This window comes from Pelodiscus sinensis, chromosome 11 (genome assembly GCF_049634645.1).
Source record: "Pelodiscus sinensis isolate JC-2024 chromosome 11, ASM4963464v1, whole genome shotgun sequence".
Taxonomy (NCBI): Eukaryota; Metazoa; Chordata; order Testudines; family Trionychidae; genus Pelodiscus; species Pelodiscus sinensis.
Window position 1 is genome coordinate 41539209 of NC_134721.1, and position 72089 is coordinate 41611297.

Here is a 72089-nt window from a genome sequence, read left to right on the forward strand (position 1 = left end):
AGTCGTACCTCAGACAGGCAGCTACCAAGGAACCATCCAGCTGCGTCAGGAAGCAGTTGGGGTGAATTAGCAGGTGGCATTTCCCCATCTGACGTAGCAGACTCCCCGGATGAAGATAGTGGTAGGTGCGCCCTTGGAACGGCATCTAAAACCATCTCCTCATGGTCCGTTGAAATCCCACAGTCTTGTAAAACCAGAGCTATTTGTTCCAGGGTCTCGATCAGTCTTCAGTCTAGGTGATTCCTAGCTCTCTCTTCCAGAATCACACCCAGACAAGCTGCTCTTCACCCGCCCTTGCCATTGCCATTCCCCTTTGGGGTTGCAACGTGCTGTTAAATGGGACCCAGAGCAGCTGAACGACTGAGTCACAGGTAAGGCCTTGCCTCTGCCTGTAAGACTGCACCCCATCTCACAAACTGTTCAACACGTTGATTCCCACAGTGGTTCCAGCATTGACTGCGTTCGTGTCTTCTCTTTCAGATCCTGCCACGCTTTCCCCATGTCCAAATATATGTCGAGCCACATCTTTCTTTAAATCCCTCCTGAAAACCTCCCTTCTGCCATGGTTTAGCCATGCACTTCTCTGCTAAATTCTGATTATTGTTATCTCCTCCCTGTACGCCCCGCCCTGCGCAGTCCTGTCTGTTTGCTCCACCTGCTGCATATTGTCCAATTCCTAGTTTGTGAGCAAATTTCTTATCTTTATTTCTCTTTATAGTCCCTACCACACAGGGGCTTTGATCCTGGTTAAGAACCCTAATAGTCAGTGATAATAAAGTAAATTGGAGTTAAGATTTCAATTTTAGACAGACAAAAATCTTGATGAGTGACAACATGATTCAGTTCCGTTAAATTAGGATAAAAGTTTGGAAGAGTCTTCCGCTTCCCTTAGCTCACCTCATGGAGAAAAGTTCTGCAGATCTGAAGCCAACAGGGAGGACTGGCTGGAAAATGAAGTTTCTGTTCTGAGGGAAGTTCTGGCACTTTGAAATTGACCATTCATTATGGCCGTGTCCAGACTCAGGGTTTTTTTTGGGAAAAGTAGCCTTTTCCCGAAAAAACTTCCCCTGCGTCCAGACTCAAGCCGCGTTCTTTCGAAATTATTTCGAAAGAACGCGGCTTTTCTTTCGATGGTGGTAAACCTCATTTCACGAGGAAGAACGCCTTCTTTCGAAAGTTCCTCTTTCGAAAGAAGGCGTTCTTCAATGTAAAGAGGCCGTCTTCGAAAGAGAGCATCCAGACTCACTGGGTGCTCTCTTTCGAAAAAGCGGATTTTTCTTTTGAAAGATCCGCCTGCAGTCTAGACGCGATCTTTCGAAAGAGGCTCTTTCGAAAGATGCTTTTGAAAGAGCCTCTTTCGAAAGAAGCCTGCAGTCTAGACATAGCCTATCAGCGGTAAATAGGTCAATGGAGGGATGATAGGAGTTACTATAGAGAACTTTCTGGGTGTCTGGCTGATGAGTCTTGCCCACATGCTCAGGGTTTAGCTGATCGCCATATTTGGGGTCAGGAAGGAATTTTCCTGCAGGGTAGATTGGCAGAGGCCCTGGAAGTTTTTCGCCTTCCTCTGTAGCATGGGGCACAGATCACAGCTGGAGGATTCTCTGCATCTTGGGGTCTTCAAACTATTTGAAGGCTTCAATATCGGAGATCTAGGTGAGAGGATTATTCTAGGAGGGGGTGGGTGAGATTCTGTGGCCTTCATTGTGCAGGGGGTCAGACTAGATGATCATAATGGTCCCTTCTGACCTTAAAGTCTGTGAGTCTATGAGTCTATGAAATGTGTTTTCATTTCAAATGTGTAAAGCTGAAATTTTGAATTTTTCCATGGAACGGAATTTCCAAAGGTTTTGGACCCAGAACCAGTGAAACATTTCATTTGTACAATATAAACTATGAAATATAAGAGTGCAATTGCTATTTTAGTATAATATTAAGGAGAAACATCCTGGATCAAAGCAATACATCAAAACAGAAATGCATTGCCCTTATGAAAGCAAAGCCAGAAAGACCAAAGAATTGGATGTCTTTCTGGGGAAGCCCTTTCAGGCTGACATTTCCAAAGCTCCCTATGGCATCTGAGCACCCAATTCCGATTCACCTCAGATGGAAATGGGTGCTCAAATGTCAACCCTAATCTCTTTTAAGCGGAGAGTCTGCCCTTGTGTAAGCCCCACTTGCCACCACAACTGAAACCAGTCCTCAACAAAAGCGTCTTCCAGGGCACTGCATGACTTGTGTCCATTCAGACCTAATGGGCACAGTTGGTTGGTTGGTATCTGCAATCTCTTCAGTTCCTTATTGCATGCTCTCATCTAAACTCTCCCCACGCTGGCAACAAAGTTGAGCACATACTGAAGAAAAGGCAACATTTCAAACCTTCTACGTAGTGTTTTACTCAGGAATTGCTGAACGGGATCAACGGGGAAGGTTGCCCAAAGGCACTAATGGCAGCCAGGTGCCAGTGAGAGCTAGACATGTGCCTGCCCTTCGTGCCTTGAAACGTCTCCCTCAACAGCTCCCGCAGGGCCACAAAGCTGATCGGGAGCAGGGTTCCTGCAGGGAGCGCTTACACGAGGTTCCAGACAGAACGTGAGGAGGAAGGAATGGTTGGAGAGTCACAGGCTTCCGACTCCACCTTTAATTAACAAGAGAGAAGGCGAGGGAGGTCATGTCTTGTCCTGTGAGCTTTCCAGCTGATACGTGTCTCTCTCATCAACAGAAGTGGGTCCCATAAAAGATATGACCTCTCCCGTCCTGTCTCTCTAGTAGCCTGGGACCAACGCGGCTGCAACACTTGACGCTCATTGGAATGGCTTAATGCAAACACTTTTAGCTCCCCCTGCTGGACCACTGTATATCCTTTTAGTGCCAGGGTGGGCTGGGAACTGCAATAGCATGGGGCATGTTCTCTGGGGCTGCTGGCGTCCGACATCTGGAAATCCCAGCTCTTGCTCCTAGGGAGTTAAGCCAAAGATTCCCACATTGCAGACAAATGCTGTGCTCACAAGAATACTTCAGGGGCTTGCATATTGGGATGCTGTGTGCAAGAAAGAAGTTCCCTAGGGTACTGCAAATCGAGGTAACTGCTCAGGCCCCATGCTTTGGAGGGCCCCCTGGGGCAGTGCAACTGGCTGGTATGGTTGGTCTAATTCATCACTCCCCCCCAGACCCTAACCTTCCCCGGGAAAGTCTCCGCCCATGGCGGGTCTTATATTTAAATCACTACACAAAATAGCTACTTAAGGGAAAATGTCCAGTCGCTCAGCTCCTTTCTGTTATCATCCTGTGCTCTCTATACCCTCCCAACCCCCTCTCTAGAATCTTGGTCACCCCGTCCCTTTGCCCCACACTGCCCAGCCTTTCCTGGCCATTGGGATCGGCCACCACGCCACTGCATTCTAATCCATGGGGCTCTCGCCTTGCAGGGCAAACAGATCGTTTGGCCAGTAAGCATCCCCGATGCTCAAATTCTGGACTGGAATCAGGAGCAACACTTGGACTTGTGCCCAGCCCTAATTAACTGTCCAAGTAGCACAGATCAGACCTGTGGCCATGCCATTTTCTAAGGCTCATCAAATCCCAGACCTACACCTTGGCATGGAGATCCAAGAGGTTACCCAAAAAATCTACATCAGCTCACCTGCACCTATGGAAGAAGGAATGTCATCTGTGCAATTATTTCAAATTTATCTCAGCAATTATGTGCAATTACATCCCCACTGAAGAGTTTATAGATGTATTTTCATTGGTAATTAATCTAAAATTAGCTGAAGAAGCTGTTGAGGAGGATGGCCTGGTTTGTCAAGCGGGCTGATGAGTCTCGACCCAAAAGGCTGCAATTAGGTGCTTTATCTGTGGCCGTAGGGCCAATTAGTGGGGAACTCCACACCCCCAGCATGCTGTGGAGCTGAGCTCTCTGCACGGGACACGGTGCATTGTAGGCAGGGGGCAGAAATGGAAGAAGCATAGCAAATGGGGCTTGTGGACAGCTTTGGTCCACTGGCACCAAACCACCGCATTGCTTCTCCCACAGACTGTACTCACAGCGCAGTATGGGGAGGAGGTGAGCAGCCCTCCGTGGTGAAAGAGCAGGTGAAGGACTATTTAGAAAAGCTGGACATGCACAGGTCCATGGGGTGCTGAGGGAGTTGGCTGATGTGATTGCAGAGCCATTGGCCATTACCTTTGAAAAGCCGTGGCGATCGGGGGAGTTCTGGGACAATTGGAAAAAGGCAAGTGTAGCACCCGTCTTTAAGAAAGGGACAGAGGGCCAGGAGAACTACAGACCGGTTAGCCTCACCTTGCACCCTGGCAAAATCATGGAGCAAGTCCTCAAGGAATCCTTTCTGAAGTACTTGAGGAGAGGAAGGCGATCAGGAACAGTCAACTTGGATTCACCATGGGCAAGTCATGCCTGACCAACTAATTGCTTCTATGATGAAATAACTGGCTCCATGGCTATGAGGAAGGCAGTAGACTTGACTTTAGCAAAGCTTTCGATAGAGTCTCCCACAGCATCCTTGCCAGCAAGATAAAGAAGTATGGCTTGGATGAACGAACTATAAGGTGGACAGAAAACTGGCGGGATTGCCAGGCTCAACAGATAGTGATCAACGACTCCATGTTTAGTTGGCAGCCAGTATCAAGTGGAGTGCCCCAGAGGTCAGGCCTGGGGCTGGATTTGTTCAGCATCTTCATTAATGATCTGGATGATAGGATGGATTGCTCCTAAGCAAGTTCATAGATGATACCATGATGGCGGGGAGAGGTAGATACGTTGGAGGGCAGGGTAAGGGTCCAGAGTGACTTACACAAACTGGAGGGTTGGGCCACAAGAAATCTGATGAGATTCAACAAGGACAAGTGTAGAGTCCTGCTCTTGGGATGGAAGAATCCCAGGCACGGCTACAGACTGAGGACCGACTGGCTAAGCAGCAGTTTGTCAGAAGAGGACCCAGGGATTCCAGTGGATGAGAGGCTGGACATGAGTCAACACTGTGCCCTTGATGCCAAGAAGGCTAACAGCCCATTGGGCTGCATTAGTTGGAGCACTGCCAGCAGATCTAGGGAGGTGATTATTCCTTTCTATTCAGCACTGGTGAGGCCACGTCTTGGAGTATTGTGTCCAGTTTTGGGCCCCTGAGTACAGAAAGGATGTGGACAAATTGGACAGAGCCCAGTGGAGGGCAGCAAAAGTGATGAGGGGGATGAATCACATGAATCATGAGCAGAGGCTGAGGGAATGGGTCTTAGTCTGCAGAAGAGAAGAGTGAGGGGGGATTTGATAGCAGCCTTCAACTTCCTGAAGGGGGTTCCAAAGAGGATGGAGAGAGGCTGTTCTCAGCGGTGGCAGATGGCAGAACAAGGAGCAATGGTCTCAAGTTGCAATGGGAGAGGTCCAGGTTGGATACTAGGAAAAGCTTCTTCACTAGGAGGGTGGGGAAGCACTGGGATGGGTTCCCTAGGGAGGGGGTGGAATCTCCATCCCTAGAGGTTTTTAAGTTCCGGTTTGACAGAGCCCTGGCTGGGATGATTTTGTTGGGGCTGGTCCTGCCTTGGGCAGGAGGCTGGACCCTCTGACCTCCTGAGGTCTCTTCCATCCCTCATCTTCTATGCTGACCACAGCCCAGCTGCACCTGACTTTTTGGAGTCCTCTGTAGAACACTGATCGGGCAAGGGGCATGTGGTGGGTTCCGAGCTCTGGGCAGGATCTGGGCCCGATTCCTTGCCTTTATAATCAATCCAAGTGCTCCCCAGGACAGAGCTCTTTGAGATCAGGCCGTGATCATGGGATAAGGATAATGGATTTGGACCTCAGCAGGCAGAGTGGCCAGGTACTGTAACCAGCGGGTTAGTGATGTGAGGTGCTGTACCTGTGAGAAAACACCACATTACCTTGGTGGTTCTTGTTTGAAAAGCCAATTAGATTGTCTCTTGTGCCACACATTCGGAATCTAATGGAGATGATTATTGAGGTCCATGACTCTTCTAGTGACTCTTAACTATCTAATCAGTCCTTGACCTAGCAACACTTTTGTTACAATTCATAAAATCCAGTCCTGTCAGGACCGATAAACGCACAGATAATACAGGGAATGATCTTTCCTGGCACTGGCAACTGAAAAGCAATGATGATTGAATCAAGCAGAAGGAGAGATCCCTTAGGACGAACCAGTGAGGAGTGACATCTGAAGACAAGGGTGATGGGTTAGCATCCAGTCTCTCTTATTGATGTTAACTGAAAGGCACCATATAATATTTTAGTCACTGGGAGCCGGCACAGGATCAGATAACATCATCCTGATTCTTTACTATGTCTCCTGAACCATGCAGATCAGTACAAATCTATAGAGCCCTGGAAATCAGGTGGAGTCGTATGGACTTGGCTACTCAGCTATTTGCCAAAAAGAGTCATATGTCATGCACGTAGGGAGGGAACGTACTCTTTGGTTTTCCACCTGTGCGTGCAATTAAACTATTTTCATCCCAGTGCAAGCTGCATCCGTGATCAGCACCAGGCACTTTTTCTGTTTAGATGAGGCTTGTGAGTGGAGCTGCAATGGGGGGAGATTTTGGAAGGTGCAGTTGTACCTTCAGCAGAAATCCAGAAGGCTCACTGCCTGCCTACCCAGTGTGGAGGCTGAACTAGTGGACTCAGAGCAGTCCTTGATTTCCCAGTGGCAGGTGAGACATCTCCATGACTGGCAGAGGAGGCTTAAGTGGTAGTAGATATGCGGAGAGGCAGGAGAAACTTTGCAAGGTCTGGCTAAGGATATTTTGATAAAGCCAGAAGTCGGTGTATACGAGACAACTGTCACTCCATTCCCGTGGTTCGGGGGCATGCTAGACTGTGAGGAAAGCTGACGAACAGAGCTCTGAGAGTTTCAAGACAGCGGAAAATAAAGGAATGTAGAGATAAGGCAAAGGCAAGAAATAAGACTGTTACAGAAGGGCCAAGAAAGCAACTGATGGTCTGGACATGTGCCAAGAAAGGACTCATACATGGCTACACACACCAGCATGCAAGGTCTAGAGATCGAGGCAGATTGAGGATGCATGAGCTAGACACGGTGAAGAATGACAAAGAACAAAAAAAGACAGAGTGGATGGAGGTGTGTCTAATACCCGGGGACCTACACGGCCATAGCTTCCCTGCCTACAAAGAACAAAAAGGTCTACAGATGAATGAAGCTGTGAAGCTGGAACAAGATAGCAAGCCCTGGAAAGCCTTCCATCAGCTCTGTTGCCGATGGGTGGGACTCCAAAAAGGGGTGATAAAGGGATGTGGGGAGGGGGAACTGGAAGGGGACAAATCTTTTTCATCTCCGTGTCCATCAGCTTCTGCTAATGAGGCACCAAGAGTTTGACATTAATAACAAAAATCACCCCCAGCAAAGCAGAAAGGGAGAACGGCTGAGTATCTAAGGCCCTAAGCTAGCAAGGTGCGGGAGCACAAGTCTACCTATGAGCATGCAAATTGTCCCATGGACCCCGAAAGGCTGGATTCGGCTATTCCAAAGTTGGTGGTTTTTGGATCCAGGAATTTGGTCTGATTCATTGTTTAAACAGGGGCGAGGTGTGAAATTTGGAGCTGGATTTGGAGCCAAACCAGAATCTTTGATTGGTGTTTTGGTTTGTGCCAATTTCAGAAAGGACACAGAGTTTACTTTTCTAACAGCTGTTTAGAGGCTGTTAAACCAGCTGATCCCCAGCCTCAGCTTTAGAAACTACATTCCATGCCATTGCATCCCCACGTGCCTCTCAACATGTACGTAGTTGTGTCTCTGCCTTTTCCTTGTGACTCTGCTTCCTCTGAAGTGACCCAGGCTCCAGGCTGTTCCCTGGGCTAAGGTGGCCCCTTGTGTAAGCGAAAACAGCTGTGGGGCTATTCTAATTGATGGCCGCCTTCTCTGCCTGCCTATGAGCAGCTTCACTTTGGCTGAAACTGACCAGCAGCGGCTGAATCAGGACGTCTGGGGCAGAGCAGCTGGGGTGCTGACGGGTTGGTCCGGAGCGGCTCTGCGGGACCAACCCGGCAGCCCCCAGCTGCTCTACCCAGGGGTAGGCAAGAAAAGCCTGGTCTGCTGGGGGGGGGGCACTAGCTGCACCCCTCCCCCCAGCAGACTAGGGAGATGGGGGTGGCGGGACCGCCCAAGTCCTCCACGGCTTTGCTCCGTCTCCCTGGTCTGCTGACCTGGGAGACGTGGAGCAAAGCCGCAGAGCACGCGGGCAGCGGGACAGTCCAGGCACGCCGCGGCTGTCACACTGCTGGCGTGCTCCGAGGCTTTGCTCCCCATCTTCCTGGTCTGCTGGTCAGACCAGGGAGACGGGGAGCAAAGCCGCGGAGCACGCCCGCAGCGGGACAGCCCAAGCGCGCCTGGGCTGTCCTGCTGCGGGTGTGCTCCATGGCTTTGCTCCCCAGCTTTGCTCCCCGTCTCCCTGGTCTGCAGGGAGACGGGGAGCAAAGCCTTGGAGCATGCCCGCAGCGGGACAGCCCAGGCGCGCTTGGGCTGTCCCCCTGCGGGCATGCTCCAAGGCTTTGCTCCCCATCTCCCTGGTCTGCTGGTCGGGAGACGGGGAGCAAAGCTGCGGAGCACGCCCGCAGGGGGACAACTCAAGCGTGCCCAGGCTGTCCCGCTGCCGGCATGCTCCAAGGCTTTGCTCCCCGTCTCCCTGCAGACCAGGGAGATGGGGAGCAGCTTTTCTCGCCCCGGAGGATGGGGGCGGCGGACCGCGGCGCATCTGGGCGTCCCGCCGCTCCCGTCCTCTGGGGCGAGAAAAGCCCCGTTCGTAACTGCGGATCCAACATAAGTCGGATCCGTGTAACTCCGGGACTGCCTGTATTTATGTTGAACCCATCTGGCAACCCTATCGATGATAGTATCTACAGAGAGCCCTGCAAACCTGGCTTTTGGACTTCTATACAAAACTCAAAAATGACTAATGGGAAATCCCCCCCCAAGAAATTAGCTGCTCTGTTTATAGACAGTAACGTATTTCTGTGCCTACAGACGGTGCTCACACTATCAACCGACATCCATCCCTATCACTTTAAGGGGACCCTCTTGTAGCACTCTGCAGCTACGAATTCATGGAGCACAGAGGACGCAGACCAATTGTCCTTCCACTGGTCCCATCCCCACCATGCTCCCAAAGAGATCCCAAGCAATAGAGCCCATGCAGATGTCTGGATAAGTGTGACCTTTCCTCACCACACCATAGCCCAACACTGTGGCCTTCATCTCTGCCTGTTCTTTTTCTCTCTTACATGCTGCTTCCTCTTCATCTAGTCCCACCTTACCCTGTGCTTATTCTTTTCTCAGGCTACATCTAGACTGCAGGCTTCTTGTGCAAGAAGCCTTTATTGGAAGAGCTCTTCTGCAAAAACTTCTTGTGCAAGAGCGTATCCACACTGCAAAGGTGCATTGAAAAAATGATGCGCTTTTGCGAAAGAGAACGTCCATGGACGCTCTCTCAAAAGTAAGCTCTGATTGCTATGCAAAGAATGGCCACCAGTGCACCTGAGCTTTTTCCTCTTTCCTCTTTCTGCGCAAAAAACCCATCTTCTCAGTCCACACACACCTTTTTGTGAAAGAGCTCTTTCTCAAAAAGGTGTTCTTCTTTGTAGAATGAGGAATACCTGCATCAGAAAAGCCCCTCTGTTCTTTCAATTTTTTTGCTCAAAAACGTGCTTAAGGTGTAGATGCTCCGCTAGTTTTTTTTTGAAAAACAGCCGTTTTTCCAAAAAAAACTTGGTAGTGTAGACATCACCTTAGATCCTTGAGTTTTAGCATCTCCTGCTGCTCAGGGTAGGATGAGGAGCCTTCGAAAGCCAAGAGGAGAAATGTGGGCTGGTGGCTGCTTGTCTCGTGGCGCTGCTAAGTTTGTAGGGAGCTGCTCCTGGGGATCTGTGTGTGTGTGTGTGTGTGTGTGTGCAGAGTCAGGAACAATGACCCGTTTTGCAGAGTCTAACTGATTTTGCCAGATTGTTCATTTCAGAAAAAAAAATCAACCCTCCCGTACAACTGAAACAATTCAAGTTGACAGTTGCAGACTCCTAGTGGATTTTTTTCTTTAACAATTTCCCTTTATTTTTAGAAACAGCGTGTAGAACTGTGGTACCTCAGAGACTGTGAGCTTTCCTGGGCAAAACCCACTTTAATTTTAGTGGATTTTTTTATTTAAAATGGTTAACAGAGGTTGAAATTGAACAAAATGGGTTTTTTTTTTTGTTTTTTTTTAAACAAAACCTTTTTGAGACATTGAACATTTCAGATGTTTTGGGCTGATCCAAACTGAGCTGGTTTTTTGGATCCACTTTTCAAAACTGCCAGTGAACCCCAAATTCCATTATTCACCCAACTCTAACAGCAACTGTGTTTGATGGGTGTAGAGGCTGCCACGAGAATAACGGTCAGAGCATGGGTGGTAGGTGAAAGTAAGGCGGGGGGAGGCCCTTCTGCCTGAGGCCCCATCCTCCCCACAGGAGCCAAGCTCCTCCCCACCACAGGAAGAAGCCTTCAGCTCCCTATGGGAGCCTCCCTGCCTCGGAGCACCACAGGCAGGGCAGGTGGCGCGAAGCCCCAGCCTCCGTGGCCCTGGAGCATGGAGAAGGTGGCCCCAGCCTCCCAGCCCATGGTGAGGGCGCAGTGCCCCACCCTCAGTGTGACAGAATCCCGGACACAGCACCACTGCCTCAGCACGACTGCCAGCAGGGGGCGTTGTGGGGACAGAACGTGGGCGGAACCATGCGCCGTTTGGGGAGGCGTTGCCTTCCCCTGCCTCTTAGAACGGTGGGCCAGAGGTGAGTGACCGGGCCCTTTGCCCACAGCAGAAGAACCACTTTTTTGGTTGGGAGGTCGGGAAGGCAAAGTGAATCCGGCCTTGTGCAGCTTCCCTCGCCCCCAGCCCTTCCTCTCCACTGCCTTTTGTCCCAGTGCAGGCTCCGGGTGGGGAAGCACCATTAAGGCCAGGAAACACTGGCCCCGAATCCACTCCTTGCAATGTTAGAACACATTTTCCTTTTCGAGCCATAGCTCTGTGAGTGCCGAGATTAAAAAACAACAACCCCCAGACCTTTAACATATTTGATTTTAATCAATGGTTTTGGGGAAGTGCCAGGTGAATAATTCGGGGGAGCATTCTCTCTCTGACACGCGGATACTTTCAGTTATGAAAGATGGCTAAAAATAAAAGAAAATTATACCATTCAGGCTTCTCTGGAGGTGGAAACAGACGGGGTGGGGGTGGGGGAAATGACAAGGGAAAGCCAGGGAAGACGCAAGGAAAGGCCATTTATTTTTAACCGAAGAAAATGTCAAGAGGAAGCCTGACTTGATTATCCGGAATCTGCCTCTCACCTTCTCTATTCATACTCCTGCCTCGGCTATTTGATACATTTAGGGCCTGATCCAAAGACCAATGAAAACAAGAAGAGACTTCCCATTGCCTTTGGCTCCAGCTCTGCAACCCTTTAGGTTTACTAACTGTGGGGAAATGTTTTAAGGTTTGCTTTGAAAATTGAGCATTTTCCATGTTGAAACAAATGAGCAAAGTTCCGCCGAACCTGTTAAAAAGAGTCAGAGGGGAGCCACGTTGGCCTGTAACTTTAAAAACAACAAGCTGTCCTGCGGCACCTTAGAGACTTGGCAACTGACAGGTGCTTTTTTCACCTTCCCCCACTGTTATAAATATCTTGGTTCTGTTATTTCCATGCCCACTCCCCATCTGAGGGAATGGGTTTTACCCACAAAAGCTCATGATACTATTTTTGTTAGTACATGTTTGGTTAGTCTTTAAGGTGCTGCTAGACTATTTGTCATTTTTAAAGTTTTTCTAGTTACGGACTAACTCAGCTCCCCCTCTGATACTATTTTTTTTAGTCTCTCTGGGTATGTCTACACTACAGCACTAATTCGAACTAACTTTAATTCGAATTAGTTCATTCGAACTAAGCTAATTCGAACTGGTGCATCTAGACCTAAAAAGTAGTTTGAATTAGCATTTTGCTAATTCGAACTGGCATGTCGACATTGAGTGGACCCTGAACCGAGGTTAAGGATGGCCGGAAGCAGTGCCGGCAGGGCATCAGATGAGGACTTAGAGCGTGGAGCTGCTGTCTCAGGCTAGCCGAGGGCTGCGCTTAAAGGGACCCGACCCCCACCCGGACAGACAGTTCTCAGGGGTTCCCCGCTTGCTTGTCTAACTCGATGGAGGACAGCAAAGCAGTCCTGGCTTGGAGTGCCCTGAGTGCCCACACTTGGCACATCACAGCACTCGGCCTTCAGCCCGGCTGCACTTGCCGCAGGCTGCCATCCGGGGGGGGGGGGGAGGTCAATCGGGGGGCTGCAGGAGACTCACCAATATCTTTACTCACTCGCATGCTGATCTCTGTTTGCTGATGATAAACGTTCCTCTTTTTGCTCTGTCTATCCAGGTGTTGTGTGGTAAGCAGAGCAATGGCCCTACATTCCCTCTCACAAGTCAGTGTATACTGTTCCCTTGTGAGTAGCAAGTTTGAGACCTCTGTGAGGACTGGTCTCCTTTTACTGGGAGATCGACACTGAGGAGATCAATCTCCCGGGGTTTGATTTAGTGGGTCTAGTAAGGACCCATTAAATCAATTGCTGAGGGTGCCTCTGTTGACTCCGCTACTCCACCGGAGTGAGAAGAGAAAGGGGAGTTGATGGGAGAGTGTCTCCCGTCAACCTCCTGTAGTGGAGATGCCGGGGTAAGTCGAGCTAAGGCATGTGGATTCCAGCTACGCTATTACATAGCTGCTGTTGCGTATATTAGTTCAACTTTCTCCCCTAGTGTAGACCTGGCCTGAGATCCAATGAAAAGGGCTGAGTACTCCAGGGGGATGTTGGCAACCCGTGAAGCGAGTGGGGGCCTGGAAGGCAGGGTTTGTGTTACCAGAGATTGGTGGTTTCAGGGAGCTGATCCATTTTAGTAGCACACAGGGCTCACTCTAGCCCTCTTTACGGGGTGGATTTCTTGTTGATTTATTTGTGGTGGCAGCTGAACATGTATAAAACACCTTGTAGCTCCCGGCTCTCTCTATGGGATTCAAAGTAAATTTCTATCATAAGTCATGCCACAGGAAAAGAGGTAGAGCTGCAAAACCTACCCACACTGCGGCTGATATTTAAAGAGTCATGTGCATGTATTCACTGTTTGTTTTCTACTGCAAATTGTACAGAAATAGCATTAAGATTGCCTTGGAAGGGCCAAGTTTTATTATGTCAACTGTAGGTAAAAAGCCTGCAGGGTTCCTCTCCAGAACACCTGTTTTATATGTGCCCCAAGCAAAGGGCTCAGCATTCATTGGATGGTGTTCTCTGGGCCACATGCGCTAAGTTTAAATGAACAGCCTTAATTAGCGAAATCTGCCCTGCACTTTACGATATTGCACACATACCGTGCTTTTGGAGCACGTTGCTATGTTACACCCCTAGGGAACAATCTCCAATATTGGAGATCTCCTAATAAGTTGTCTACCAATTACCATTGATCTGACAAAGGGCTCCGACTATCCCTGCTGTAACATTTTACTTCAGTGGAGGTGTTTTGCCCAAGGAGTTTTGCCTGGTTATTTCACAGAGTTCGTGACTGCAGCTTTTCATTAGAGTAGATTGTTGGCAGCCTGTATCAGGGAACAACAGGCTTGTTGACTTAGCCTGGTTTTCCTTTGGGCGAGTGCATGCTTTTGGGTGAGCCCACTCTACATGGCCAATATTCTTAGATTAAGAAAAGGGGACCATGTTAGGTCGATGAGAGTTAATTGGACAATGGAAACGAATCCTGTATTTCTCTAGTTGTCTTGTGGGTATGACAAATGAACCAGGACCCCTATGATCAATGACCGTAGGTATGAATAAGACCCCTACTACTCTAGCATCTGGAGCACTTCACAGTCTTCAATGCTTCATCCTCTGAAGCAGGGCAGTGCTGTTGTCCGCATAGCTCAGATGAGAACCAAGGCAGGGAGAGTCTAAATGACTTGCCCAGTGTCACACATACTGCCAAGAGTTACAATGGGCTCTCTCACACCTGGGGGACAAAATGGCAGATGACATTCAGTGCTAATAAGTGCAAAGTAACGCACACTGGCAAACTTATTCCCAACTCTGCATACAAAACAGGGATCTAAATCAGCTGTTTCTACACCAAAAGGATCTTGTAGTCCCTGTGGATCGCTCTCTGAAAACTTCCACTCAACGTACAGTAACTGTCAAAAAGGCCAATGGTACATTAGAAGCTACTTAGAAAAGAGAGAAGATAAGACAGAAGACATGGTGCCAGTATATACATGACTGGTGTGCCCACACCTTGAAAATGAATGCAGTCCTGGCTGCCTCAGCTCACAAAGGATACAGAGGAGGGGGAAGGGTTTCGGGGAAGGGCCACACAGATGATCAAGGCTATAGAATGGCTCAGAAGAGGAGAGACTCAAGAGATTAGGGCTTTTCAGCTTAGAAAAGAGACAGCCAAGTGGGGATATGATAAGAGGCCAATCAAATAATGAATGGTGTGGGAAAAAAAGGGAACAGAGACATGATATTTACCCCTCCACACAATTCAAAAGTCAAGGATCACCCTATGAAAACAATGGGCAGCAGGGTTAACACAAGCAAGTACGTTTTTCACACGATGTGCGACTCGTCTGTGGAACCCATTGTCATAATGAGAGGGCCGAAAAATAGAACTGAGTTCAAACCAGAGTCTGACAGGTTCCTGGAGGAACCAGCCAAGATGGTCAGAATGCAACCCCCGTGCTCAGGGTGACCCTAAACGTTTGACTGCCAGAAGCTGGGAGTGGAAGACAGGAGTGGATCACTCCACAATTGTCCTCTTCTGTACACTGCCCCACAAGCTCTGGTAATGGCCATGGTTGGAGACAAGAGTTGGACATGATAGACCTTGGTCTGACCCAGTGTGACAGCTCTTAGGGTCCTGCCTCACCCGCCCTGCAGCTCCCTACCTCCTGGAGAAGTTGAATTGCCTGATTCCTCTGAGGTGGGGCTCACCTTGTAATCAGGTCTGGGTTAGCCCCAGGCTCTGCAGGCCATGTTAGTAGGCTTGCTGAACTGGCGATTTGCAGGAGACTTAGCCAGCATCAGAGAGAGACCCCGGGCCGAGGAATGACACAGGAATCAACACGTTCAGTCCCGCAGTTCATTCCGGGGGCTGGGCTTGCAAGGGGGCTGCCGTGTGGAATCAGCTGAAGCAGCAGCACAGCGGTAAGCAATGAAGCGCCTTAGCTCTTCAAATAAAGAGCGAGGATGGAAGGCGACGGGACCCTGCTAAGAAAAAGAAAGCGTGCGAAGAAATGGAAAAGAAAGGGCGGCCAGTCAGGTCAAGAGGACAGGCTGTAAAACTGCCAGACAGCAGGAGGAAGCCGCGAGGATCTGGAAATGTTACGTTTCTGGGGAGCAGAGTCCTGGCACCTAGCTACATCCGTGGGTCTGGCAGAGATGGAGCCGGGCCACCGAGACCTGTGTGAGTGGCTGGTCGCAAAGGAGGGGGTGAGACTTAGTGCTCTGGGACAGGGGGGTCGTTCAGCTCAGCACTAGGGGGTCTGGCCCACATCTGGATCCCAGCAGCATTTATGCTCACACCCCTTCCTCCTCTCCCACCTTCTTGAGGGCACAGAGGATCAGTACAAGAGGAGCAGCGGGCCCCCAGCAGCACCAGCCGCGCTGCAATTCCCCAGGCTGCTCGGGGACCCTGACGCAGCGGCGCGAGAGAGGAAAGCGCCTGCCAATACATTCCGCATTATTGACTTGACTTGGCTGGCTGTCACGATCCACCTGCTCATTAGCAGAGACTCAGCAGAGCAGCTGGAGCTCCCTGTGCCCGAGCTGCATTTGCATCTTGCAAAGGACGGTAGTTCGTCAGTTCAAGGTTTTCCTTCTTTTCTCTTCCTTTGCAGGGGAGGGACTTTCTTTGCCCCATTTGCAAGTGACTTCTTGCACTCCTGCGTGGGAAGAACTCCGGGTACCACTAAGCTTTCCCCGCTGGCTACTTTTCTGCTCCCTGCAGGGGGGCAAGACTGGACAGCAAGGGGGCTCCCGGACTCAGGAATGGTGCTCCCTACGGAGCCTCTCCATACTAATGTGAGAAGAAGCATCTTTGCTTCCTGCAGAGCCCCCTGAGAGTGGATTCAGCCACATCCTCGTGCTGGACACCTTGTGCTAGATGCTACCAAGAACGTCCGCAGGCTCCCAGCAGTCCTATGTTGCTGGCTGTTGATATTTGATTGCTTTGGTGTTTTCCTTAAAGCCCTGGAATCAGGTAGTCACCGAAGAATTGAAAGTTTCAATGAAAGGGAAAGGAATTTTCTAGTTCTCTGGGCTGCAGAGAACCCTTCTGATAACATGACCCAGAGAGGCTGCGACAGAAGGAGGAGAAGAAATAGAAGGCTGACATTTAGCACTGTTCAAATCCTCTGGAGTTTTGCGACCCACCTCCTGATTTTCTTCTTGGTGTTGGCAATCAACCCAACGGAGACCCCCGCCTATGCAACTGCTGTTCCCTGCCTCACCCCGCCCACTGCAGGTGTGGTGGGAGAACACAATTCTCATCCGACTAGCATCCTGGATCAAGAAACCATCCCTGTTCAGGACAACGCTTATTCACTCACTGAAGTGCTGTCCTGAAGAGGGCTGATGTTAAACACACACCTACGCATGGGCTTTCCAGAATCAAAACCGTGGCAATCTCACGCGGTGTTAGACTCTAAGTTAACCCTAAGTTAACCACTTTGTTCTCTGATACTAACTAGTCAAGGGCTGGAGTGAAACTTGTGACCCAAGGGAGAAAGGGTCTGTCTCCCAGCCAACCAGTCTCCTGTGTATACCTTGGAAGACTGCATTGGAAATCTCCTTTTGTGCTCATTAGGGACAGTCAGGGTATGTCTACACTAGGGAACTATTTCAAAATAACTAAAATTGATTTAAAAACTTGCGAAATAACAAAATCGAAATAGCACGTCCTCACTATGGGGAAGCCTCGAAATTAGTCCAAGGCAGGCTCTGTTAATATGGATGCACTACCTTGAAACACTGGGGAGTAATTAGTTTGACTTACTCTGGAGAGTAGCTATTTCAAAATAGTGGCATCGGAGCATCCACACTACTGCTATTTTGAAATAGCTATTTCAAAATTGATGTCATTCCTCGAGGAAAGCAGGAGTATGGATTTCAAAATAAGAAGAGTGTGGATGCTCCACTTATTAATTTGACCTAAGAAGGGTTATTTTGAAATCAAGCCTTAGGCTATCTAGACTATGGGGTTTTATCAGAAAAAGGTTTGCAAATTGCACTTCGCAATTTGTGTATCTTTTTCCGATAGTTTTGTCAGAAGAGGCTTTTCTGAAATTTGGCCCATCTACACTGGGCCAAATTTCAGAAAAACCTCCTCTTTCGGAAGAGCCCTGCTTCCTCGTGCAAGGAGGAAGACAGGAAGACAGGGCTTCCGAAAGAGTGCGCCTGCTCTTCTGCAAAAAAAAAAAAAAAAAAAGAGGAAGAGCAGACGCGTTCCCCGGATGCAGTGAAGTTTTTCCTGGGTAATATCCTAGAAAAACCCCATAGTCTAGACACAGCCTTTGCATAGACTAGGGCTCCGTGATTAAAGAATTCAATTATGAAATGTTCCAGGGAAGGAAGTTCAAAAATGAAGGCAATTAACATTATTCTAAAGGAAGGAAACATTTTTAAAAATGTATCATTTTTATAACTTTTTTTAATGACGTGTCATGGCTGATGCTGCATTTACTCCCAAGTGTGTCTTGCCAGCCGGGCCCCTGATTTTGCTCAGACATGTGAAAGGGCGGTGGGGAGGCCACGGCTAGATGGGCTGGACAAAGGAGAGTTTCTGTGAGGTAAAAATCATTAAGGAACCCAGTGAGTGACTGACCGCGATGTAGAGCTGGAACGGCTCAGCAGCCAGCGTGAAGCTCTGTTTCAGTGCATCTGTGTGTGTGTGTGTGGGGGGGGGAAGTTTCATTCTACGTGCCCCCTGCCATCCCACCCAGCAGCATCTGCCCGCACTCATGATTGTTATGGATGGACGTGCATATTGCCGGGAGCCACGAGATGACTCATTTAGGAATGAATTCTGGGGGGCCACAATTCACAGACGGGGGAGTCCAAATGCCTGTCCGCACCACTGGTTGGCCCTGTGACTCTGAGCCTCTCACTCAGGGGCTGATTTTCAGGGGACCTGGACACCCACAATGCCAGTGAAAGACAGCAGGGACCAGGGGGCCAATCCAGCCTCAGCAGGGGAAAAAAATCAGCAGATGGGTGTTGATAACCAGCCTGATGCTAGGCTCTCACATGCCGACTTAGGCCAAGAGGGTGAGGTTTCCCAAAGCACCTGAACGATTTAGGAGCACAAATCAAACTGACTTGCAATAGGGCTTGTGAGCCAGAGGAGCCGGCAGCCTCCATGGGCCATGGCACGGGGAGGAAGGGGGGAGCTCCATGCTTCTGGAAGGGGCAGGGCTTTGGGCGGAAAGGGCGGGGTTGGGGCAGGACAGCCTTCAGTGCCATACCCCACCCCCACCCTCAGAGCCACAGGGATCCCATGGCAATATAAAGGGCCCCACAGCAGCGGCGGTGGCGGGGAGCCGCAGGCCCCTTTGAATGGCTGGGCCCCGGGAAGAGCAGTTGCCCCCCTACCGTCCAGCCTTTGCCTAAGTCACTAAGATGCTCTAGTCAACCTATCTCCCATATTCAGGGATGAGGACTTGGATTTAGGGGCCTACATGTTTTTCGTTATATGGCACCAAGCACAACGGGGGTCTGGTCCACAATGGGGCTCCTAGGTCCTATTGCAACAGAAATAACAAAGCACAATTCTGACTGGAAATGAAAGATCCTGGGAGGTTTTCTCTTGCTGTGAAGAAGCTTCACGAGAGACAATCTGGAGCAGAGTAAACTCTGGGGAGGGGAAAAGGGAAGGGTTGTGGTTGTTTGCATTTCTCGTTTTCCTTCCACATCTCAAGCGCTCTCCTGTTTTAATTATTAACTCTGTCACCCTTCCAGAGTTTGGACAAAAGAGCAGTAGAAAATGTATTCCAGCCACGTGGGTACCTGGGGAAATGAAGCAATCCCTTTAACGTTTCAAAGTCTAATTAGGAGGCTCTTGCACTTACTCCAAAACTGTTCTCTGCTAGACAGGAGACCAGCAGTTACCGCCGAAGGTCACTTTGAGGCTGGGGTAAAAACCATTTAACTTGAAGAATCAAATGGATGGTCTGGAGGGTCGTCATGGAAAGATCCCCACCCCCAATAGCAATGAGGGAGCATGTTTCCAAGCAAGGTTGGGGCTTTGCTTCAGGCTAGCTCATTCCACTTGGCGGGGCAAGTGGGAGTCACGGTCCCAGCCATTAGAAGGTGACTTAATAAAAAGATTAGGGAGAGGTTTTATGTGCAATCAGCCCCAAAAAGAGAAAGGCGTTTGTGCCAGATTCTAGTGCAGTGGTGGGCAACCTGCGGCCCCCTGGGGTTCTGAAAGTGCTGGGGGCAAGAGAGAGGAGAAGGAAGTATGGGGCTCCGGTGTCCCAGTATGCAAGAGGCGCATGGAGGAGGGGGCAGGCAGGGTGTGTGTGGACTGCAGGTAGAATCCCAGGGGGCCACGGGCCGCACGTTGCCTACCACTGCGGCCCACTGAGCCAAAGGCCAGCTCACTAGCCTTGGTTACCCATCGCCAGGGTCGACAATCTATGTAATCTACTCGCCCATGGCGAGAAGAGCCGGGTTCGGGCAATCTGCGCATGCGCAGAACGCCGGTCAGCGCAACTGGGGCTCACCGCAGCTCGATGAGCCCTGCCCATCGCTGTTCTAGTGGAAGTGTGAGGGCTTATCTAGACTACGGGGAACAGTCGAAGGAGGATATGCAAATTCCTCGGGAATTTGCATATCTTCTGATCACACGTAAACCGCGGCTTTTCAACAAAAGGGGGAGGGTCGCCAAAAAAGCCGCGTCTAGACTACTTTCACTTTCGAAAGCTCCTGAGGAATTTGCATATATTCTTTTGACTGTTCCCCATAGTCTAGATAAGCCCTGAGAACCTGTAATGTTGTAGCGCTGTGGTCTGCAACCTTTTTACACCCGAGATCACTTTTCAAATGTCAGGACAAGCTAAGATCTACCCCTTCCTTGAGGCCCCGCCCTCTCTGTTCCCCTTCTCTCCATCACTTGCTATCCCTGCCTTTATACACTCTCAGGGTATGGCTACACTGCTGCTTTTTTTCGATCCTTCTGTTGGAAGAAATTTTTCCAACATTTGGCCAGTCTAGAGTGGGCCAAATGTCGGAAAAACTCCTTCTTAGAACGAGGAATACAGGGGCTGCCAAAAGAGCATGTTTGCTGGAAAAACTTCTGCAGTCTAGTCGTACCCTCACTGGGTTGAGACAGGAGGTGTGGCTCTGGGGTGGGAATGAGGGATTTGGGTGTGGGAAAGGCTGAGAGGTGCAAGCTCTGGGAGGGAATTTGGATGCACGAGGATGTGGAGAAGGGACGCTGGCTCAGGGAGGGGGCTCCAGGCTGGGGAGTGTTGGGCTCAGGTGTAGGATTGGGTGCTGAGCAAGCCACAGGCTTGTGGCTGTGAGGGTGCAGGAGTCTGGGTTGGGGTGGGTGAGGTTGGGAGTATGATGGGCTCAGGACACAGATTTGCAGTGTGTGAATTGTGCAGGAGTGTTGTGGCAGAAGACTGAGGATGTGGGGGTGCAGGAGTTTGGGAATGTAAGAGGCTCAAGACAGGAGGTTCCAGTGGATGATAGGCTCAGATTTGGAGTTTGGGTGCGGAGTACAGGAGTGTTATGAAGTTGTGGCCAGATGGGGGCTTGGCCCCAATTGGGGGCTTGTTGGCCAGGTTTCATTTTTAAATAAAATATTATGTCAAACACAAAAGATTTCAGCGTTGTCTTTATTTATGAGAGGAGTGGGGAACCTGTTTAGAGTCAGAGGCCACTAACCCACAGAAAAGTCAGTCGGAGCCACACAAGTGAGATACAAAAACACAACCCCGCCAAACCCCTCAAACCTCACTAATGTGGCCCCAACTGTGCTGGTGGGAGCAGGGGACAGGGTGCTGGGGCAGGGTGCAATGGGAGTTCAGGCAGGGGACAGGGTACTTGTGGGTGCTGGGGCAGGGGATAGAGTGCTGGGGCAGGGTGCCAATGGGTGCCGGGGCAGGGTACCTGTGGGGATCTGGGTGGTGGGAGGAGACAGGGACTGGTAACTGGGGATCCTATAGCTGCATGCCAAGGCCCAGGAAGTGCGCGGGCTGCTCCTCCCTCCCCCAAACAGTGGCGCGGTACCTGAAATGCTGGTCCGTCGTGCCTTCCTGTGCGGGGGGAGTGGGAGTACCGGACTGTGCCAGCCTCAACCGCTGGGGCAGCACACGGCTTGCTCCTCTGCTCCCCACAGCAGTGCGCACCGTCCGAGCAGCCGGAGCCGGCGCAGTCCTGGACCCTCACCCTCTCTCTCTCCCCCATGCGCAGGAAGGCAGCAGGGGAACAAAGTCCCCAGAGTGTGACAGACTGGCGTTTTAGGTATCACGCCGGCTGTTGGGGGTAGGAGGGGGAAGAGCAGCCTGCACACAGCAATCGATGGGTTGCTGACCATGGTGTAGTGTATCTGCTATCCATGTGTATATGCATGCATGCTGTCACGCCCTAGTGACGGTACCTACTACTGCTGCCAGCTAGGGGATCCCCCTGCCTCAAATGATAGAGGCCTATAACTATGTCACTGGAGGGCCCAGGCCTTAGCATTATTCCCGCCAAGGCTAGGGTAGGTTTGGTTTATCTGAGGCCTCTAACGTACTGTCTGGAGTAAATTCAGAAGGTCTTTCAGTCGCTCCCCCTCACTCATGCCTCTGCCACTCACAGACCCTTCTGTCTTTGAGAAAGAAAAACAACGTCAGGAGCACAGCCGAGAACTGGACAACATGTTTGGGATTCAACGTTTCTTCACTGAAAAACACGGATTTAGATTCAAAACCGTGTTGTGAAGAGGTTTTGAACGTGCCAATTTTTTTTCTGTGGAGGTGACCCTTCCTCTCCCTACCAAGTCTAAATCTGTCATTTTGGCTTTTCCAAAACCCAACATTTCAAATGACGGCATTTAGAATTTTGAAGACGCTGTTTAATACAATGTGGGAGGGGACGTGGGGGGAGTTGAAAACCCCTTGCAAATTGAAGCACAGTTTGTTTTGTGTTCCGTTTTATTTGCTCTGAAACCATTTTTGTTCCAGAGTCTTGTCACTGCACTGAAAAGCTGGTTGTTCAGACAACGTAATGCTGGAACAGCCACCGAACGGTAGTTGCAGTATGCACTTGCAGAAATGGCAGGGCCGGAGGCCAGAAAGAGTGAAAGGCAATCCCAGTCCGTGGATCAACTGAAATTTTAAATCCAATTCAGTTCTGCTGTGCTGAATTCAACCAAACTGCAAGAGATTCCAGGCAGCTAGAGGGGGCTGACTTGGCATTGATTTACACTTTCATGCTTTGCTGAGGCTGTGTGTCTGCATCTGTTATGATGCTCAAAGATGGGTCGTCTACAGGGACTAACGCTCAGACCTTGCGGATGTAAAAGCACATGGGTCTCCTGATGGAGCCAACTGAGATACTACATAAGAACATAAGAACGGCCGTACTGGGTCAGACCAAAGGTCCATCTAGCCCAGTAGCCTGTCTGCCGACAGTGGCCAGCACCAGGTGCCCCAGAGAGGGTGGACCGAAGACAATGATCAAGCGATTTGTCTCCTGCCATCCCTCTCCAGCCTCTGACAAACAGAGGCAAAGGACACCATTTTATCCCCTGGCTTCTCTTTAAACTCTATTATAGTCCTAGCCTTCACAGCCTCCTCTGGCAAGGAGTTCCACAGGTTGACTACACGCTGTGTGAAGAAGAACTTTCTTTTATTAGTTTTAAACCTGCTACCCATTAATTTCGTTTGGTGTCCTCTAGTTCTTCTATTATGGGAACTAATAAATAACTTTTCTTTATCAGCCCTCTCCACACCACTCATGATTTTATAGACCTCTATCATATCCCCCCTCAGTCTCCTCTTTTCTAAACTGAAAAGTCTCAATCGCTTTAACCTCTCCTCATATGGGACCCGTTCCAAACCCCTAATTATTTTTGTTGCCCTTTTCTGAACCCTTTCCAAAGCCAAAATATCTTTTTTGAGGTGAGGAGACCACATCTGTACACAGTATTCAAGATGTGGGCGTACCATAGTTGTATACAGGGGCAGTCAGATATTCTGGGTCTTATTTTCTATCCCTTTCCTAATAATTCCTAGCATCCTATTTGCCTTTTTGATCGCCGCTGCACTCTGCGTGGAAGTTTTCAGAGAACTGTCCACGATAACTCCAAGATCCCTTTCCTGATTTGTCGTACCCAAATTAGCCCCCATCATACTAACTGGCTGGAGGAAAGAGTCAGTCATTAAAGCTTTGTGGAGGTAGCAAATGCCCGTATTGTACATTTCCTGAGTATGTACCATTAAGCTGTCATAACTAGGCATGATTATTACTTTCCTGTATGGGCAGTTATGGTGAGACTGCTCCCCGTAATTACATCAAACATGGAAGTCAGGAGTTCAAACTATGTCATAAAGAATTCATGGAGATAAAAGAAAAAACAACAATAAAAGTCTGGGAAAGTTGCTCCAGGAAGAGATGTTCCCTATAACTCAGATATTTTGCAAAGAAAATGATAAAAATACCAATTTCCTAGTTTCTCTGAGCCTGGCTTGCAGGCAGCTGTTAACACTTTAATGTGGGCTGAACAGTCAGCAGGACCAGGCATCGAATCAGGGAGCAGCCTCTGGGAAGAACAGGCGAGAAACCTGGGGCAGAGTTTTGTGTAATGGGACTAGAAAAGAGGCTGGGCCCCAGAGTTCCAGAGCGGAACCCTTCCCCACATGTGGACACGCAGTGCTGAGTCAGGACCATCTGTTGGGTCTTGGAAAAGGTCGTTTCTGTTTCCAGCTGGGCTGTGTCTACACTGGCATGATTTTCCGGAAATGTTTTTAACGGAAAAGTTTTCCGTTAAAAGCATTTTCGGAAAAGCGCGTCTAGATTGGCAGGACGCTTTTCCGCAAAAGCACTTGTTGCAGAAAAGCGTCCATGGCCAATCTAGACGCGCTTTTCTGCAAAAAATCCCCGATCGACATTTTCGCCATCAGGGCTTTTTTGCAGAAAACAAATCTCTGCTGTCTACACTGGCCCTTTTGCGCAAAAGTTTTTCGGAAAAAGACTTTTGCCTGAACGGGAACAGCACAGTGTTTACGCAAAAGCACTGACAATCTTACATGAGATCGTCAGTGCTATTGCGGAAATTCAAGCAGCTAGTGTAGACAGCTGGCAAGTTTTTCCGCAAAAGCAGATGATTTTCCGGAAAAACTTGCCAGTCTAGACACAGCCCTCGTGTATAGTTAGAGTCATTGGGAATTCTTCTTTTTTTGTCTCCAGGGTTTGTATTTAAAGCCCCCAAACCACAACTTTTTTATTTAAAATAAAATAATGGTTTCTGTTGTCAAAATATTTTTTTCTTTTCGTTTTTGAGCCCCACCTGTTGGATTTTTAATAAAAGATTTGTTGTGTGCCCATGCAAGGCAGAACCATTTGAAGCAGGTCTGGGGAGAAACGGAAGAGACAAACAGGGGCAAATGTACTCTAGTTCTGCTGCTTGTGGTCCAGGGAGCTGTGCATTGTGTGATAGGTGCAACCATTAACAGAGCCTAGACAAATGAAGGGAGGATGAGATGGATACATGGCATATTGTGGCCACCTGAAATGGGTGTTCCTGGTTCCATCCCAGTGGTGTAAATTGCAACAATGCCGCCTTGATACAATTGAAAACACTCATGGTTGGCCTCCTGACTACAAAGCAGGGCATTTTTCAAGCCAAACCATGAGAGCTTCCAATTGTGCATTTGCAGCTAGAGCAAATTACAGATTGTCAAGTGAACGGCATCCCATTTGCATTCAGAGTACAGCCGGTGACATTTGCCCACACGAGGGGATGAACAATCTTTCTGAATTCTATTAGCACGATGCATCTACCTTCCAAACAACGGGACCTGAGAGGGAAACGAAGAAACTTCAGAATGAGCAAGGGGAAGGAGACAGATTGCAATGACTTTTCCCTGGAGGTGAGAACTCAAAGCTTAGGAGAAGCAAAATGATCTAAGGAATAGTGGACATCCCTGGCCTTGATGCAAAAAACGATTTGCCTCCTGATCCCCTTGCCTTTTACAAAGTCAGGTCGGTAAGAGCATTAGGGAGATGAGGAGAGCACGGAGAGCTAAATGGCTCATTCTTGGTCACACGGCAAACCCGTGGCAAAGTCCGGCACAGAACCCAGTCCTGGGCTCTAACCACACAGTTTCATTGCTCTCCCCTTGCCGTAAGCCCCCAAGAGCTCTGGCTGCTTCTTCCATCACAAGGCTCCGTGTGTTTTATGCAATCACAAGCTGTACATATGCTTCTATGGCATTTCCAGCTCCTATTTTCTTCTGCTGAATTATCAATGTGCAGCGTTTTGCCTACCACACCTCTAAAATGCAGCCAGTTCTGGGGTGAGAAGTAGCAAACCCCTTGCAGAAACAGAGTTCTGCCAATTCTGATTCTCCTGAGTTCTGCTTAGCACAGGACTGGAGGGTACAGGACAGGGCAAAGGTGATTTTAAGGACCTTTAAGCCTTCCCAAATTCATGGTTGGGTCAGGGACCTGTCCTGGTCCCAGAGCAAGTCACAGCAGCCTTAAGGCTGCTCTAGTGTACACTCGGCTGTGACCGTGCCCCTCCCCTCATAGTCCTTGTAGCAGTCAAGAATAACCAGCGCACAGGCCCAGTTGCGTTATCTCTTGCTCTCGGCACGGCCCTGTGCGAGGAGCTGCAAAGGGGTCACAGCCCTGAAACTGTTCTGCCAGGATTTTGGTTCTGCTGGAAGCTTTGCTGGGTCTGGTTCTGCCTCCTTAATGGCTCCCTCATGGGGTCAAAGTGATCTACAAGCACTTGGGGGGAATCAAAGAATCCATCTCAGTAAAAGCCTAATCCTGTTCTCACCTTGAGGTCTATGGAAAGACTCATGCTGTCTTAGACTTCAGTGTGCATTGGGTTAGGCGTTGAGAGACGGTCCCATTCAACTAGCACAGGAGAGGAAACTCACATATCCAAGGATATTGAATTTTGGGTCTCACTGGAGCTTTGACTGAAAGTCTGGCCCCAAAGTGTTTCATTTAGGCCACTTCTCCTTTCCTTGCATTTTATCGCTCTTTACAGAGCACGCCCGAGCCCTCAGAGACTTGTTATACCCTCCATCCACCGCAGCCAGGAGACCTCTTTTTCAAAAACACAGCTCCTCAAACTCCGTCTGCCTCGATCTTTGTTTTGCTTTCAGTTTGTTCAGACACTCCCCGTAGCTACCCCAGGCTAGGGCGTACCCCGGCAGTTCCCTTGTAAACACCCTGAAATAAGTACCAGATCACAGCGGGAGATCAGTTTACGGGAAAGAGCAGCCCGCCATGCAGGGAATATTTCCACCTTTGTTCGTGCTTGAGCCGTGGGCCCAGGCAACAGTGCCAGAAACTGAAAGCTATTCATAAGAAAGGGGGTGGGGACCCTCACTTCATTTAACCCTTCCCATGGAGCTGTGGTAGTGGTGTCATAATAGATTCTCTATAAAAATAATCATTAGGAAATGTGGACAAAAACCGCTTTGCTGAGTTACAGTTAGGGACATAAGCGCATGTCTATTACAACGCTGTTGAAACACAGGGACACCTGGTAGCAGAGTGGAAGCTGATCTCTGGGGGCTTGCCGATCCGTTTTTGCACCAGAGGCGTGATCCGCGACCTGGGGTCTGAGCGTTTCCCCAACTGAACTTGTTTATTTTACACTATTTGCCACCAATGTTGGCATTGAGGAGGCCCACACAGAACAGAGAGGCATGCCCTTCGCTTAGGACTCTCAGCCAGTGTTCCATTCCCAGGGTGCAACTCTGCCTCAAGAAGCAGCTGGTCAGAGCGCTTATGACAGAGCGCAAATTCCTTTGATGTATTAATCTTAGAACTGGAAAAGGTGCAGAGAAGGGCAACAAAAATGATCAGGGGTGTGCAACAATTTCCGTACCAGGATTAAAAGACCGGGAGCATTTTGTTTAGGAGAGGGATGACTAAGGGGGGAAATGATAGCAGTCTAGAAAAGCAGGAGTGGTGTCGAGAGAGCGAACAGGGAGATTTATCCCTTCACATAAATACAAGAGCCAGGGGTCATCCAATGAAATTAATAGGCAGTAGGTTTCATACACACGGAAGGAAGTGCTTTTTCACATAGCGCACAGTCAACCTGTGGAACTCCTTGCTAGGGGAAGCTCCAAAGTGGAACTGAATTAAAAGAAGAATTAAAGAAGTTTATGAGGGTAGGTTTATCAATGGCTGTTAGCCAAGATGGTCAGAGACCCAACTTTGTGCTCTGGGTGTCCTTAAAACTCTGACTGTCAGGAGCTGGGATTGATCAGCTCAATTGCCCTGTTCTGTACATTCCCTCTGGCATTGGCCACTGTCAGAGACAGGACACTGGGTTAAATGGACCATTGGTCTGACCCAGTATGACCATTCTTATGGTGCTCACCATAACTCTTCTGAAGTGAAACTTCATCACCTGTTGTCTCTGCCCATAACTCACTTTGCAGACATGCGATTCTGCATGTGTCCAGTTATGCACATGATGGACACACTCACTTATTGGCCACTTTGCACTCACCAGAGAGTTGAAGAGTCTCACATTGTAAATGAGCATTGAGCTCAAGACTTTCAGAAGGCTTTCTGTGTTTCAGTGATTATTGTAGCTGAAGACATGGCAACACAAATATTAATGTATCAAGTCATTACAATAGCAATTTAAAGAGCAACACGACTTTACAACCTGCTTGGGGACATGTCTGAAAGTATCCCCTTAAACTCCAATTTTTGGGAGCAAAAATTATTTCGTGGGGTAGGGGAGGTCATTGAATTTTGAATGGAAAGGAAAGAAAAGCTCCTGGATTTGGATAAGTACCAACTCAGACAATAGTTGAAGCCCCCACCCTTCTCAATGTGCATTCCCCCTCCAACACTCAAAGATCATTTTAACCATTGTTCCTCCAACACCTCTTGATGCTCTATACCAGGCCTGTGCAAAATACGACCACCAAGCCACCAGGTCTGCCCCACGGATGCTGCAGGGAACCCCAGGCAGGCTCCCTGCTTGCCTTGCCCCAACCACACCCTGCTCAGAAATGCGGTCGCGGGGGGAGGGAGGGTCTTTAAAAACTGGCCAACGGGAGCTGCCTGTTTCAATAACTGGCAGCCATGAAGCACAAGGAGCTCCAGAGCACATGGCTGCAGCTTGTGTGGGGGCAGGGCAGGCAGTAGTGTTCCCTGTAAGCTGCTCCCCTAGGTCACAATCCAACCCCCTGACCCCAGTCCAGTGCCCCAGGTGACAATGGCCTCCTTCACCCAAATTCCCTTCCTTACCCCAAGCTCCCTCCTGCACCCAACCTCCATCCCAGACTCCGCACCTCCTCTATTAATATCATGGAAGAGTGTGACCCTTGACCATTTTCCAAATTCTTGGAGTGGCTCCCCCAGCAAAAATGATTGCCCACCTCTGCTCTATACAAATAAAAATCTTTCTGCTGTTGATAATTACACAGGGCTTCCTCTCCCCCCCATTGGGAAAATTTTAGTTTGCTACCACTCAACTGGGAAGGAAACCAACAAATGTGGGGTTAAGGAGAAAGAAGGAGAAATGAATGGGGAAACATTACAGAGGTGTAACGGAGAGTGACAATGGGATTAATCCTGCCCTTTTGGGTTTAAAGGCTGTGGTCAAGGTACCCCTGCACCCCAATGATTGTCAGCTGTTGGAATGGCCGGTGGGTCATAGGCTGCTGGGTTTACATCAGAGCAATCCTGAAGTGGTTTATGAGGGTAGGTTTATCAATGGCTGTTAGCCAAGATGGTCAGAGACCCAACTTTGTGCTCTGAATAGGAGGAGCACGGGGGTAGCTTAAAATCAACGATTCTGGTCTTGCGCTGAGCCCAGGCTGGCCACACCAAATGGGCCAGTGACATTGAGGGCACAGACAAGCCAGTGGGAGTTCAGCACCTGACACTACGCACGTCCGCGGCTGAAAGAATAAGTCACCCGTTGCCACGTGCTCCGAGGCCAGGATCAAAATGCTGCGCTCCCAAAAGCTGTATGGAAGCCAGGTCAACCGCTTGCAGGACTGAGCTGAGAGCAACCAGAAGCTACCGGAACGGAATGTTACTCTCCTAAGAACAGGCCTCCGGGGTCCACCCTCCTCTTCTCCTCTCGCCAAAACTTCCTTCAGCTTCACTGAGGTGCTTGTGTTTGGAAAGAGAGCAGGGTCTTTGATGAACTCACAGGTCATTAAGTAGGAACACAAGGACAGTGTCCACCATGTTGCCCGTCCCAGCTGCTTCATGTAACTCATTAGCAGACTTACCCAGCATTGCCTGGGTCCTTCAGGGCAGGGCCTTGGGGGGTGGCGTGTGTGCAGGAGGCTGCGGGCCGGGAGCATGTTCTCCTCACTCCAGGCTACCCCCAGCCTGCCCAGGGCCTGTTCTTCCCTTTCCCTGCCCAGTCACCAGGGGCTTATTCTCTCCCCGGGCATCAAATCCAGGGGGAAAAAGCGGGAAGGGTTTGAGGCGGGGGCTACTCACATGGTGAGCTGGCAGGCAAGATAGGGGAGCCCCAACCCTGCTGGCCACTCCCTTGGTGGTACGGCTGCCCGCAGGGCCACTTTCATATTACATCCCTCCAAAAGCAGCCCCTCCCTTTGCATGTTATGGAAACGGTCCCTTTCCCAGGGCTTCTGGCTCTCCTGGCCCAACCAAACCCTGAATGTGCTTTACGTTTTGAGAAGGGGAAGCTGCCCACCAAATTTGGTGACCCAAGCTCTTTCTGTGTAGGAGGAATTATTGACCAAACGGACTGGCCAACGCACCACGTCGTTTCTACCTCTACGGTCACATGCACGTGAACCTCTTGAAAGGGCAAAACCTGGCTGGCGCGGCTGGGTTTTGGTTCACAGGCCGTGCTACACCCACGTTCAAAGTCCCTCCCCCTGGTGTTCTCCCACAAGAGGATGTTTCACATTAAGGTTTTTAGACAATAAATGCTCCGCGTGAAACAGCATGTTCTCTCACTGCCTGTGAGGGGAAATGGGATGCAGTAGAGTGGCACCCATGTGATTTGAATAGCAGCGCCACTTGGATGATAATAAAAAGAATCCAAACAAGAGCAGGGCTTTGTCACTTGTTATAGCTACGTCCCCTTTTGTTTTGACAGCTGTGCAGTTCAGGGGCAAGTGGACGGTTAGTTCCTCAACCCTTGTGTCAAGGAGGGACACACGCCGGCTTTCTGCAACCGTATTCCACCAAGAGGAAACGGTCTCCGTGGGCTGCGGCATGGCTGAGTCTTTCCCCCGGATTTCTCGTAAGCAGCCTGCCCAGCACGTTAGTTAGCTGTGAAACATGGATGAAAAAGGAAATTCCGCTGTAGCTTATAGACCCATGGTAGTTACTGTTTTAATAGTGGGTAAAGGTGGCATAACCTTGGATCTTCACCGAACCTTTCTCTGGGTGCAGCTGTGCAATTTCGCCCTTTCCAGCTCTATGTAGCTAGCCAAGATAATTTAATAGGAGCCAGTTCTTCCATTTTTGGATGCCTACCTTTGGACGTCTTATGAGGCCTGATTCTCAAACAGGTGGGTGCTCAGTGTTGTCTGCAAATACACAGTGGCTATGTCTACACTGGCATGAATTTCCAGAAATGCTTAAAACGGAATACTATTCCGTTTTCAATTTTTCCGGAAAAGGAGTATCTACATTGGCAGGCTGCTTTTCCGGAAAAGCCCTTTTTCCGGAAAAGCGTCTGTGGGCAATGTAGACGTGCTTTTCCGGAAAAGATCCCTGATCGCCATTTTCGCGATCGGGGCTTTTTTCCGGAAAAGACTACTGGGCTGTCTACACTGGCCCTTTTCCGGAACAGTGTTCCGGAATAAGGACTTATGCCCGAGCGGGAGCAGAATAGTTTTTCCGGAATAGCGGCTGATTTTGTACAGTAGAGCATCGTTGCTTTTCCGGAAATTCAAGGGCCAGTGTAGACAGCTCGCAGCTTATTCCGGAAAAGCGGCTGATTTTCCGGAATAAGTGGCCCAGTGTAGACACAGCCAGTGTGCCTGTCAATATGCTTCAAGTTAGATGCATGCTTAGGCATCCACCTGAATCTGAGCCCAGGCGACGAAGGGCAGTCTTATGGTTAAGGCCCTGGACTGGGATACAGGAGAGCTGAGCTCCATTTTTGCCTCTGCCACAGACTTCTTGTCCTTCAGCAAGTCCCCTTTTACAAAGGGGGAACAATAAGTGAAGGGCAGGAGAAAGGAAGCATTGTGAAATTAGATTCTAAGCTCTTCAGCACAAAGACAGTCTCATACAGTAGACTTGTATAGTATCTAGCACAACAAGGCTCTATTTTCACTGGACAGTTAGATACTAGGGTACTGCAAATAAAAAAAACCCTTTGCTATAATGACGAGCGCCAATGTAGAGGGCCTCATGACTTGGGTGGTGTATGCTGCCTGGTATGGAGCACAAGGGGATTTTTAATAAGGAAAAGACTGAAAGGAAGATTGTGCATTTGTTCCGATACCTCTTCTGTTAAACACTCCACCCTACCATGATCAGGGCTGCAGGCTCTTGGCGTGGGCTCACAATGTGCTGATGCTATTCCAGACTACTCCTGTAAGAGCAGGCGATAGCGGTGGAGGAGGTAGCAAGGAAAGGAGCAAACACTTAATAAAAGCCAAGCCTGCCCCATCTCTGGCATAACTGAAATGTCATGTGTGCTCAGCAGGCCGTGCGGAAGCCAGCCGGCCAAAGGGAGACATCAGAAGTGGAAAGGAGAAAGTCTGGGCTGACACAAAGAGACAAGTGAGCTGTGTGGAGCTAAAATGGGTGTTAAGGTGACTCAGGCATTAGCTGCTGGTGCAGGGCAGTTCCTTGCATGTTAGGACTCTCTGGGCAGCAGGAGTGACCGAGCCCTCAGAGAGCTCCTGAGACGTGAAACTACTGTTTGAGCACAATTGCTAAACCGCATTGGCGTCTTCCTCCATTCAGTGTCTTTAGTGAGCACCCGGCTTTCTTTTCCCTCACCCCGGGGCTGCAATGGCCGAGAGGGCCACAAACAGGAAACGGCCATGCCCAGGAGGTGGCATCTCTTGGCGTGACAGGACACTGTCGTCTCGATTCGGTTCTTAGGCTCACTGCCAAGATTTCCAGTAAGGGCTCCAGGGTTGTGTCTACACTGGGCCACTTATCCCAGAAAATCAGCCGGTTTTCCAGAATAAGCTGCGAGCTGTCTACACTGGCCCTTGAATTTCCGGAAAAGCAACAATGCTCTACTGTACAAAATCAGCCGCTATTCCGGAAAAACTATTCTGCTCCCGCTCGGGCATAAGTCCTTATTCCAGAACACTGTTCCGGAAAAGGGCCAGTGTAGACAGCCCAATAGTCTTTTCCGGAAAAGCGCATCTACATTGGCCACAGATGCTTTTCCGGAAAAAGGGCTTTTCCGGAAAAGCAGCCTGCCAATGTAGACGCTCCTTTTCCGGAAAAACTGAAAACGGAATAGTATTCCGTTTTAAGCATTTCCGGAAATTCATGCCAGTGTAGACACAGCCCAGGTGTGATGCTACCTCTGTGGGAGCCGCCAACTAAAGAAAAGGCCTGAAGTCACCCATGAGCATCATCAAACAACAGTTGGATAGCAAAGTGTTAGGTCTCTGCCCGCCTCGGGCATGTTCCATATCTTCTTGCCAGTCCGCAAAGGTACTAAGTCCCCTCTTCTTGCCACATCCATGTGAAATGCATCCTGTGCACATGCTTTTACATGGTATTTCCTCCGTGTGGCTTCTGAGCAGCACAAGTGAATTTTACATGGTATCTCCTCCCAATGGCTTCACAGCCGTTACAGGTGTAAGCAGGGGCTGAACTACTGCTTGCAATCAGCCAGCATCCCTGGGGGTGGGTATGCTCACTCAAATTGTTTAGCCTTGCAAGATAAGTAATTGTTGATATGGAAGTACAGCTCATGCTGACATGGGGAAGGAATCTGGGGTGTGGTTATGTAAATCCAATTCAGCCAAGGCTGATGGAGGATTGGTTGTTAGAATGGAATTTGATGTACTGTAACTAATTTGGGCTGTTGTGGGGTCACAAATCATGCTACCCTTAAATGTAGGAACTGTAAAATATGACACCAGTACTTGCAGGAGAGACACCATCATTGTAAGAAGTCTCAGATGATCAAGCCTCCCCCTTCCAGAGTTGAGTGAACTGAGCTGGGGGGGGCAAGAAGCTTGAGCCAGCCTGCCTCATGCCTGCCAGGTGTGAGCTGTAAGACTGGTTCAGCCTGCCTCTTTCCCCCTTGTTTTAAGGATAGACCTAAAGCAGACTCTATCAGGAGTCTTTTTACTAGTCCAGTGCATGCTGGAACCTTTTGCCAGCCTAGGTAGTAGCTAAAGAGTTGAAATCACTAAGAGCTGAAGTCACTGGTTTGGCCTGGAGCCAGACCCATTGCAGCCAGCAAGACTGCTGGCGGGAGCAGCGGCAGGTGGCCAGCGGAGCAGGTGGTGGGAACGGCTGGTAGGAGCGGCAGCAGGCAGCCAGTGGTGCTGGCGGGAATGACCAGCGGGCAGCCGGTAGGTTGGTGCACAGCCCCGTATTCTGGAATTTCTGTGTGGGGGGGTGTGAGCTGTGGGAGGGGCTGGTGGCTACCCCACTCCTGTGACCCAACCCCACACCCAGTATCGCTCTTGGGGGAGGAGGCAGGGAGAAATCAGCCTCAGCTGGATGGAGCAACACGCTGCCCCAGCCTCACACGTACTTGGAGGACCATGTGGGGGTGGGGGTGTATTCGCACCTTTCACACCCCCACCAGGCGTACAGGCCTGGTGTAGGAGCTGGTTATGCTTCTAGACAGTAGCTGGGATCAGCCTGAGCAGCATAAGATGTCTGGGAGAGGAGGTGAGCTGTCGCTTGGATAGATCACTATGCACACGCCAAAGAAATACATCTGGTTTCAAATACGAGGGTCGGGCTGACCCAGTCAGCCAGCAGCACAAACCCGCCACCCCTCAAAAAAAGCTCACAACCGCCCTTTCAGCAATTAATCAAAAAGAGATCAGATAACAATCCAACCTGCTTTCCTGAAGATGTAGCAATCAGAGGCCTCTCCAGCTTGATTTGATTCCTCAGCTACACAATATGCAATATGAAATTGTTGCTGGACAGACATTCACCACCTGTGTCCCACGTCAGGGCCACAGGCACTCAAGAGGCCAGGATGGCGAAGGGCAATGACATCGAATAATATGTGCTTAGTGTAACGGGTGTGGTCAGAAAGATCCTCTTGATCCCCTTGAGACAGGCTGATCATACCACAAACCCACCCCCTGGGGCACCCCACCACACTGTCTTACAATTTTTTACATTGGGTTTATTAATAAACAAAAGTGATTTTATTAAATCCTACTTTTTATATTTAAGTGATTGCAAGTGATAGCAGACAGATCAAAGTAAGTTACTAAGTTAAATAAAACAATTCACACTTATTAGTCTAAGAAAATTGTTACATGCAATTTCTTACCCTAACAGTAGTTCCGATCATCTTTTCTCACAAAATAGGCAGCCTCCTAGCGTGGGCATGATCCTTCCTCCTGGTCAATCTTACCTGTTTCCAGCTGTCAACTTGGTGGTAAGAGGGGATGTCTGCCAACTGCCAACTCACTTATTGTTTGGTTCCCTGCCTCTCAATAGATTTTGCTCAAGGTGGGAATCCTTTGTGTTCAGCTTCAACCCTTTCCCCTCCCATGGAAAATGCATCCAAATATTGCATCCAAAATGAGTTCCTGCATTAGGTGACCTGGCTACATGTGTTGGCAAGACCAGCCATAGTCCAGGCTCACAGGAAAAGCAAGGCTATTCACAGATCATTGTCATGAGTACTGGGTTTATGCTTCATATTTATAACTTCAAACTCAGGAATGATAGATTCTCGCAAGTAGAATATACACATTCAGAGGATTACAAGCTTTTCAATGACAGGTTACATGCCCCATTTTATATAAAGCATATTTGAGTAAGGCATATTCATATTCAAAACATATTTCCATAAATAATATGGGGGCACACCTCTGAGTTAACAGCTAGAGGGTTGGATGCTGCCCAATGCAGAGGCAGTGTGCTCAAAATCTCTGTTTGGCTTTGGTTACACATCCACCCAGTGTCATTAAACTCTGTTCCTCGGGTGCCTGAAGACATTTCTGGGTGTAGTAGTGCCCCCAGAATGCAGATAGCAATGTCTTTTAAAACTGTGAAGGTTTTGGCCTTTAGCCACCAATGCCAAGAGGCGGGGTGCCTCAATTTCCCCTTCTACACAGCCAGCTGAGAGCAGCCTGAGCAGCACAAAATGGCTGGGCCCAGAGGAGAGGAGGTGAGCCATTACTTGGCTAGACGACTATGCACACACTAAATAAATAAACCTGGTAGCAAATACGAGGGTCGGGCTGTCCCAGTCAGCCAGCCGCACATCCTTCTTCCTCTCAAAAAAATCTCACAAGCACCTTCCTTGCTGAAGATGCAGCAATCAGAGAGGCCATGTCACCTTGATTTGATTCCTCAGCTACAATATGTGCTATATGAAATTGTTGCTTGACAGACAACCACCACCTGTGTCCCATATCTAGGCCACACGTGTTCGAGAGGACACGATGGTGGAGGGTGTTGATATTGCATCATATGTGCTTAGTACATGCTGGTGGAGAAGGTAGCTTCAGGCGTGCAAGGTCATAATTACGTTTTAAATAAAGCCAAACCCTAAGGAAGGGGGCCCATGACAACTGGTTGGGAAAAGCACCTGTAATAGAACCGTAGACTCCTAGGGCTGGAGGAGACCTCAGGAGGTCATAGAGTCCAGCTCCCTGCCCAAAGCAGGAGCAACCCCAACTCAATCATCCCAGCCAGGGCTTTGCCAAGCCAGGATTTAAAAACCTCTAGGGATGGAGATTCTACCACCTCCCTAGGGAACCCATCTCAGTGCTTCACCACCCTGCTAGGGAAATAGTTTTTCCTAATATCCAACCTAGACCTCCCCCACTGTAACTTGAGCCCATTGCTCCTTGTTCTGCCTTCTGTCACTACTGAGAACAGCCTCTCTCCTTCCTCTTTGGAACCTCCCGTCAGGAAGTTGAAGGCTGCTCTCAAATCCCCCCTCACTCTTCTCTTCTGCAGACTAAACAAGCCCAAATCCCTCAGCCTCTCCTTGTAAATCATGCGCTCCAGCCCCCTCATCATTTTTGTTGCCTCTGCTGGACCCACTCCAATGCGTCCACATACTTTCTGTAATGGGGGGCCCAGAATTGGACACAAAACACCAGATGTGACCTCACCAGTGCCAAGTAAAGGGGAATAATCACTTCTCTAGACCTGCTGGAAAAGCTCCTCCTAAATCACCCCAATATGCTGTTAGCCTTCTTGGCTACAAGGACACACTGTTGACTCATATCCAGCTTCTCATCCACTGTAACCCCCAGGTCCTTTTCTGCCAAACTGCTGCTTAGCCAGTCAGTCCCCAGCCTATAGCAGAGCTTCGGATTCTTCCGTCCCAAGTGCAGGACTCTACACTTGTCCTTGTTGAAGCTCATTGGATTTCTTTTGGCCCAATCCCCTCGTTTGTCTAGATCACTCTGCACCCTATCCCTACCCTCCAACGTATCTACCTCTCTGCCAGCTTAGTGTCATCTGTGAACTTGCTGAGGGTGCAATCCATCCCCTCATCCAGGTCATTAATAAGGTTATTGATTAATATGTCTGTCCATATGTCTTAGATCATGAATTTTTTACACATGCCTCAAGTTCTGCTGTAATGGTGTGGCTGGCCGCATCTCTTATGGCATGGCAAGGACTCTGCTATTGTGTCCTTCCTTCTTCAGGTGATCCACCCAGCCTCCGGCACCTGCAGGTCTGGGTGACTTAGCCCTCCAGCTAGGTCACATGAGGGTCTCAACCCTTTCGCAGTACCCAACGTCCAAGATGAACCCAGGAAACGCATTTTTCCATCCCATTCGGGCTCCCCTTAGCAGACTGTTCTCCCCTCCCTGGAGTGTCAGCGTACCAAGAAAACAAATGCTTTTACCCTTCTGGGCTCATGCGAGCTAAGTCAGTCACTGGTAGACAAACAAGGTAATCCTCCAGACCAGGCCTACCTTCCCAGTAGAAGTCTGCCCCACCAGCCTTCTCTTCCACAGTGAAGGTCTGCTCTCCTGCCCAGCCGGCCACCGTCTGAGCTGGGCTCTCCCCGTTTTTGCTCCTCTCTTGAAACCTGACACCTACAGCAGATGTCACAGGGCATGGTCTGATTGGGCCTCCAGCGCCCATTCATTCTTTCCTGACTGGGGGCATTCGTGTAACCAGTCACCAATAGCGCGCTCAAAGAGAAAGAGGATCCGTGTATACTTGCCAGTCATCAGTCCAGTTCCTCACACATTTCTGAGGGCTTCTACCATTGTGGAAAATAAGGAGGCTTGAGAGAAATCCAGGTGGCCACTATGGAGACCATACTGGGCATTAAGGAGTCACTCCGTAGGAGTGATCCCATTTTTTTCTAATCTGCACAGTGTAGCAGTACATAAGAACGTAAGAATGGCCATACTGGGTCAGACCAAAGGTCCATCCAACCCAGTATCCTGTCTGCCCACAGTGGCCAATGCCAGGTGCCCCAGAGGGAGGGAACATAACAGGTAATCCTCACATGATCCCTTTCCTGTCATCCATTTCCAGACAAACTGAGGCTAGAGACACCATTCCTACCCATCCTGGCTAATAGCCATTGATGGACCTAATCTCCAAGAATCTATTTAGCTCTTTTTTGAACCCTGTTAAAGTCCTAGCCTTCACCACATCTTCTGGCAAGGAGTTCCACAGGCTGACTGTGTGCTGCATGAAGAAAAACTTCCTTTTGTTTGTTTTAAACCTGCTGCCTATTAATTTCATTTGGTAACCTCTAGTTCTTATATCATGGGAATAAGTAAATAACTTTTCCTTATTCACTTTTTCCATACCAGTCATGATTTCATAGACCTCTATCCTATCCCCCCTTAGTTTCCTCTTTTCTAAGCTGAGAAGTCCAAGTCTTTCAGATGCCTGCATCAGGCATTCCCAGGAGTGTGCCAGCCCCAGTGCCCTGGGTTTCCAGACAAGGCAGGTTTGGAGACAAAGTACATCACACATTGCAGTCATCTGACGGCTCAGTCTCATGCACCATGTTCTGGGAAGCGGTGAATGATCCCAGGAATAGTTCCGGAATGACTGCTTCCCAAAGGACAAAGACTGTAGAGGGCTCCCCCTCCCGTCACACAGCCGAACACAGAAACCACTGCAGGAGCTTTGCACTGTCAGCCCTCCTCTAGCTACCGCCCTATTGGGTTTATAGCTACCCAGCTAGAGAATCAGATATTACCCCTGGCTTTCAGAAAGCTGCCAGGGCCAATCCCCAAGAGCTATCAGAACTCACTCCCAGGCACTCCTGCACTAAGGGCTTTGTGCTTCCGGATCTAAATTCTCCGGGGTTTCCTTAAAAAATGAATGAGAGTGAAGCTGTGTGAAACTTGCTCATTCAGCTGCTGCGAGACTGCAGGGCTATTTGCACTCTGGGATTTCAGCTACAGAGAGCTGCTCTGGCCAGCCGTTCCTCACACCATTTCACTTCCGTCTGCTCTACAGGATCCATGTCCATGGTCTGTAGACAGCAAGTGCATCATCCCGACAGTCAGCACAACTGGGCCTTCACACCGCTCCAGCAAGCTTTCCAGCGTCTCACCCGATGGTCTCCAAGGAATCCGAAGGAGGTAGGCACCTGGCATGTACAACATCAATGTGAAATTGGGCACCTAACTTCCCGAAGCCTCAAACCCAAGAGCGGGGCTCACGCCTGCTCCTGAAAACAAGCTACCCCAACTAACTGCTCAGCTCACCACGGTGATTTTGGAGGCCATAATCTGACCCTTTCTACTTAATTCACATCATGGCTGCGTCTAGACTGGCAAGTTTTTCCACAAAAGCAGCTGCTTTTGTGGAAAAACTTGCCAGCTGTCTACACTAGCCGCTTTGAATTTGCGCAAGAACACTGACGATCTAATGTAAGATTGGCAGTGTTCTTCCACAAATACAATGACTCTCCCATTCGGGAAAAAGCCTGCTTGTGCAAATGCTTTTGCGCAAGAGGGCCAGTGTAGACAACTGAGAATCGTTTTGTGCAAAAAAGCCCCAATGGTGAAAATGGTGATCGGGGCTTTCTTGTGCAAAACCATGTCTAGATTGGCACGGACACTTTACCGCAAAAAGTGCTTTTGCGCAAAAGTGTCTGTGCCAATCTAGACGCTCTTTTCCACAAATGCTTTTAACGGAAAAACTTGTCCATTAAAAGCATTTGCAGAAAATCATGCCAATCTAGACGTAGCCCACGTGTCTAGAAACAAAGTGGTGCTTGAACAGGTCAAAACCCAAGGCAAATGCACGGACTTGAAGCATTTCATATTCCATTCTAAATGGTTTCTCATCTAGTCATTATAGCATTAGTTTCTGCATGTAGCTCATTACGAATGGCTTATTGGACAATTATAGCTTGTCAGAAAGCAACCTAAAATTATGTGGTTTCATGAAGGCTGGAAAGTCCTAAGAAAAGACTTTTCAGGCACGTCTGCAGCCTAGGTACTTAGTCACCTTCTTTTCATAGCTCCTGAGTAGTGAACATTGTGAATATTACACCTACTCAGGACTCTCATTTCCAATGGGAAACATTTTGCTCAATGTGTTTGAAAGGAGGAACTCCTCTGCCTGGCCACTGGCCACTGAAAACTGGGCCACTGTGAGGTGCATTGTACAATGGTTATCTACTGGCAACGGTATTGATAAGCACTTAGCCAGGGATCTAACCCTGTGAAAAATCCGAGACTTCATTAAACACAACTCACATGCCGTAACACCATTATGGAGCCATTGTCCAGTATTTCTTTGGTGCCTCCTTCTTCAAAGGGATCCAAAGCACACTGAAGTCAATGGAAAAAAAGTCTGATGGATTTCAACAGGCTTTGGACCAGCTTTATGGAAAGGTTTTTGCCACCAGTCACATCAGAGCTCCTTCTTCCAATAATGCACATAAGGCATACCACTTTTCTTTGGAGCCTATCATGTTGGCAAAGCAAGGAGAAAGTTCCATAGCTTCTCTGGAATTCTCTTTTAAGTTTTGCCCATCATGTGCCAGCCCTCCATCGCTAAATCCTTAAGGCCTGGTCTACACTAGGACCATAATCTGAAATTAGCCCCCCCAGGTCAATTTTCTAAGGGATGTGTTCACACAACTGTAGGGTAAATTGAGGCAGTCCATGGTATCTTGCTGAGAACTGACAAACTCAAATCTCAGATCATTAGGCCAGCCCTGGGAAGCATACAGTACAGCAGTTATTGTGACCCTGGTTCCCCTGGCAACCACATTCCAAAAGGGCCTCACTTTGATAAGGCTGGTACCAATCAACTGCGCGAGATTGTTTTTCATTGTCTGCTTTGTTCCTAGAAAATAAGCTTGGATCCCAAAGATCACGTCAAGGCAATACCACCCCACGGGAGACGCATTATATTTCCAGCCGACAAAATGACCATCAACATGCCTTTGTTTATGTTGGCTTTTTTAGCTTGTTAGGAATAACTATTTGTATTAGTGATAACATGTTAAATTGGTAATAGGCGGAGATGCTGTGTAACTGTTGTAGACCATTGGCTTATGTGCATATCTCACTTCCGCTGCTAGACCTATCAAATTACTTCTCCTCTGTCCATCTGCTACCTATATAATCTAATGTATGTTTTGGTTACGTTGGTGCTCACCGGGTTAACCCCTGATGAGTCGCCACCAGCTGTGTGAACCAATAAATCCTCTGCTTGTTTTCACCTGCACCCAGTATGTCCAAGAATTATTCCCAACACTACCAAGCATGTTACTCCGGAATATGGGACCACAGAATTCGAACTCTGTAGTCCTGCTTTTCACAAGGAATAACACTATTCCCAAATTTGTAAGTCTGAAGTAACGTTAGTGTGGAAGCTCTGGTGCCGCTAATTTGAACTAATTGGCCTCTGGGGGTATGTCTAGACTACATCCCTCTATCACCAGAGGGATGTAAATTAGACATACCGAAATTGCTAATGAAGCGGGGATTTAAATATCCCGCACTTCATTAGAATAAAAATGGCTGCTGCTTTTTGCCGATGCAGCGATTTGCTGGCAAAAAGCAGCAGTCTAGATGGGGATCGGTTGACAAGGAAAGCCTTTTCCGACCGATCCCTTATGCTTCATGGAATGAGGTTTACAGGATCGGTTGGAAAAGGCTTTCCTTATCGACTGATCCCCATCTAAACTGCCACTTTTTGCTGGCAAATTGCCGCGTCAGCAAAAAGCATTTTTATTCTAATGAAGTGTGGGATATTTAAATCCCCTCTTCATTAGCAATTTTGGTGACAGAGGGATGTAGTCTAGACATACCCTGGGAGTACAGCTTTCCAGAGTATTTCCCGGGACTCTGAGTCTGAGGCAGGTTCCGTTAAGGTGGACATGTTATCTCAGACTACATTCGATTCTTCTCCATAGAGAGGACACGGAACTTCGAATTTGTAAAATCGGGTGCCCACAAGTTGAACTTAGCAAATTTGAAATAATCACCTCGTGTAGCTATTGCCTAGGATAGGACATCTCCCATCCCATAGAGGAAGCTACCTGCCTGACCATTAAAACTGGAAATATACCTTCTGGTGTGGAGTCACAATGGGGAAGCAAAGAGGTAGTGCCCCAGCATGGGATTTTGTTTTGTTCCTTACAAAATGTTAGATAATTAGAGTGTCTGTCATAACAAAGATGAGCATTTTTCACCAGTGAGAACACAGGTATCTGATAGTTCACCGATGCCCTCCCCTCGCTCTTATTCCTTGCTATAGGCAATCTGTCATCAAATGTTCATTTTGTAATGGCAACAACTGCACTTCTCACTTCTCCAGGATCAACACCCACGTAAATTCCTACCTAGTTTCTTCCCTGTCCAATGAAGCGTGATGCTAAAGAAGTTCTGCAGGGTTACAGAACCATGTCAGTTTTATCAGCGGTCATTTAGATGAGAACAAATTACCTCCTGAAACACTATTTGCTTTTATAAAGGATTTATTAGCACTTGGGTAAATTGGATTCTGATCTCCTCGTTCATCATTAGCTTCAGCCCCCTTAGCAATGCCAGATGACACATCCATCACTCCACTGTCAGATCAGACCAGTTCTATTGCTGAGCAAGCAGTTCTTACATCGGGGGCATGGCTCTGTGTTCAGGTCATGCTCCTCATCAATCCATGGCTTGGGGAAAGCTAATGATCCAACTAGGGGACCAAGTTTGGTGCTGAATGCTGGTCACGTGCCACATTAGGCATGTTGCAAATACACTAAGAGGACTCCTCATCTCTTTGGCTTTCAGCTTGGATACTGGGACACTTACGCTGAGCCTTTGTCTGTGTTTGAGGGGCAGCATGAACGCGCTCATGTTCCTCGGCTCCGAGCTTTCTGTCTTACAAGAAATTGAGTGTTGCGCTATCGAATCTTCCTCAGATCCCAAAGAGCTCCCAGGAATCAATTTGCTGATTCCCACAGGGCCCAGTCTGAAATGCTGAGAGAGAGGAAGTGGGGAGAGGGGGGGACTTCCTTTGTTTCTAACAGGTAAGTGGGTGAGGAAGGATGACCCTGTCATGAGGGCACTAGCTTGTGACCTAGCAGGCGTGGGTCCAAACCTACTTGCTACAGACTCACAGTGTGATCTGGAACAAGTCTCTTTGGTTATGTCTACACTGCCACCCTAGTTCTAACTAGGGTGGCTAATGTAGTCATTCCAACTTGCAAATGAAGCCTGGGATTTAAATATCCCAGGCTTTATTTGCATGTTCCCAGGCGCCACTGCAATGAGGAGTAATGGTAGTTCGAATTAGGAGATTTAATTTGAACTACCTAGCCTGTGCCGCGTGTAGCCGCGGGCAGGTAGTTCAAACTACGGGGCATTTAAAAATGGCGGCGCCCGGGAACATGCAAATACAGCCCGGGATATTTAAATCCCAGGCTTCATTTGCAAGTTGGAATGACTACATTAGCCACCCTACTTAGAACTAGGGTGGCAGTGTAGACATACCCCCAGTGCTTCTCTCCCTCCCCCCCACTTGTGTTAAATACTAGGCATTTCTCTATCTCACAGTGCTGCGATGAGGCCGAACACATTACATTTGTGAAGTGTGTTGATATTACAGTGATCAGGGGCCATTTACCATTAATACTACAAGCTGGGCACACGCAGAAAAAAAAAATCCACAAATATTTACCCAATTTGTAAAAGTAATTCACTTCTGCCAGGTTCACACCTCATTGGGTTCCCTGTCTGGGCCCATTCCAGTGCTCAAGTGATACTGGGTCGAATGTTTGTGGAAATCTAATCATCATGTACGTGAGCAAATAGCATGGTCCCTTTCTCCACAGCAGGGGCAGATGACGATTTTGCGGGGCCCAGAGCAGCACAATTTTGTGGGGCCCCCCCGTGACAAGGCACATGCACAGTGGCGCCATGGCGCATGCGCGGGGCTTCTTGAAGCATGAGGCCCGAGGTGGTCGCCCTGCTCGCCCTGTCCTATATCCGCCCCTGCTCCACAGGAAAAGTAATCACCTGTATTTGAAGCAGATCGCTCCCTTTCCATGCCGGGTCAGCTTGCTGGGGAGGACAGCCAGAGGGGGGCCACATCCCCATGGAGTCTATTCTCCTGCTTGTACTGTTACCAGAATGTAGCAGGCCAGTCACCCCCCTCCAGTGAAATGAGGGTTAAACACAAGAGCACTATTTCATATTTGGGTGGGGGTGGGGGGGCTGCGCATGCTCTGGTGGCGGGTGGGGAAGAAGTGAAAGCATGGGGATGGCAGACTGAGGACAGAGGCATCAGCAGTGTTACTGAGCATGCTCAGCACGAACCAAGCACTAGCTGGGGAGAGGAAGAAATCAACCCCTTGCCCAACCCATTCCCAGTTTCTGGCAAACAGAAGCTAGGGACACCATCCCTGTTCATTGTGGCTAGTAGCCACTGATGGATCTGTCCTCCTTGAATGTATTTTATTCTTATTGGAACCCTGTTGTGGTTTGGGCCTTTCCACTATCTCCTGGCAAGGAGTTCCACAAGTTAATTGTGAAAAAATCATTTACTTTGTTTGTTTGAAATCTGCTGCCTATAAATGTAATTGGGTCAGCTTTGTGTATTATGTTTGTGAAGGAATGAATAACATTTCCTTATTCTATTTTTCTATATCATTCATAATTTTCTAGACATCGAACATATGCCCCACCCTTTAGTCATTTCTTTTCCAAGCTGAAAAGTCCCAGTCTTGTTAATCTCTCCTCACAGGGAAGCTGTTCCTTACCCCTCATCACTTCTGTTGCCCTTTCTGTAACTTTTCCAAAACCAATACATTTTTTTTTAGATGGAGTGACCAGATTGGCTCACAGTATTCAAGATGTGGGCATACAAAAATTTTATATAGCGGCAATATGGTATTTTGTCTTATATCAATTCCTTTCCTAATGATTCCCAATACTCCGTTAGTTTTTAGGCTATCACTGCACATAGAGCAGATGTTTTCAGGGAACTACCCACAATGATTCCCACATCTCTTTCTTGAGTGGTAACAGCTATTTTGTATCTACAGCTGGGATTATATTTCCCCATGTGCATTACTCTGCACTTATTGGCACTGAATTCCATCTGCCCTTGTGTTGCCCAATCACCCAGTTTTGTAAGATCCCTTTGTAACTCTTTGCAGTAGGCTTTGGACTAGTCCCTGTTCACCCTTTTTTCAAGAGAATTTGTACGTTTAACAGCAGTGATCCAAATACAAATCCCAGGAGCACAACACTCATTTCTACTCCCCCCCCCTATCTTTTAAGTGGAGTACCTGGCCATGTTTTCATCATGATTTCAGGATCCTTCAGTTACTGGAATGCCCAGCCTTTTGTAATTCTCAATCACCTGCCTCCCCCTTTTTATCACAAACTCCCTGTCCAAAGGCAAAGCTACGAGCAGCTCAAACTCTGTGGCAGTTAAGACCTGCCTCTGGAGCCAGGGCATGCAGCTTTAAGGAGACCTCAAGTATGAAATCCAGAAGGTCCAAACTCGGGAGGGGGGCTACTGTGCCCCCTAAGCCCCCATAAATGACACCCTTGGTCAGGGCTGGCTCACAACATTTTGGCACCTGAGGCGGGAGCTCAAATGATGCCCCCATGCCCCCTCGCTTGGGCCAAAACTTTGAAAGGTCTCAATTCTCTGGGTCCTAGTGGCACCCCCGCCACAGTCTGGCACCTGAGGTGGACTCCTCAATTCGCCTCATGGTAGGGCCAGCCCTGCCCTTGGTTAAACTCAGCCCTGGGAGAGCCAATCACAAAAGGGCTAGAGGCAGCCAATTGGGGCCTGGCTAGGCCCCATAAGAAGGGCTTCCGGAGAGGAGGAGCACACACTCTTGCTTGAGCTTGGAGGACCTGGCTGCTTGGGTAGGCTACTGAGGGTACCTGAAACAGAGCAGTGCTAGGGAAGGGCAGGCAGGGCTTTGCAGGTCTGGCCTGACCTGACCCAATTCCCAGGCTGAGGCCTTGCTCTCAAGGCCTGAAGGGTACTAGGGCTGCAGGGAGGCAGACAGGGCAGGAGAAGGCAGCAGGGCCACACTCTCTTACTAATGATGAGTGGCCATCTCCAGCTTTTGATGTAGGGGCTAGATGACGACTGGCAGTGGGTCACTGAGGCACGGTGGGCATAGAGGCCTGGGGCTCCCTGGGATGGGAGGACCCCAGAGTGTGGGGGCAATGCTGCAGGACAGTAGCGGGAGGAAAGGGGCTCCCTGGACTGGGAGGGACACAGAGCCTGCAGTGCTGGAGAAGACAGGTAACGGGGAAGAGCTAACTCCAGAACTGACTAGTAGGAGGTGCCATGCTAGTGAGTCACAACCTGTGAGACAGAGCTATGGTAGGAGAGACTCAGGGGTCTAGGCAAGTATTTGAGAAGTCCAAGCAGGGGCCTGAGGTTCTCTCACCTCAAAGGTGTATGGCGTAAGGCTAACGTTTTACATTACAGCAGCACCAGTGTCCCATCCGTGCCATCTCGCTGCATGGTTAAGCTGAGATTGTTTACTGGTAAGTACCCAGCAATTACAGCCTCCTGCTGCGTATTGTGCAATTACACTGAGTACATCCCGAAGAAATCCCCAAGGCACCTATAAGCTTTTACTGAGGCTGAAAAGTATGACTGTTTACACAGTCCTAACGAAGGACTTCCAGAAGGAGATGGAGGAGGCAGAGTTGATTCTGTGTGTAACCCTGCCTCTGCAGCTCGTGAGATGTTTCATACCGTTTATCACTTGAGTAGCACATGCGTACAGTCAAACCAAGGCTGCACAGATGGGTCTCTAATCAAAACGAGCTGAATTCATATGCTGTGTAATGAATGGTTTGATGGCCAGCACTCTTCATTATACAGATTAGCAAGAAGAATGAGGACGGAGCACAAATGGAGCAGCGAGCATATAGACAGCATGAAAATAAAAAATTGAAGCAAATGCATGACCTTCATCTAGAGCCACTGAAGACAATGGGAATCCTTCTATTAATTTTAATGGTCTTTGGATCAATTAGGAAGCTATTAATGGGTTTTGCAGTAGCACGGAGTTAGTTTGTGCCTTGCGCATAAAGGGAGATCATATTGCATATGTTCTTCATGCTAATCACTCATACGTTTTTCCACTACAAGACCATCCCAGATCTTCATCTTGTCTGTTCCTCCTAAATAGCCTCTAATATTTTATCCTGTTGTCATTCTTCCTTTCAGAGACAGAGCCACTTTTCTCTAATTCCAAATACATTTCAAAACTTCCCTTATCCTAGCCTCATATGTTTCTGATTCGTGTGTTTTGTTGTTCAGTCTCCCGGTCTTTAGGCATAAGCATAATTTTTCTCCATGTTGTATCAATTGCTTTAAGGAGAGGCATTTTAATCTCTCCACTTATTTTCATTTATATTACTCCCTTCGCTCTGTCTCCATTTGTTTCTTGTTTAAATCTACAGCTTGGGGGCAAGGGGACACAGGCTATTTTTCCTATTTATTTATTAGCTCCAAGTAATAAAGTTTTACAAAAAATCAAAACATGTATAGAAAATAAAACAAAATTCTTGGGAACCTAACAAAGCAACTCTGTTCTCAGTGGAGGTGCAAGTTACATTTGAAATGGCAGAAGATCAAGTAACAATGCAGGGAAATGAAGGCTAGCTGACGCTGACACTTAAACTATCTCCAATAGTTAAGAAAATAAGTGTACAGTTTGGAGGGAGAGTAGGTGTATGATACTTCTAGGCAAAAAAAAAAAAAAAAAAAAAAAGGGCAGAGGAGCAAAAATTTCTCAGTTCTGCAGGTTTCAAGAAGGAGTAACTTTTCATTTAGGGCATGTATATACCACAGTATTATTTTGAAATAACAAGGCGAGCGTCCACACAGAAATCCTGGTACTTCAAAATTAGTTTGAAATAACAAGTTTCTTATTCCTGAATAAGAAACCCTCGTTTTATGAGGAATAACGCCTATTTTGAAATAGCTATTTTGAAATAGTAGTAGTATGAACGCTCCACTGCTGCTCTTTTGAAATAGTTCTTCCCCAGGGACATTCAAAATAATTACTCCCCAGTGCTTCCTGCCTCAGACTAAATTGAGGTAGCATGGGCACATTAGGGGAGGCTGCCTCAGACTAATTTTGAGGCTTCCCTGTAGTGTGGACGTGCTATTTTGAAATAGTTATTTTGGGGAGTTATTATTCTGATATAACTTATTTCAGAATACCCTTGTAGTGTATATGTACCCTTAGTCTACTTTTAAAATGCTATTTAAAATGTTTGGTTTTAATATTTGGGTATCTGGCATTTTTCTTTCCCCCTTATTTTTCTTCTTTCCCATTTTTTTAATTCTGGAAGAGGGAGGGAAGAGGAACAAAGCCCTCAAACAAGAACAAACTAGTCACATTTTGTCTTCCTGTTCCTTTAAAATGAGGAAAATTTTAAAATTTGGTGCATATTTCCAGCGTTGAAAAGGGCCATCTTTTGGCCAAACCATTCTCCATCCAAACATTTTGGCCCTCTCTACATTCGACTCCAAATCAGAAATTTGTTTAGCAGTTTCCCCCCTGCCTTCTCTTGCACAGCTTAAACTGATTTGCTATTGTCAGGGTGCTCCTTAGTGGTAGGCAAAACACAGTCTATTTGGTTATGCGAGGCTTGCTCTCTGCCTATGCCGTTTATTACTTTTGAAGCATCTGAGCTGGAGGAAATCATAAAAGCCTATCAAGAATTGTATGGCCTCCACAAATTGATATATACAAGAAGGGTATTTGAATTGAATATAAAATATTCATGACACCACCTCAGGGGCCCGCAGCTGTAAATCAGGGGAGTTCCCTCGGTGTCAGTAGAACTACATTGATTTACGTCAGTTTAGGCGTTGGCCCCTGCCTTGTAGCTGTTTTCTCAAATGTCTCATTCCCAGTCACAGCTTCTGAGAATCATTTCAGCCCTGGGCATTTGGCTCAAATTCTAAATTACATTTCACCCAAAGAGGTGATGCCCTGAATACGAGATCTGCCACTCAACACAGCAGGCCTTCCTGTTGCCGTTGTACTCCACCACCACACAGCAGGGCACCGGAGAGAAGTTATGTCATATTTCAGGTCTCGTCTCTCCACCGGCTGCCCCACTTTCCGCCCAATATCTAGCTTTGTAAATCCAAGTGACCTATTTAATGCTTCAGGCATCAATGACACCTCTTCTATGGGTCTTCTCTGTCAGCATGGTCAGTTGATAACACTCATCTCTGGGCCAGAAGATCAGAGATTCATCCTCACACACCAAGCCTCATAATCAGCGCTGACAGAAGACAACCCAAGGTATGTCCTTGGTATGGGCAATTTAAACCGTTACAGCCCACTAATGGGCAGATACTCTGCTGTTAGAAGTGCAGTGCAATACTGCAACTGGAAAACTAAACAGGGACTGTGCTCCCCTTATCCACCTCCTGGCCTACATTCTCTGCTGCATTAAAAGAAGCACCAATGTCCTGTTATGGACACGTTAGCTGCTGTATTTGCCAGGACAGATGGGGTGCACAGAAATTAAGGCTTTCATCCCCTTCTCTAAGATATTGTTTGTTGGTTCTTGTAATGGGGTGGGCCAGGACCTGAGGCTAGAAAGGGCCATAGAGAAGTCCTCCAGGCAGCCTAGAGTGCCTGTGGAGAAACCAGCCAATCAGGAGCCAGGAAGGACTACAAAAGAAGCTGCATGACTAGAGTTAGTGCAGTTGCAGTGGAGCCCTGAAGGAGAGAAGACCAGGGGTAACTGGGTGGCTGAGGCAGTGGCAGTGCAATGGACCGTTCCCAGTGGAGAGCTGCTAAGAGACTATGGACTGGAAGATAAAGCCCTGAGGTGAGGGCAAAGGAGTTGTCTCCGGGAGGGAAAGCCCAGGAGACACCACTCTCCTCCGGAGTGGGACAACACACCAAGAGACAGACTCAGAGACACTACCGAGGGCACCGGAATGGACCAGAGGTTTACTCCAGAAGGGATCTGCAATACAACGGGTGTGACTTGGCCAGAGGTCTGAGCTGTCAAAGAGGCTTTTGGCATTGACAAAGAGACAAAGTGCAGGCACCTGCACGCAGCCAGACGGGGGGTGCTCGTGGGAGACGAGTATCACCCTATCACAGGTCTCAACAACACAGAGGTGGCAAAGAGTGTGTCTACAAGCAATAGCACAAGCAGGACAGTAAGTTGTTTAACAAGGGCGAGGCCCTGATATACACCAAACTACATGTGACCCTCTGGTGCTCCAGTGAGCTCTGGTGGAAAGTGGTGGCCAGCAGGTGACAGGATAACTGATCAGCGGAGTGATAAACTACTGTCCTCTTAAGCCTTCTGTATGACTCGGCTGAGAATACATGAAAGCGAACCAAACTTGGGAGGGTCCCAGCCTGACTGCTGTCAGTGATCAACAATGGAGACCCTGATAGTGTGGATAAATCAGATTCTTTCCCTAGTGGAAAAGTTTTATAGAATTTAATAAGGATGAGCCAATGGTATCCGATCAATAAAATCAGAAACAACTCAGCTATTAGTCTCTATGGGTATGTCTACACTACCACCCTAGTTCGAACTAGGGTGGTAATGTAGGCAACCGGAGTTGCAAATGAAGCCCGGGATTTGAATTTCCCGGGCTTCATTTGCATCTCGCCGGGCACCGCCATTTTTAAATGTCCGCTAGTGCGGACTCCGTGCCGCGCGGCTACACGCGGCACGGACTAGGTAGTTTGGACTAGGCTTCCTATTCCGAACTACCGTTACTCCTCGTTTCGGAATAGGAAGCCTACCGTTACTCCTCGTTTCGGAATAGGAAGTCTAGTCCGAACTACCTAGTCTGTGCCGCGTGTAGCCGCGCGGCACGGAGTCCGCACTAGCGGATATTTAAAAATGGCGGCGCCCGGCGAGATGCAAATGAAGCTCGGGAAATTCAAATCCTGGGCTTCATTTGCAACTCTGGTAGCCTACATTACCACCCTAGTTCGAACTATGGTGGTAGTGTAGACATACCCTAAGGCAGGGGAAAAAACCCCATTCATTTTCACTCAGTTCTCCCAGAAAATGTTCATTGCTCTCTGTTTTACCAACCCTCTGGATCAGAAAGGGCTGAGTAGCTTGGGGCAGGGTGGAGACAGAAGGGCAATGGGCAGTGACAGGCTCACGACTGAAATACAGCTCCGCTCTCGGCCTCTAGCAACACGTGACGCGCTTTCCATGGGGACGCCTATGCTGGAGAAATAGTTATGCATGGCTCTGCACACTCCAGGTCACTCACATTTATAGAAGGCGGCAGGGGTCTGGCTGACCTTTCGTTATATGGGCTGTATTTCATGTGCACATAATGATGACAGCTGTGCCTTCCTTAGCCAATCACTCTGGTGGGAGGCAGCTGGTTAATGATGTTGCATTCATCGTCAACTGGTGGCAGTGGGAGCTTGAACCTTTCGCAGGGACACCCTTTAATTATGGAATCGGCCTCCTGTTGGTATTCCGAATGCTCCGACGGGCTCAGGATTGAATTGTCACCTGTCTTTCCTGCTGCTTTTGACTATTTTTAGGTCTACTTTATTGAGTCTCACCAAGCAACAGCCATCAAGTCTCATGAAAAATGCTGTAGACAGGTGTTGTGTTTTTTGTCTTTGCAAAATTAAATATGGCAGCTCTCCTGAGCTAGGCCATCTACTTCAAGGCCAGAAGGGACCAGAAGGGATCATCTAGTCGAGGGGTAGGGAACCGTTTTCCTGTCATGACCACTGGTCCCCAGAAAAAAAATCAGTTGTGGGCCTCATACAGCTCTGTATGGAGGGACTCATGCAGCTCAGGCCAAAAATGAGGGGCTGAGGGTGCAGCAGGGAGCTCCAGGCTGAGGCATAGGATTGGGATGTGGGAGGGGGTGGGGGCTTTGATTTGAGGTGCAGACTCTAGGGTGGGTTGGGGATGAGTGGTTTGAGGGGCATGAGGAGGCAGGAAATTGGGGTATGGGTAGAAGTTAGGGTGCTGAACCAGGGGTGTGGGTGCCGGCTCTGTGCGGCTGTTTGGGTGGAGGGACTCGGTGCTGGGGCAGGGCGTTGGGGTGCAGAAGGAGTGCAGGGTGCTCCCATTCACTGATGCAGCAGGCCCTGGCCCCATGCCACTGCCACTGCCACTGCCAGAAGCGGCCGCAGCCAGCAAGCCCCTGTGGCCCCCGGGTTCCACGCACAGCCCTTGCATGCAGGCACCACCCCCATAAGCTCCTATTGGCCACAGTTCTCAGCCAATGGGAGCTGTGGGGGCAGCACCTGCAGGCAGAGCACGGCGCTTCCCCACATCTCCACAAAATGGCAGTGGTGCTTGCAGCCCAGCAGGGGAGGGAGACCTGAAGCTCAGGACTTCCAGCCTGCGATGCAATGCAGACACTTGCCGTGTCCTGAATTAAATTAAACATGGGGCCGGATCTGACTTGTGAGCCAGACATTTCCCACCCCTGGTCTAGTCCAAATATCTGAATACATTCTGTATAATGCAGGACATTAAATCCCACTCAGTTACCCCTGTAGTGAGCTCAATAATAGCCTGTGGCTTTGGACTAAAGCTTCTGTTTTAGAAAGGCATTCAGTCTGGATTTGAAGTTGCCAGGAGATGGAGAATCCACTGCTTCCCTTGGTAGTATGTCTGAATAGTTACCCACCCTCCCTGTAAAAAAAAATAAAAAATTGGGCCTTATTTTTAATTTGAGTTTGTCTAGCTGCTGCTCCCAGCTGTTAATTTAGGAGAGAAAGCCAAGCAAACCCAAAGAGCTTTTAATGTCCCATATTTTTGCCCCATGAGGATACTTACCCTCTAATCAAGTCACCTTTCAATCTTTTTGTAGCCAAAGAGATTAAGCTCCTTAAATCTCCCACTGTAAGGCATTTTCTCCAGCTCTCCAATAATTTTTGTCGCACTTTCCGGCTTTGTTCTTATTTTTTCCCAATGGCATTTAAAAATGTGGCGTTGGGTGCTTTGCAGAGCTCAAGTACTCTCCTACACTAACATTTCCTTAATTTTCAGCAGTTTTTGCTCACTGCATGGGGAAAGGGACGTGAGTGGATGCAGTCAGGGGGTGTTAAATGTGACCCTCTCTGGTGTACAATTTTTGCAAACTGCAATGAGCATGTGTTTAGAGGAGGAAGCAGGCAGCTTCAAAGCTTCTAGAAATGATGGGGGCAGGGCATTCTATTGCTCAGCTGGGGCACACACAGCAGACCCCTGGCAGATTTGCCCATCCGTGCGACTAACTGAGGGCAGCTTTAATGCATTCCTTAACGAAGGCCACACAGGCTATGTGAAAACAAATCAACCTGAAAACCCACACAACAAATCCTTGTCCAAGCCTGGAGAAAAGCGTAGAGATAAAATTCTGGCCGGAGGAGGAGATGGGGGCAGACAAAAAACCCCACACTCCATCGTGATATCAAACTAATATGCTCCTTAGGACAACAGTCTCTGGTCTGCTTTAAAGATGTGACTGGCACTCCCCGGCTGAAGAGTTATCAACATGTCCGAAGTGAGATGCAGTAGTGCTGTTCTCAGCTATTTATGCCAGAGTTTGCTCGCTGCTCCTTTCAGTATACAGCCCTAATCTCAGGCCTAGACGCTAAGCATCCATTGATGGCCCTGGGCATTGTGGGTTTGTTTGTTTATTTCACTGACTGCTTGGGAACAGGAGAAAGCATGGAAGTAAGGGCTTGCCTGCCCCTGCCTGTCAATGCGGATCACAGGGGTGAGCATTGCCCTATAACTGCCCCCACAAGGACCCTGCCTGTGTGAACTAAAAGGGACCTTGTTCGTGTTACCAGTTCAGCCTCTCACTGCAAACTGGTAGAAGAAATGTTCTAGCTGCTGGCTTAAAAGTCCTTGTTGCGCATCCTAGGTCAAGATGGGTCCACAGTTCTTTCCGGCTCTTTGATCCCTACACTCTTGACTCTGGGATGAAGGACTGAGCTGAGTACAAGATGGAGATGGCCACATGACAAATTTATATCTCCTTCCTGGTCTCTTCTTGGCTGCAGCAGGTCACCTGGCCAGCGGCCTATCCCTGTGTTCCCTGCTGGTAGCCCTTAGGTGTCATTCCTCATTCCCGAAGTGTGTCCTTGGCCCATTGAGTGCTATTGTCCCACAGAGCCTCGCTAATTAGCATGCCTATAGGCCGAGCTCTGCCCATTGCTCAGCCACATGCAGAGAAATATTTAATACTCACACAAAGTACATACTTATAACTTCACACGCAGACATCATGCATTGACATGAATAGCATATATGAAATTAGCAGACAGTAAGCTTCTATTTGACATCTTGAATGGCCCCCTTTATACTACTTTTGGGACCAACAACCGCCCCCCCCCCCCCCCATGGGTGCAGCAGTGATCCGGCTGCCTCACTCAAATTCAGTAATATGACATTGCCTGAGCTGGAAATTACACCTTCAAATCCAGTGTAGACGTATCTGTAGATGTATGCGGAGTATGCGTCTGTGCCTCATATCATGGGGCTCCAACGATGCCTGGCACGGCTTCCATAGAAATAAATACTAAGTCCCACATTGCGCATGGCTGTGCTTGTGAAATTGGAGTCAAAAGATAACACATTGGCCTAATTCATCTATTTAAGAAAACAACAGCAATGATGTGCGGAGAGGAGCCTTGTCAGATGAAATGTTGAATGTGCAGTTGAAAATATCATCTGCTCAGATTTAATTCCCATCCCCTCACCCTTTCCAAAAATAAAATGGAAAAAAAAATCCACCCCACCGCTCCTGGCTGAAACATTTGTTTCTCACTCAAGAATCTGGTCTGCATTTTATAAAGCTTTCCTGGAAGTGGAGATCAAGAGGTTGGGTTGGGGCTCAGAAAAAGACCCTGTGGCGGGAGAAGGATGAGAAGTCTGCCAAAGACCGAGACTGATATTTTGTCATTAATTTATTGGGAGTATTTCTCAGGACTGTTCATGTTAATTAAAAACAGAGGTGAACAAAGCTTGTTTGCAGGGACTGGGCTGTAGCCAAACATCTGTAGGAGGACGAGGAAATTAGCTCATAAAAATCATGCAATGGCTTTCAACTGCAGGTTTTTATAACTGCCTCTCACACCTTTTTCCATGCCCCTCCAACTACTGCATTTCATATGAAAATCGGGAATGGGATTCCAGTCACATCTGGGGAGCTGGCATCCTAGAACACAGGGAGGGGAATCAAGAAAGTGCCCATATTGTTGTCCCCTGTAAGAGTTGATTACAAAGTGAGTGAGCTCAGGCCCCGGCACCCACTTCATCCAGACATTACCTATATCATGAGTGCCAAGGACAGCAATGTGATCCCTCATTCTTACTCGGGCAAAACTCCCATGAGAACTTACTCAGATAAAATTCCCATTGAAAGCAATGGGACAATTGGCAAGGTAACAACTGCTGGATCCATCCCTTGATTTGAAGAAAAGAGCTCCACCACATCTGAACAAATGTGCTGATCACCAAGCTGAAGAACCCTATGGGAAACAAACTATGGAGCTTAAGTCCAACTCGTTATGAAAAAACACGAATACAATGTCATTACCAACTGAACTGATCATCACAGGGTCATAGAACACTAGAACCGGCAGGGACTCCAAGAGGTCATCAAGTCCAGTCCCCTGACAGGTGTCTGTCCAACTTGCCCTTAAATATCTCCAGTGATGGAGATTCCATAACCTCCCTAGGCAACTTATTCCAGTGCTTAACTACCCTGACAGTTAGGAAGTTTTTCCTAATGTCCAACCTGAACCTCCCTTGCTGCAATTGAAGCCCATTGCTTCTTGTTCTATCCTCAGAGGCCAAGGAGAACAATTTTTCTCACTCTTCCTTGTGGCACCCTTTTAGATACCTGAAGACCACTATCATGTCCCCTCTCAGTCTTCTCTTTTCCAAACTAAACAAGCCCAATTATTTCAGTCTCCCTTCATAGATCATGTTCCTTAGACCTTTAATCATTCTTGTTGCTCTTCTCTGGACCTTCTCCAATTTCTTCATAACTTTTTTGAAATGTGGTGCCCAAAACTGGACACAATACTCCAGCTGAGGCCTAATCAGCACAGAGTAGAGCGGAAGAATGACTTCTCAGGTCTTGCTCACAACGCTCCTGTTAATGCATCCCAGGATGATGTTTGCTTTTTTTTGCAGCAGTGTCACACTGTTGACTCATATTTAGCTTGTGGTCCACTATGACCCCCAGATCCCTTTCTGCAGTATCCTTCCTACACAGTTGCTTCCCGTTCTGTATGTGTGAAACTGAGTGTTCCTTCCTAAATGGAGCACTTTGCATTTGTCCTTATTTAACTTCATCCTATTTACCTCAGACCATTTCTCTAGTTTGTCCAGATCATTTTGAATTCTGACCCTATCCTCCAAAGCACTTGTAACACCTCTCAGCTTGGTATCATCTGCAAACCTAATAAGTGTACTCTCTATGCTATCCTCCAAATCACTGATGAAGACTTAATTACTTAGTGGACACTGTACAGCTCTTTCTTCTCAAGTGACGAGCTTTTCAAAATAAGTGTGCAATATAGTGGTAAAGTGACGTGCATAGGGTTGTGCCTGCCCACACATACCTTCTCCACAGCGAATGCAGTATATTTGTAGATTTCCAGAGTGTGCCTAAGGCAGGGATACGGCTCATGGGCTGGATCCGGCCTGCCAGATATTTCCCTCTGGCTTGCCATGACCCTCTGGGCTGTTAAAAGTCCCCCAGCACCTTCTGCAGGGGCAGTGTTTATGGGCATGGGCAGCACACGGAGACCTGCTGTCCCCCACTGCCAGAATAGCACAGAGACATGTTTTCCAGCAGGAGCCAGCCTGAGGGTACGTCTAGACCAGGGGTCTCCAAACTACGGCCCGCGAGGCCCTCTCATCCGGCCCGTGGAGACTGTGATGGGGAAGAAACTCCCCGCACTAACAGCCCCTCCCCTGGAGAAGCGCCGAGCGGCGCAGCGCAGCGGAGCCCAGGGGAAAGCCCACGGGGAGGGGAGCGAGGGCGCACAGCCGCAGGCGCGGCAGGCGAGGAAGGTGGCAGGACCCAGGAGGAGAAGGGGCAGGGACGCCAGGGTGAGCGGCACGCCCCGTGCGTGCCGGCTCAAAAGGAGGAGGGGCCGGAAGGACAGGGGCGGCCGGCACTCACTTTCTTTTGGGCAGGCAGCCAGGATAGGGAAGCCGGAGGAGCCAGCGGGATGGAGGAGGGACTCTGGACCCGCGCAGCCCTTGCCCTGGGCAGCGAGACTCCCCGGCCGGGGGTGCGGGGGATCGGAGCCGCCAACGGACGGCCACACGCCCTGCGGACCGACGGCCGAGCCCGGGCTCTGCGCGTCCCTCACAGCAAGAGGGGTTGGGACTTGGCGTGGACAATTGCTCCCTATTGGCCAGTGCGTTCTTATCCTATTGGCTAGCTCTCTCATGAGGTCACTAGTGGGCTGGGCTCTATTTTGGCATCCAGGAAACAATTTCACCATTCACACTAATACAGGTGTTCATGTGTAGTGTATCAATGTGTTATTAAATAATAACTGAATAAAATAATATTAAATAAATAATTAAAAACAACATCCATGTTTTGATTGTTTTTTATTTGGACCTCAAGTGTGTAGTCGGCCCCCGAACTGCTGTTTGATAGTTAATGCGGCCCTCGGGCAGAAAAGTTTGGAGACCCCTGGTCTAGACTACAGGCTTCTGTCGACAGAAGTTTTGTCGACAAAGAGCGTCTAGACTACATTGAGTTCTGTTGACAAAGCAAGCTGCTTTGTCGACATGGTAGTGTAGACGCAAAGGACAGTTTACATTCAATAACACCTTCTGTCGACAGAAACTCTGTCGACAGAAGGTGTTATGCCTCGTAAAATGAGGTTTACCAGCGTCGACAAAACTGCTGAGTTCTGTCGACGTTATGTCGACAGAACTCAGTGGTAGTGTGGACGCAGGTATAGTTTTGTCGACAAAAGTCCACTTTTGTCGACAAAACCCTGTAGTCTAGACACACCCTGAGTGTCCTGCTCTACTGCTGGTAAGAAGCTGCCTACGGTAAGTGCCCTCCTGGCCAGAACCTGCATCTTGCACCCTCTTCCACTGCCTCAACTCCAGATCAGAACCTGCTCCTGCACCCAACCTCTCTCCCAGTCCATCGCCCGTCCTACACCACGATGCTCTGCCTGGAGCTTCCACCTGCACCCAGCCTCCTCTGTCCTCTGCCTGGAGCTTCCACCTGCACCCAGCCTCCTCCGTCCTCTGCCTGGAGCTTCCTCCTGCACCCAAACTCCATCCTAATAGAAAAGTACGGCCTATGACCCCTTACTAAATTTATTGGAGTGTCCTCCATGTGAAAATTGTTTTCCACCCCTGGCCTAAGGGCGTGTCTACATGGGGATTTATAATCATATCAATTTAGTTATACTGGTATAACTCTGCTGGTATGTTTTTTCCATGTAGACAAACCCCCCTACCTTTATTCTCTAGGGCTAGCCAACTGGTATTCCTCAGTAGCACAAAACCCCCTTGATAAAAGAAATCCCAATATAAGGAACTGGAGTGATAACCCAGCAATTGAAATAATCTCATCTTCTGCTCTATTTGCTTTCTCCTCAAAGGACAGAAGAAAAGCCTGAATTAGCTAATTCACTCTAACCACTACCAAACTAATTGCACTGGTTTGGTTTCCTCAATTTAGTTAGTCTAAACTAAACCCTGCTTAAACCCTCTTGCGCCAAGCCACTTGCCCCATGTGTCAGGTTGGCTCTTTTAAGTTGTTTCTTTTGCAGGATGAGTGCAGGGCTCTTTGACTCAGGATTCATTGATCCACCACCTCCCAGCCCAATGGCTGACCTACAGGCGGTGTGTTCACTGGAAAAAAAAAGAGTGTTCTTCTCCACCAAGACAGCCATCTCAACTTATTGATCACAGTTCTCTACCTTGCTGTAGCGAGGTCAGTGCCAGGTGGGAGACACTGGATTGATCTTGGCAAGCTACACGGCATAGGTAGCTTTTTACCTCCTTGTCTCCACTAGGGTTTTGCATCAAGACAGCCGCAAAAACAAATCAAAACCCATCATCCCATTGTGCTGTGATTCTGTGGTGCCACGCTATGATAATGGACTGGCTCTGAACAGAGTCCAAGACTCTTAACTGGCTCTGGATATGAGACAGGCCTCTGGGGAGCAGGACGATCTGGAAGAGGTCAGTGGCCTCCTGAGGTACGTGGCAGCCTTCTGTTCACCAGAGAAGAATCCCTTTTCCTTCAAATGCAGAATGTGACCGAGATACAATCCCACCACAAGTGGCACAGGGGTGGCTAAGAATTGTGGAGCAAATGGATCAGGATATCTTGTCTGTGGGTACGTCTACACTAGCCCCCAGATCAATCTAGGGAGGCTAATGAGGCTGACTGGAATTGCAAATCAAGCCCGGAATTTAAATATCCCGTGCTTGATTTGCATGTTCCCGGCTGGTCGCCATTTTAGAAATAGACTAGCCTGAAGTAACTGCCAGTGTCTACACGTGGCAGTGAAACGGGATTCCGGAATAAAGCCCTAAATTGAATTAGGTGGTATTTCTTGTGGAATGAGGTTTACCACCTAATTCGATTTAGGGGTTTTATTCCGGAATTCCGTTTCACTGCCATGTGTAGACGCAGGGGCTAGTATAGACGTACCCTGTTAGAGGGCTCATTCCTTCACCCTCCCACTTCCCTGATCCTTCTCAGGTGAACACAGTACAGCAACACCCAAAGTCCAGAGATGCAAACAATTCAATGTTTATTGGGGTTCGCTTCCAGCCAGCTGGAATCCATATTCCTTTCCTTTTCCCCTTGTTTTTTCCACTCACTTTCTGAGTGTCCCTAATATGTGTAGCAATATTTTCAGGTTTACCTTAGCCAGTCATTCTGCTGAAATTTAACTAACTAATCCTAATGTGATTATCTAACCAATTATATCTCAGCAACTTCATTGGTTGACACCCAGAAAAATTAATTATACAGGAGACAGACAATCAAAGAACCAGATAGAACCACAAAGTTAAACCATATAGAGATGGGGAGTGGGTCTTCGCCAGACAGAAAGCTAACAACCTAAATTTCTAGGCTCTTCCTTTTATCTATAGGCCATAGATAACAGCTAGAGTTGCCAGATGGTTTAACAAAAAATACCAAACACACCACACCCCACCCAAAAAAATGGGAAAAAATTCTATTGAGGAAAAAAAAGGAGGGATACCAAAGTTGTTGAGCAAAAAAAAAAAAAAAAGGATGAAAAATGTTGTTTTAAGATGGCCACCATTTTTAAAACCCTGCAGCTCCACCCAATAAGCACAGGGAAGCCGGGGCCAGCATTGGGGGGAGGGGAGCAGATTGGGGGCGGGAACTGTTGGGGGGGGCAGAGGAGCAGCTTTGTGAGCCGCACTTTTGGGGGGCAAGGGCCGCAGGTTGGCCATGGCTGGTGTTAAGGGAGGCATCACGTGGCTACCTCCCAGGTCTCTGCTGGTCACATGGGCCAGAGCAGCATGCGCTCTACTCCCACCCCAGCCCGGTGCTCCCCTAGTGTGGCTCCCAGCAAGTGCCCCCTCCTGACCCCCTTCGCTACGACTCTGCTGCGCTCCTCACTCCCTCGCCCCCACCAGATGCAGCAGGGGAAAATTGTCTCCACTGGGCTTCCGTGCGAGGGAAACAGGAAATACTGGACATTTCATATGTCCGGTATTTCCTGTTTTTTTTACTGGACGGTGCCCACAAATACCGGACAGTCTGGGTGAATAGCGGATACCTCCCAACCCTAATAACAGCCCCGAATGGTTGAAATGGGCCTTATTTCAGTATGAAGGCTTTGGACTGATTTGGAATGTGCCCTAAAGCTTCAGCTTAAGAACAAGGTCTTACACAGACTGCATATAGATTCTTTGTTCTTAGATATTCAGGCCTGCCTGTAAAGACCTATATATGTCCTAACATTGCCTTGCTCTGGCTACTCTGTTGCTGAGAGGTGCAATGTGGCAGAATCTCACCCTAACTGGCCAGTTGAGAATTCCCCCCTTTTAATGCCTTGTGCACTGAGAGAAGGACACGAGAATTCATCTAGCACTGATCAATGGGTGCTTGATCCAAAGCCTATTGATGGGAGCGGAATTACCTCTAGGAATCCCAGTGGACTTTTATCCATTCATTGTCCTCAGTGATCCACACACTGAAATATAAACGTTCCAAATCTCGCCAGGCATCATTATCTGAAAGTAAAAACCTCTTTCCAAATCACCAGGGAACCCATGATGCTCTATGATTGAAACATGCAATATTCATGATATAACTGGTCCACTGTTATAGGATTGCAACAAATCTTGTACAAAGTATGTCAGGTAAGGTGTCAATGGAAAAGTTACAATCTGTCAAACACAGATTATCCTGTATGTGTGCATGTATCATCTTTGTATCTCAAGTTATGAATATTAACAGTGTACCATATTTTGAATGTGTTCCTGGGATAATGCTCACAAGGTAATTTACATCCAATCTGGCCAGCATATTATGAATAAACTACTCAAGTTGATGGTCCATTAAAGGACACTTAGCTCACACAATAGACCATAGAAGAAACCTGTCCCAGCCAGATGGGCCTTCTTGTAGATGTTTTAGCCAGAATATGGGTAATGGATGCTTCTGTGACTCAAATCATGGGAGGGATTGATCTAGGTTGGATAGATATTAGGAAAAACTGTTTTACTAGGAGGGTGGTGAAGCACTGGAATGGGCTACCTACAATGGTGGTGAAATCTCCATTCCTAAAGGTTTTTACTTCCCAGCTGGATTTAGTTGGAGTTGATCCTGCTTTGGGCAGGGGCTGGAGTCGAAGACCTCCTGAGGTCTCTTCCAGCCCTAGGGTTCTATGATTTGCTTATGTGAACCTGGACTTCCTCTTGCGCCTGAAAGCTAAGCTGAAAGCATCTGCTTCACACAGGAGAAAGTATAAAAGACCCTAGAAGCATCTCCATTTTGCTTCTTTTCTGCTCTGATCTCTGGACTATGGACATGCACTAAAAGCAGCATCCCAACCAATGGACTGGGGGCCTTCCAATCTGGAGGAAGTCACCAGAGTCTTTACAAGCCACTGTTTATTCCACCATTGCTTCAAACCTGATACAAGAACTCTGCAACAGTTTTATGTATTTGATTCCTTTTGCCATTATAATTCTCTCTTCTTCTTTTCTCTTATAAATAATCCTTTAGATATTGGATACTCAAGGACCGGGTTTTGGGTAAGGTCTGAGCTTTATATTGACCTGGCTTCATGGCTCATCTCTTGGGATTCAAAGAACCATTTGGTTGATGAAATTGGTTTTAAATAATCATTCCTCCTAAAATCCAGTGGCCACATGACGAAAAAGGCTGGGGTGCCTAAGGAAACTGCAGTTTGGAATTGTTGTTAACTGTTATTGTGAGACAGAAGTTGAGTTTTGTCACACACTTGGTATATTGCATGGCAGAATGACCACCAGTTTTGAGTGGCTTTGCTCCATGTATCAGCAATTTGTGCTGATGCTGATTTTCCTTGCTGTGATCCACTGAGGCACAGTGACAGGACCCAAGAGAATGAATAAGAACAGAGAATAGATCGGTAGCTTGAAGGCTTTAATTAATAAGATCACCCCTAAGATGTGGGAAGTGTTTGCCTCCATTGACTACACCAAAGCCTAAAGTTCAGCCCAAGGATGTGTGTAGTCCGCGGATGGGTGGGGAGTGCAAACCACCGTCCTCTGTTAATTGCCAGGGGTACAAACAGAAACAACAAGGAATGACAGGACCATAAGACGGGAGAGGTAATATCTTTTACATTCACATAGTATCTTTCATCCAGAGTGCTTTCCACCCCTTAGAAAACAGGGATCATTTTCCTCACCGCTATAAATTTAAGACTATTTAGGGCACTTGTGATGGGTTACACTCACCACTTGGACATCTCCTACTGGCTGCTCGGGGAATTAGCTCCGTCCGGGTCCCACACGCTTTGGTCCCAAGTTCACATGCCCTGCTGTGTCTGAGTCTGTCTCTGCGAGTCAGGATGTTCTTTCTTCTTGGCTCTCTGGCCAGTTCATTATTGTCCTCCCCTTCCAGGGTATCAAAGCCCCATCAGACAACTGTTCCAGGCAGTTTCCTCCACTGCACACTCTGTGCTACTTCCCCAGTGGCTGGTAGGGTACAACTCAGGCCCACCAGCTAACCCCGGACTCCAATCCAGTGAAGCTATGTCTAGCAATTGTGATCTGTTTGCCCCCAGGTCATGTTGCTATTTCTATGGATTCCTTCCTATATCTTTTGGTTCCATGCTCACTGGGTGGACCAGTCCAGATGCTGGGTGGACCATACCTTCTCTGTGGTATGTCTTTCCTCCAGCACAATAGGTTGCTTATGTGGAGAAGCTGTGGGATTTGGGCTTATTTAGTCTACAGAAGAGAAGAGTGAGGGGGGATTTGATAGCAGCCTTCAACTTCCTGAAGTAGGGCTCCAAAGCAGACAGAAAGAGGTTGTTCTCCGTTGTGATGGATGGCAGAACAAGGAGCAATGGTCTCAAGTTGTGGGGGTGGGGTGGGAAGGGGGTCTAGGTTGAATATTGGGAAAAACTATTTCACCAGGAGGTTGGTGAAGCCTGGAGCAGGGTAGTGACCTGTAACCCCTTGACACTGCTTAGTGGTACAACCTCCACGCCACATGGCCGGGCACAGCCCAGGCAATCACTTCTCTTTATTTACTAGCTACAAAGCAGAGCTTGCCACACATACAGAGCAACTTCTGGGGTGTTTCATGCGAACAAATGGGGCTAGGCTGAGACCCGGCCTGTTGACATTCCTGTGGGAGCAGAAGGAGCATTTGAGCTATCAATCTGCAGAGGTGAAGGGCCAATCAATTGCCCACAGTGCCTGCTACCTCTTTTCTGCTGAAGAGTGGTAATCAGTGGGAACTGCAGCTGCTCAGAAACTATCAAGACCAAGTCTCTGGGTGCATCACCTTTCATGCCTTCAGGTGGGGTCAACTGTGATTTTTTCTGCACAAATTATAGTGGTGAGAAAAGCGCCTGGTCAAAGTTGCTGTCTAGCCTTTCTAACCCACGGCCGGCGTGCTAGAGTTCCTTCTCCTTTCATTGAACTGCTCACGCTTGTACTGTCACAATCTTAATCACAGCCTGCCTGCAAGAAGACTCGAGAGAAATCAGCATCTGCCGGATGCACTGTTACTTTGCAGCTCTCTGGAAAAAGGCATCCATGTTTTGTGTCTCCAAAAATCTGAATGCCCTTCCCGGATGTTCTACGTTAACCCGGGACTACATCTCTGCACGGATTCATATCCCCTCGTCTTCTGCACACTCCCCCACACTGGCTGATGGAAATCAGCTGGGTTAAAAACCATGGAGCCAGTGCATATAAAATAAGGCAGATTGGAAGGGTGTTCACATGCCTGAACACTGCTTCAAGGCAGAGAACCAGGACTTTGGGGTTCTGCTTCTCCTCTCTTGCTGAATGACCTCTTGTGGGAGGGAGGGGGGATTGATATTTACAAAATATATTGTGTTGCATTAACTTTAGGACCCAATTGCATTGGGCTCTATCCAGACACATAGTACTCTACTGTCTACAAGAGTAGGGTACTACAAGAGTATGTATTCTGAACAGGGAACCCCCTGCCGGTCCAGGTCTTAAAGAACATTAGTTCCCAGGGTTATGGAGCACTGTCTAACAATGACCATGTTCAACAGCTAATACACTTCCCTGGGACACTCTTGGCCTGACCCGTTCTCGGTCAGAAAGGCTAAAAACTCAAAGCATCGTGAACTCGGCAGGGACATGTCACTCCTCCAAGCCCCAAAGCTGGGCCACCCGGCTACGCACCCTTCAAATACCCCTTGCCTCAGAGAGACCTCTGCCCCATCACACTCCCATCCGCTATCTCGATGGCTGGAGCATGCAATGAATGGGAGGCTGAACTCCAGGTGTTTGTGAAGTGCCTGCCAAGTAGTGGGCAGTACTGAAATTATTATGAATAATAAATATGGTAGGAGCGTGTTATGGGAATGAGCAGTATTTCCAGTTCTTCAAGGACCAGGGTAGTTAATGGGGTCATCTAGCGTCACACGCCTAATTTAGACTGTTTAATGACTTGAAAAGAGCAGACCCTGCTCTGAATCTGCCACTCTGGAACTGTTCCATCCCCTTGCACGATAGTGAGCGTGGAAGTCTGACATCTTTGCCCCAAACTGCCAGCTGCTAGCGGTTCCGATGTGCTGCTTCTGAGGTCAGACAAACAGATGGACAATCAACCCCAAAAGAAATGTGTTTGTGCATCTGCAAGGATGTGAAACTGACTGGGCAAAGCAGCTCACCCCTAACCCCTAAAAGGCAGAGTAAACCTGAAAACAACCTTCCGCTCTGCTCTCAAGCAGACTGGAAAGCACAGACTGTATTATGCATGTCACGCAGAGCAGTCTGAGGAGCCAAATTTCAGAAGGGAGATGTAGGCTGATGTCGCTGGTCCATGCTTGTCAGTGATCTCAGAGTGAAAATATTTGCCAGAAGATTATGAATAAATATTGCCTCGTTCTGAGGTAGTGCTTTTCAGCAGCAGGTCTCCAAGAAAGTATCAAAATCCCTGTTATACAAGTGGGGAAACTGAGTCACAGAGTGGCAAAGTAACTTGCCCAAGGTCAATTATCAGCCAGTGGCAGAGCTGGGAATACAATCCAGGCCTCTCAAGTGCCAGCCCAGTATTCTATTCCCTAGGCCACACAATCGGTCTGCATCTTCTTGGATCCAAGTAAGGCCTCGATCCTGCAAAGACTGTTGTACAGGAGGAACTTTGCATCTTTAACTCAAGAAGAAGGAGGATGGGGTTGGTTAACAATGCACTCAGCTCAGTCCCTGGGTAGCTCCCATTGACTTCAATGGGAGCAAATTGAGGCCAACATGGCGTGCTTTGAAGATCTCCTGTACCCTACGCTCCACCTGGAAATTAACCGCCGAGCACCTGGAGATGGCAGAGCACTGGTGCTGTGCTGGCCTCTACATGCTGTGCTGCCTGCAGTTTCCCAATGGCCTGAACTGGGAGTCCATAGAGAGTGCCAGCCTCCGAGGGAGGGGGGAAGCATGCAGCACCCACTTCTGACAGAAACGGCTGTGAGTCTGACCCTTAGGCACCTAAGTGAGAATGGCCCTGGGGTGCAGTGCAACCAGGGAGATTAATGGGTCCAGTGGCCCAGCTTTTCTGCAAAATCACATTAGCTATTTAGGGACCTAACTAGCAATGTTTATGGATTTTGTGCTTGAAAAGTTCTCAAGTCCTGTGGCAGCTCATGCACCAAGTCAGGCAAAGCGTCCTGAACTCCAGTTCCCTCTTCTACCCTCTTGTCATCCTGCCCCAAAATACTTCATTGGGAAAGCAAAATCACAGCTCTCTGGCAGTTACGACCAGACAACCCTTCAGCACAGCAGCTACGGAAAGCAAAGTGACATTAAAGCTGGCAAGCCAACCCGCCAGCACTAGCTCCGAGAGCAGTTAATGATGAAAGCACAGAGAAAGTGTCTTCAAAATAACCTGTGCACAGCTGGCTCTACAGAAATTACAAGAGAGGGGGAGAAAGGAACTGTAATTGAAATAAGAGCCTCTCGCCCCATAATGTCATTCTTGACATTTGAGCAAGTAATTTTGAAGATGACTAAATAATATTTACAAGAAGAAGAGTTCAATGCTGGATTTAAGGGGCAAGTACGTCAGATCAACTGCAAGGATAGGAAGCGAGGTGACTGGTTACTTGCACTAGTTAGAAATGATAATTTTAATTATTATTATTACTATTATTTATTGATTCTATTGTGGTTATACCTGGGAGCCCGGATCATAGATGAGGAACTCACCGTGCTAGTCCCTGTACAAACACAGAACTAGATGGTTTCTACCCATAAGAGCATAAGAACATAAGTTATGTTCTTATGTTCCCCAAGGATTTGTCATTGAACAAGAACAATGAAGCCAGGCCAGCAGTCCAAGGTGTACAATCCCACCGGATACCCGGGGCATGTATGTGAGCAGCTAGCAATCCAGGCCGCCTGGGTTTTCCTGCTACTGTCAAGCAAAGCTAGCTAAAATATATCGACATGTGCTGCAGTCATCCCTTTGAGTCCAGTGTACACACCGTCTAGGTCTTTGTATGGTGCCCAACACACCAGGATTTCTAAAGGCAGTTGTAATACTAATTAGTAAGTGCCCGTGGTGGGATATGGAGATGGCAGAGGCTTGTAGGTTTACTCTTACTTTCCCCACCCCCCTGCCCTGGGTTCCTCGCTCAAGTCAAAGTTCTGAATCCAAATATGCTCGTGCTTTGGGGGGCTGTGACAGAGCACACTGACTCCACACTGGACAAGAGAGGGTTAACCTTGCACTGAGGGCTCAGAAAGCCACACCCCTTCCCTCTTAATGGGCATGTTCCAGAGGTTCGGGTATAAAAGAGAGCAGCTTAGCTCAGCTAGGGCTGACTGTGGGAGGGAGAGAATGTGTAGTCTTGGCACAATGCTTTCTGGGGAGCCTGTAAAGGGGGTAGGGGAGGACAAAGTCCCCCCCCCAGTCCCCTGAATTCAGGGTTCTGCCTAGCAGATACCACTGAGCCTTCCAATGCTGGGAGGATTCCCCTGGCAGCATAGCCCCATAGTGGTCTGCAGCACTGGTCCCACAGTGATGGACACTCACTAACCACTCTGAAGCACTGGGAGTGAGATCGCAGGCTATAGAATTGCTTCTCCAGCAGGGAAAACCTGGCTAAAGGTGAATCCAAGACGGGAACACCCCAGAGGAACAGGGGGAAGCCACAAACTTTCCTCTTGTCACCTCTGGAGCAGAAGGGGATTTAATTCCATACAGGTGAGCTGCAGAAGAAACAAGCCACTCTCCCCTCCGCTAAGCCTGTGCATGCCGAGGGCCTCAGGTCTGTCCGTTTCCTACCAGATCACTTGAAAACCCCAGAGTTTCACTGCAGAGGAAATGAGTCAGACGGAAAGATTTCCTGTCTCCTTGCCTCCCCAGGGGCTCGAGCAGTGAGCAGCGTGCGGCTGAGGGACATGGCGTTGACTTTCCACCCACCTTCCCAGCACTCTCAGAGCCAGAAGTAGGCAAATAGCACCATGACAAGCAGTGGCCCTTGGCTAGAACATACCTTTGGACAAGGAAAATATTTGGTTTTCTGTCAGTAGCAGGAAGATGGGAAAGGGGAGGGGAGAATGGAAGAAAGCTTCGGGAAGTCACAAAGATGGTAGACATGGGCAGCCATGTGCACGTGGCAAGGGGAAATAGAAAGAAAGGAATTAAACACCTCATCATTCCATGAGGAGTAACGGTAGTTCGGACTAGGAAGCCTAGTCTGAACTACCTAGTTCGTGCCGCGTGTAGCCGCGCGGCACGGGGTTCGAACGAGCCGGGATTTAAAAATGGCGGCACCCGGCTTATGCAAATGAAGCCCGGGAAATTCAAATCCCGGGCTTCATTTGCAAGTGTGGTATGCCTACATTACCCCGCTAGTTCGAACTAGCGGGGTAGTGTAGACATACCCTTAGTCTCTAAGGTGCCACAGGACTCCTCGCCGCTTTTGCAGATTCAGACTAACACGGCTACACCTCTGATACTTGATATCATATATATAGTAGCCGAATGTCACTGCCCCGCCCTCCCTTTGCCTCCCGCCATGGCGCTTGGCTGACTTCTGCGCCGCTCAGCCGGCCCCACCCGCTGGCCATGTACATCACCGCCCCGCCCCCTTCCCCTCCAGCCGTGGTGCTCGGCTGACTTCTGTACCGCTCAGCCAGGCCGCCGCGGGGGAGCAAGCGGCGCAAGTGGCCATTTGGGCCCCGCACTCCCCATGCAGCACGGGCTGCCCAGAGGGAACTGCCAGCATTTCACCAACAGCGCCGCCCAGAGAGAACAGCCAGCATTTCACCAACAGCGCCGCCCAGAGGGAACAGCCAGCATTTCACCAACAGCACCGCCCAGAGAGAACAGCCAGCATTTCAGGCAACAGCACCCCTCAGAGGGAACAGCCAGCATTTCAGGCAACAGCGCCCCCCAGAGGGAACAGCCAGCATTTCCGCATTACAGACTCTCAGACACTGGGCTACTCTATTTATGATGTAGAGAACACTTAATATAATGTTGCCTAAAGGTTAGAGCAGCACACTGGGTTCTAGTCCTGTGCCACTGATTCATTCGGTCTCCTTGGGCAAGTCATTTACACTCCCTGAACCAAAGTCATTAGGACACTGTGTTCCAGCTAATCCCCATCCCTCTGCCAATTTCCCCTGCTTACCTCTGTCCTCCACCCCCTCCACTCCTTTCCCTTCCCAGCCTGGTTGCCCCCAGCCATTCCCATCCCAGTTCCTCCATCCCACCACTCCCTGAAGTCCCATGCACTGCCCTCCCCGACCCCAACTCAGCTCCCCTCTCCCAAATTGCCTATCCAGGGTCTGTGCCCTGTGACCCCCCCCCCCCCATTCTTTCTGAAAATTGGCTTGTGAATATGAAAACGCACAACTCAAAGATGCTTTACACCAAATACCTCATGTAATTTACCAGTTGTAATGTTACAACCCACTGGGTCTCTTTTACACAGAGAAAGACGGATTTATTTGGGGGTTTGATCCCTTTTGGGGGCTGGTTTCCTGGGTGCTGAGCCTTGGAACTGTGTCCTCCCAGAGCTAAAGTGGTTCTGTGTCTGCATTGCTCTGCAGGGAGGCGGTTACCCCAACTCTGAGCACAGGACAGGGAGGCAGGGAGCCCCAGACAGGCATCAGCACACTGGGGAACAGTCCCTAAGGGACTTCTGTGACTGAACTCCATCACATGCCCCTGCTCCCGCTCTATTTTCAGCCCAGCTCCTCTCACCCCCATTGTCCCCTGCCGGGCCTGGCTCTCCCCACCACTCCCAACTCATTCATATAGATGATGCAGAAAAGTTTGACTCCTGGACTTGGACCAGTTCAGCAACAATTGTTGCCACAACCACTGGCCCGGCTCCTCCCCCTGGCTGTACCCTCCCTCCAAACATAGCTGCCCTGACACCGCCTCTCCCTGCCTTGGTGCTGTCCTATGGGGTGTCATGGAGCTGCTCTGCAGCCTACATGACAGGCAGTGGGATGAGAGGCAGGCAAGCACGGGTAAGGAACGGAAGATTGTTTAAAGATCAGTCGTGGCTTGCAATTTCTTGGTGGTGCTTGTTACTAGGTTCTGGCCTTAACGGCTCTTCGACTGGCTTGTGGGAGTTGGTGCTTGTCTGGGCTTCCCAAGTGGCTGCTGATTTTTCCACAAGGCGTACAGATAGTTCGGAATAACTACATAGTTCGAACTATCTAGCCCGTGCCGCGTGTAGCCGCGCGGCACGGGGTTCGAACAAGCCGGCTTTTAAAAATGGCGGCGCCGGCTTTATGCTAATGAAGCCCGGGAAATTCAAATCCCGGGCTTCATTAGCAAGTTCGGTATGCATACATTACCCCCCTAGTTCGAACTAGGGGGGTAGTGTAGACATACCCAGGGATGCAGTCTAGACATATCCATAGTGTTCTATCAAATCATGACTGGTGTGGAAAAAGTGAATAAGGAAAAGTTATTTACTTGTTCCCATAACATAAGAACTAGGGGTCACCACATGTAATTAATAGGTAGAAGGTTTCAAACAAAAGGAAGTTTTTCTTCACGCAGCACACAGTCAACCCATGGAACTCCTTGCCAGAGGAGATTGTGAAGACCAGGACTTTAACAGGGCTCAAAAAAGAACTAGATAAATTCACAGAGGTTAGGTCCATCAATACTTATTTGCCAGGATGGCTAGGAATTGTGTCCCAAGCCTCTGTTTGTCAAAGGCTGGAAATGGATATCAGGAGAGGGATCACTTGATTGTTACCTGTTTCTGTTCACTCCCTCTGGGCATCAGAAGACAGAATACTAGGCTAGATGGAGCTTTGGTCTGACCTAGTTTGACCATTCCTATGTTCTTATGTTTAGCCCTAATAAGCCCCCTCTCCCCCAAAAACTAGAGGCACATGTCCCTCTTAGAGCATAGCCATTACTCTCTTAGGTAAGTGCTCAGCTCGCACTGAAATGCAATGGGATGTAAGTGCTTCACTTCCTTTGACCCCTGTGAGGATCCTAGTCTTGCTCTTGATGGTACATTTTGCGACCCTCCTTTCAGGGCCTTCAATTCCTTCTGACAGGCCAACCTCGCAGGAAAGGTCCATCTCGCACACAACCTATCAGCCCCAGTTCCTGGAACAGACAGTCTCAGGCATCGGTGCTGGAATGATGGATGAGGCTCAAAGTGCTTTTCATTCATATGCAGGATTTATAGCTTGGTTCAATGGCTCTCTGCGCCCCACTATACCATTGTCCCAGCCCCCCGAGTCATAAGTAACTGGACACCTTGCTGTTCTTCAGACAGCACAGAAAGCAGTTTCTGAAAGTGACCTGAACAGCAAGGCCAAAGCAAAACAAAAGATCATTCATCCTGTTACGGGGAATCTATAATGTTTCCTGAGGCCACGAACCCTGAAAGCCCCGAAAGGCTAGGAAATACAGCCACATCTTTCTTCTAGGAAGAGAAAGCAAAAAAGAAGCAAGCTTTGCTTCTAAGCTGGTTCCAGACAGATGAGACACACTTTGTTTCCTGAAAGATATAAACAAAGCAGCAGCCAAAGAGATGCTCTCTATTGTTTATATACTGAAACAGGATTCTTGCATTGGCTTATTTATCCCCCTCTTATGGAGGTTGTTTTTTCCCCTTGGCTCCAGTGCTTTCCTGCCCAACTTCAAAATCGTGAGGACCGGATTCCATTTTCAATTACCCGATTGTAAAATCTGGACTAACTCAGCTGAAGTCAATGAGCTTGCACTGGATTTATGGTGGTGTCACAGATCAAAATCTGTCCCCATGGGCTCTTCAATTTAGGTTGCAAAAAAAGTACAGTGAATAGATCACGTCCTCCAAGACCGTAACAGCATGGCTGCCAAGCAGCTGCTGCATTTGATTTTAGGAGTTATTTTCAGCCACAGTCTCTTCCAACAGACCCCCAGCACAGAGGCTATGGGGGAAGGGAGGGGGCTTTTCTTGGGTTCACTTTCCACCATTGTCCCACAAGACAGCTGTTTTCAGAACAGGAACCACAAGAGAAAGGAAAACAA

At 48.6% G+C, this 72089-nt stretch overlaps 1 long non-coding RNA gene across 1 annotated transcript; it reads left to right on the top strand.

The window, feature by feature from the left end:
- The first annotated feature begins 259 nt into the window (after positions 1–259).
- Positions 260–41075, top strand: LOC106732317 (uncharacterized). The gene is made up of 3 exons (XR_012906613.1): positions 260–371; positions 38880–39004; positions 40729–41075. It is a non-coding gene; the product is annotated as an uncharacterized LOC106732317 (long non-coding RNA).
- The last annotated feature ends 31014 nt before the right edge of the window (positions 41076–72089 follow it).